Below are 72,089 nucleotides of genomic sequence, written 5' to 3'. Positions count from 1 at the left end.
GTTCTCTTTATTCTGGTGATCCCGTGATCAAGCATCTGGCAAAAAAGAGGGACAAGTTTCTTGGGGATGGGAAACCTATGGCAGAGATCTATGCCACTGGGACCAAAATCTCTGAAGCAACTTCTGCTACTTCTATTACTCTTTCAGAACCAAAGCCTAGAAAGCCATTCCTTGATTGTAAACTGGAACTATCAGTCACTAGGACTATAACCTCTCTCCCCTGCTTGGCCTTTTTCCATTTATGGTGAGGTTGTGGAGCTTACGGAAGGGTCAAAATTATATCAGTTTTTTGCTTTTCCTGTTTCTTTTTAATGAACTTTCTCAAAATGGATTTAAAGCCTTGGACACAGTCCATTTTTGCCTCAGGATTACATCCAAATATGTCTGAGGCTGAGATATTTCCCTTGGGTTTTTGCTTTTGCCAAAGCAAACTGCATAGCCCTGGTATTCAGATGTGAGTTCAAGATACAGCTGTTCCTTCAGTGTCTTGAAAAGATTCCATCCATCTTGCTGTTCTTTTAGCTTAGACTCTCTGCTGCTGGCTGTTTTTTTAATCTCAATTTCAGTGTTTATTTTGATACTTGCCACTATATAAACAATGATTGAGAGTCAGGGCACAAACATTGCATTAAATAAATAAAATTATTGCATTGGGAAAGGGTGAAGGACTTTCTTCTCATTCTTTCTCCATATAGAAATGCTCCTGCTCTGTTTTTATTTTTATTGTTTTGGTTTAAAAAAAAATGGCCACCGGGACTTTAATATGCACACTAGCCTAGAATGTGTGACTTACTCTGAAGTCCCTAATCTAGGAGCCCAGAGAGCCTGGAGAATCACAGGCCACTAGTTCTGCTTCCCCTGGAGCTCCAGAGGAATACAACATCCCATTGCAGGCACCATTTTGTTGACTTGGAAGTGTTGTTTTTTCACTTTTGGCCACATTTAAGCTAATGAGGCCTGGCAAGTACAGAATATAGTGGAACTATTACTTCCCTCAATTTGGAAACTATGGGGCTCTATGTATTCCTGCATGGCAGAAAGGGGTTGGACTGGATGATCCTTGGGGGTATCTTCCAAGTATAGGATTCTATGTATTCCTGCATGACAGAAAGAGGTTGGACTGGATGGCCCTTGGGGTCTCTTCCAACATAAGATGTGACATTATTGCACTCTTTAAATATCTCAGAGAAGAGGGTGTGGGTCTGTTTTCTGTTGTCTTAGAGGGTGGGATCAAATCTAATGATCTGAAAATACAGGAGCAGTTCAGAGTAAAGCAGTTCAGCAATTGAACCAGTTGCCCAGAGAGGTGGTGGGGTCTCCTTCTCTTGACATCTACCTACTGGGGATGTTTTAGCTGGAGGTCCTGCATTGACCAGAGGGTTGATGACAGAGTCAATGGTCCATGAGACTCCTTCCTATGATTCAATGACTCTGCAATTCTATAAAAATAAGGCTGTTCCAAGGATATCTCCCCAAGACAGCTTGAAAGTTCCTCATCTGGCCCAATGATTGGGCGGAGGGGGGCAGGTTGGACAAAATAGTTCTGGGCTGGGCAGTCCCAAAGGACACATGACACCACCAAACCACCCCAGTTACAATGATATATCTATGGCTGAGATCCTGCATCAGAAGATATAGTGTAATATTCCACCCACTACATTATGTGACCCCTCTCCTCTATTGCAGGGCTCCTCTTCCTCCTGAAGAGTCTCCTCTCCATGGCTGGTGGAGAGCAAGGAGTATTAGGGAAGAGTCTAACTATGTTTCTATAGCAAGATCCATCAACCTCCAGAGACCCCCCTCCCCTTTCCAGGTGGTCCCAAAGGATGCCTTTGTTGTTCCGTGCCTGCTTTCTCCAGTGCCCTCCACTATCCACTGAATTGCTCATAGAAGGAAGTTGAGTCTTGAGATGGTGGACACTGAGGGAAGTAGTGTATTGCTGTCTCTTCAGTGACCCTAAAAAGACATACGTTGGACTTATGCCTGCATGTATCGCTAACAATGTTACATTACAATTATAATCAAGTGGTTCAAATTCCATCTTGCTAATTCCAGATGTTTGTTAAAGCAACTATGCCAATTGCTTTTGAGAAATGCAAAAGCAACTATTTTCTTTAAAACCCAACTATAACAGTATCTAAATCTGGGAGGGGGGGTGGAACTATAACTTTCACTAATTATTTTTTAAAATTTCACAAGTTCTGATCCAGAAGCACCCAATGTATGTCTCTTCTGATTTGCAGCCACTTTGCAAATGTGTATAAATGTGGCCTCTTGTGCCCAGATGCCCATTAGACTGATTGCTTAGACTAGAATCAATTAGACTAGAAGGACAGAACAATTGTACTATGCTGGATGGAATCAATTATACATCCATTCTTAGCATCTCTTTGAGACCAACAATAATGCATTCCCTAATCACTTTTGCTCCTACTACATGCTGGCTGTGGGTGTATCAGTTGACTAGTGATTTGAATACAACGGCTCCTTTACAAACTGTACCATGATCATGAAGGTGTTCCAAGTTCTGGAGAACACATCTGAACTGTTGTCTCCTTGGTAATTCTGCTTTAGCTGAGTCAGAAAAAAATCATCTTGGATCTGAAGAAAGAAGAGTGCAAAATTATTTTATCTTGCTACTAAGCACAACATTTCAAATTGTTATGATGCTGATCATGGTAGATTGTACAACCCTCTCCCTCCTGATCTTCCTTGCCTGAGTGAGTGAGTGAGCAAGGGAGCACACATATACACAGCTGGGCGCCACAACTCTTCCAATTACATAGGGCCAACTGCATGTAAAAAACAAGTTTATAAAATACTAAATACACTTCCAATTCAGAGGTCCAGTCAGCCTTTGGCTTCTATGTCTGAACATTTTTTTAAAAAAAATTGTGAGAAATTGTGACACATACACCAAGCTTGCCAGACTATTCCCAGCCTATAGTTAGCCCACCCACCCCAATTCCATCCTGATCCTGATACACACGTAAAAAAAAAAATCCCCCCTAAAATTACAAAGTAAAAAAATGAGTTTTTAAATTTATATTGATGCCTAAAAGAAGCAATTTTACATATGTCACAGAATTGGAAATGATGTGAGTACAATTTTTTTGCTCATATAGACAACTCCATAGACTCACTGGTTCCTTTCCTGCAACAACAGGAAATTGTCCAGTTTCATTTCTAGAGCAACCAGCAAGCCAAGCATTGGCTACTCTAAGGAAATAGGTGCAAGCCACTGTGAGCAAGGTAGCCACAGGTGGTCCCCACAGGCACCTCAGCCACAACATTAAACTTTTATAAATGGATGGAAAGATGGATAAGACCCGGAATCGTCTGATGACTGGAGGTACCTCTGTATTCTATCCACCTGAGAAAAAAGTGAGTTATGAAGGTGGAATTACTTTTAAAGTATGTGTAAATATGGTGGCATAGTAATGCTGTTATTGGAACTGCTATTTCTGTTAGCACTATCTGAATGCCACAGATCAACCATGTTTGCCCCAAACCCCTTATTCTTGTTAAATAAAAACAGCACTTTTTTTGTTTTGCTTAACCTGAAGAGCTAAATTCTTGCACATAGAAGACAAGACAGGCCTTGTAGCTGTAGAAAGACTCTTCTGGTGACATATGAGCAGCAAAGCAGTTACTTCTTGTACCCCCATCTTGCATACCCAGTCCAAGCCTAGTTGTTACCTTTTGTCCATGGACATAAATGAGTGTAGCGGCTACAATCTCCACAATGAACACAAGTAGCACCAGCAGAAAGAACTGTGGAGTGATAAGAACAAGCAAGACAAGAATCAGATTTCTTCCTCTCTGCTGTGCTAGAAATGAATGTAGACTTGCCTACAAATGCTGATCCCAGGAACAACTCTAAGGTTACCAATAGCCTTTAATCGTGACATGGATTGGCCCAAAGATTTTGGGACCTTTCACACAGTGCACAATTAATGCAGTTTAATATCACTTGGTTGGATGGGATTCTGGGGTTCATAGCTTGGCGAGGCACTAAATCTTTCTGTCAGAGAATTCTAAATACTTCACAAAATGACAAAGCCCAGGATTCTATACAATGCAACCCTGGCAATTAAAGTGATATCAAAATGCTGTATTTGTGTAGTGTGAAAGAGACCTGAGTATGGCAAACAGGACATTGGTGTTGCACAATCCACAGCTGTCCAGCCTAGCAGACTGTCCAGTGTGCCACACCATGTAGTAACATTACTGGTCTTGCCCTGAGTAATCCCTTCCCAGCCCATATTTTACTCAGCATTCACCCATAATTCCTAACAAACGACAGTTCACTTACAATCAACAGCATTTCTCTGTTTCGAGTGATGGCTCCATAGCAGCCCAAGAAACCCAGGAATGAGAGTGTCACGCCCACAAAGATGACAAGATAAGCCCCTGCATTGAGGTAAGGGCTAGAGATGATATTCTGAACTCCTTCAGGATCAGTGACCACCCAAATGCCCACACAGAGGAGACAGATGCCTCCAATCTGAAAAAGACACATAAATGAAGTTAACTGTCTGGTTAATATCTTAACTTGGAGTAGCCAAATTGTGGCTAACACATGTGGTTGGGCTTTGACTCCCATTAACCCTAGCCAGTATAACAAGTAGTGAGGAATGTTGGAAGCTATGACATCTGGAGGGCCACATTTTGCTTACCTTATCCTGCAATTGTTTTAATTGTTCAGGCACCCACCATCTCATGTCTAAAAAGGTATCTTAGCTACAGTCCTGTCCTCCGAGAAGATGAATGTATTTTCAAGCAGGACAAGATGGCTCTTCATCCTTACCCTCATCCTAAACATCAAAACAATGTTCTAAAAAGCACTGAAGTTGCTTCTCCCCTTCTGCTCCTGGCCACCCACCTCTAAAGAGAGACATTCCTCAAACATCTTCATAGTGATTAAAATCTTCCTTGACAGGACCTTAACCCAAAGGCAGCCTAGCACCTTAGCCATCTTCTTTTAAACTTTTCCTAATAAAGTCCTCTCTTGTTTTTTAGGCTTAGTGCTGAAGGATTGGATGGGGTGTTAGCAGCCTTGGTCATCTCTTGGCAAAACAGTGACTGGACCATCAGTATACACCTTCATCAGGTTCCATGAAGCTAAACTGCCAGCAAGGGATATAAGGGATTCTTGACTAGTAAAAACAACCAGTAATAGAATTCTGTTGCCTGTTGATTGTGCCCAGAGCTACACTGCTTTTCCAGCATCCCAGAGTGAAAACATCCTCCAAAAATTAAAACAGAAGTGGTCTACTTACTTTCTGTTTTTCTAAAGTAAAGGAGGCTAACTAGTCTTGCCCTTTAGCACTGACTCTTTTTTATGGGTACACAATCCACTAAATAAGGATGATATCATCATCCTCTCTCTTCCTTTTGGGAGACAGATAGTTGACTAAGTAAAGCCCTGGATGGAAATTTCTGGGAATCTAGGGGAAGCTTGGGAATCTGGGAGAAAACTTAGAAGACTATGAAGAATATCGCACAGTATTCTGAGAACGTTCTGGGAACCCGATGGGAATGGAACACATTTCAGTTTACCGCACGTATGTGTTCCCATTGGGTTCCCAGAATGTTCCCAATGTGTTCCACATGCGTTCCAGGGTGGGGACGTATTAGATGTGTTCCCAGCGAGCTGTAACGTTCTCAGAACATTCCATAAGAAGTCTGTGCAGTATTCTTATCCGTTCCCAATTCCGTTCTCTCATTCCTCCGTCTCCTGATTGGCCTTTCTCTATAGTCCTCCAAAGTCCTAGAGCATACTAAATTTTTCATTGCTCTCCCATGTATGACGCGCCTCCCTCTTTGACAAAACTAACATAGATTTTATGCTATTTTCCCCAAACTCTCTCTCTCTCTCTCTATATATATATATATATATATGCGTGCACATTGGCAATATGGTTCTAAATGTTGTGTGTGTATATATGCATGTATTTAAATATATGATTCTGTATGTGTCTGCTTTCTGCACACACAGACACACAAATATATATATATATACACACACACACACACAGAAACTATACATAAAATGGCTAATGTGTGCATATTTATATGTGTGTGTGTGTGCGCGCGCGCGTTTGTGTCTTGGTTTGTTCTGTGCACACACCCAAACACCCAAAAATACAGACATATTTATATAGATAGAATTCATAGCAGTAACTTTCACAGGCTGAATGTTTGCAAACTTAAACAGAGTTGCAAAAGTCGAAGATACTGTGTCGCCAACAGATAGCAATGTGTCTAATAACATTTTTCTGTAGGGGTGTGTTAATGGCCCGCCTCTGTTGGCTGTACACACCATACAGCATGATATCAGAGGGCGAGGGTTTATAGGACATCTAGGGACAGTGGATGCAGTGAGACGGATGACCGGACACTACAACAGGGACAATCGTCCAAGAGGAGAGGAGGACCCTGATGCAGGGTGTTTTTTTTAAAAAAAATCTGTCGGCCTCAAAGGATGTTGTGGCTCGATTCCCTCCGTGCTTTTGACAGATACTTCTGGGGCTGGTGCTGGCTTGGCGTTGGGGGATTCCCTCCCCTTTAGTTGATTAACAGAGAAAAGGGAGGCATGCAGGAAGGAATGTAGACAGGGATTGGTTGGTTTGGGTCAGATGTGGGGAGAGAAGGAGACTATTGGATGGCCAGGTTTTGGGCATTGAAGCCCGCGAGGCCATTAGGGAAGAGGGGTGCTGGCATGCTGGGGAAATTATGCTCCTCTTCTTTCTCTACCATTCACACAAGATCAAAAAATGCTTTCTCCGACGCCACCTTTACACCCCACAAGGAGGTCACCAGACGTCTTCTGGGTCAAAACAACCACAGAGTGGAGACGTCATCAGTACACAGCCCTCAAAACGAAATACGCATGCGCTACAGCAAAACGTTCTGGGAATGTTCTCAAGAAAAAGGGATGCGCTGTGCTGTAAAATGCGTTCCTGTAACATTTCCATCACATTCCACTTTCTTGAATGTGATAATACCCGTTCCCAGAACGTTCCCAAAACGTTCCATCTCGTAACGTTCTGAGAACGATATGCGATAATCTTCTATCTCTTCATCCTGGAGGATGGAAACTTCATCAGCTAGTTGACCTCCTTCAGTAATTAACTGATGAACAAAGGATTTCCATTTCCCAGGGATAATGTGCATCTGGTTTATAGCACTTAAGTATCAAAATTAGATACTTTGATAGTTTAAAGCATTTGACTGGAAAATTAGCAGAGCTGCTTCCCCTGACTGCTTTTCAAAGTTTTTCAAAACAACTTCAAAGTAGATCAAGTTGCCTGACTTTTTGTTGTAAAGAAAACCAAACAACTTTATGAAAGAAACAGGGCTTGGTCTCTCCTGTCCCTACATGATTCCATAACTCTGTGCCTGCCTAAGGTATTTCAGTAGGATGCTAATCTACCTTGTGCCAGGATGCTGTAGCAGGACTTGGTGATTCTCATGCTGGGCATGACATGTCAGGGACCTAAGGCTGACATATGTCTGGCATTCACTCTCAGTGCAGCATCATCCTGCTACTGTAACCACCTCTGCCTACATGGATCTTCTTCAGTGCAGTATCTTAGTTTTGAATTTGGATCACATGTTGTGCACCAGCATGGTAACTTCTGACAGATCCAGGGACTATGCCTGATGAAGATGTGTCCCTTGAGCCTGCCTCTACCATTCTGTTGTTGAATGTGAGAATGCACAATTGGCATGTCTCTGATCAGGCATCCATGCCCACGCCTAATGCTGCATGCATTGTTCTTTTCTGCAAATCCTGGGTCAGTGCTTATAAATGACATTCCTCATGCTTACATCAATTTCTGTCCAATTTACCCCATTTTGTGGCTTTATTACAAACTGAGCAGGAAAGAAAACAACACCGTAGAACCCTCATGTTTGTTGTTTAAACAATCATAACTCTCTGATCCCTACACCCTATCCTGCCAAAAATGCACAGGGATATCACCTAGCAGCATGTATGTCATGCTCAAGCAAATTTCCTACAAAATGACACAGAAAGACATAAATGTTCCTTTTTAAAATTCAAATTTGAAATGTGCCTACCATGCACACACACTCATGCCTCTGCAAGAATTTATCTGAAACTGGTGGACATCATTCACCCAGAAAGGCTAATATGGCTGTGAATCTCATGTGCTATTTTAAAAAAGTGTAGAGGTTTGTTGATTTCTCTATCATATACAATGAAGAAGGTTGTAGAAACTGGAACAACAGATAAAGCAATCTATGGCTGGATCTGAGGCAAGCCAGGATATTAGCCAAAGACTCAAAATTGAAGTAGCCTTTATCCATGCCAATTGGTCAGGTTCCAAGGGGGATAAATATTTTGTGCACAGCCCTACCAAATACTCACAAACACTAGCCCATTGAACACAAACATCATATACTTCATAAGGGATATCACCGCCATCTTGATGCCAACTTGGTCCAGTAGGTATCTAGAAACAACCAACAGTCCCTGAAGAGAAAGAAAAGGAATTATCAACGTAACATATTTTCTTCAAATCCTTTTTTGGACTACAACATTCATAATCTAGAGATAAATGGAGCATGAAAGTTTGAGTGAGGTAGGGTAAAGAAAAGAAAGCTTTTTAAAATTACTTGTTGCGCTAGAACTTCCTGAATCAGTCAGGCAGCCACATTGGCTGGGGGTTCTGGGAGATGTAATCCAAAAGGTTACTATTTTAAGTTCTGGTTTTCTTTGCTGTACCTCTCCCAAACATCCATGGTCTCTTCTTCCCTGCACCTGCTGGTAAAAAGTTTTGTTGCTGGGAAGAATGACTCAGAATTGGCCACTCCTCACAGTTCAGTAAACCAGTGTTCTGAAATCTAATAGCAAACCTTTATTTCAACAACTGGAGAAGTTAACAGTAAGACATCTGCAATCAGAACTACCATCATCCGCAAACTCAAGCATAGAATAAGCAATGTCTTGCCCTATCCTTTATTTGTTTACAAATTAAAACATTTCTATCTCTAGCCTTAATGGTTCCCCTCCCTTCACACACTTTTGCATTTCGTCTCTACTTTCTTTTCCCAGGAGTCTGCCCTGGAAAATCGTCCTCCACATATCTACACATTCTTCAGCCAAACAGTTATCTTCTCTTTGGACTAACAGTAGAACACTATACAGTCAGCCCTATATCCACGGATTCCTTATTCAGGGTGGGTGTCTGTCTGTCTGTCTGTCTGTCTGTCTATATAAAACCATTTCTATTCCATTGTATTTAATGGGACTTGAGCATCCATGGATTTTGGTATCCACAGGGTGTCCTGGAACCAAATCCCAGCAGATGCCAAGGGCCAACTGTAACTCCTGTCACACCAAATTAGACAAATATCAGACAAATTGTTGTCTAGATTAAGGCAGAAACATAACAGATTCTTTTCATTCTAATGGATGGAGCCCGAAGAAGACTGAAGTCTTTTTGATTAAAGAAGACATTTTGTAAAGGGTTGATTATGCAATATAATGATGGAGCCCAGTTCCTCCTTAAAAGGCTAGACAAGAAATAAACTAAAGATGTGCAAAACAACATGGTAAGGCTAGAAGCCTCCCATTTAATATAACATTTAAAACACATGAACCTTTATGCACTACATTAACCAATTAATACTGTACAACAACAAAGCACATAGCAAATTCTGCCAGTTTCTGATACAAGCAAGTATTAGCAACATCCTGTAGTTTAAGATCCCTCCCTGGCCTTCCTTTCTGCCTACCTTTCTATATAGCACTCAAATAAAAATCTAAATTTCATATTTACATTTATGATGGAGCTCTGTTATGATGTTATGCTGGCACTGATGCTGATCCACAAGTGAATGGACTTTTTTGGAGCGTGCACAAGGCAGGATATCACCTCTGTTATCGCCTCTGCACCCCATTGTCCTCTAGCTCTCCAGCATAATGGGACTTGCTTCCGAATAAACATGGTTAAAATGGAGTTGAGAAAAATAAAACATTGCCTCTGGGAACATGTCCTTAAAGTGGCTATCAGCATAAGAAGCCACATATCCATAAAACATTACAAATACAATGAACAAAAGTAGACAACAATACACTTTTAGGTCTGGATTGTCAGAAATACCAACACAGAACAATGTTTTAGCTTGCCTCAATTATCATTGTCTTCTTCTCTTCATTGACTTTTGGCAAATATTTACCATATTCTTTCTCTCATGGAGTTAATGACACAGACAAAATCCATACCTAATTCTCTTTAGTTGATTTCTTGGTCTAGCTTTTTAGCTTCCAAAGGCCTTGTGACAAGCCATAATGCTTTAAAATGTCCACTAAACAGTAATAAGTATTTCACTGGGTATAGGATTGCCTCCTAAAACAAGGTATATATAAAATGAAATGAAATAAATCTAACATATAAGGCGATCCCACATAATCTCTTCCTAGCCAACTCTTATTTTTACTTACCAAAATAATCAAAAAAGGTTTTGGGTTGGCATCCTAGGTTGTCATGTTCTTTTCAGCTTTCGGTGCTGTACAACAGGGCCAAAGAGAGCCCCTGCGATGCATTGCAACATCAGATCCTCCTATAGAAGTAGAGACTAATAGCTCATAAGGAACACAAACCACCTTTGTCGAAGGAAAAGTATGTAGGGCAGCTGAAGAAGGAACCAGGATCACACCACTAGCAGCACTGGGAAGGGTAATTAAATACTTCTCCACTTATGCAGCTACCCAGGGAAATGATCTGGACATAACTGGACAGAAGGTGAACTTGGGAATGAATTATTTCTGAGAAGCTTCTTTAGCTTTCCAAAGTGCACAGCCTAAATAGCAGCTGTAATGTGATTGCAATCTGATATGCATATCAGTGCTCCCAAGGGAAACCCTTATTAACATGCAGAAGTCTGAACTAACACAATGATTTGCCTGAAGAAAAGGCACCCGATCTTATTTGACTGAACCATGATTAGGTAACAGGACCTTACTTCCTTTTGCTTCCCCCCCCCCCCACCCCACCTCTTAGTAGCTAAGAGTAGCTTAGACCATCTTGTGTTAGTTTTCAGAGCATACACATTAGTCTCTTGCAGCATAAAAAGAAGGAAGAGAGTGGAGGAAAGAATGTAGCAGTACCTTTAAGACTAACTGGATTTCATTTTTGCATGAGCTTTCATAGATATAAATCCACTTTGTCAGATGCAATACAGAGTGATAATAAATGCTCAGGTGTAAAATACATTTATACAGTTGTGAGAATGGGATGGAATGTAACAGGATCCAGAAGGATGCAAATCATGATGCTTGTCCTAAATTTTCAAAGAGCTGCATAAGGTGATACATGTCTTTCAGATCTTTACAATGATCAGTTAGTGACATCAACATGACCGATGGTTAATACCTTGGCTGATGGTATTGAAAGCTGCTGAGAAGTCCAGTGGAACAAACAGGAGCACACACACCCTGCCCCTTTCCCTGTGTAGGTCATTCCCCAAGATAACCAAAGCTGTATCTATCCCATAACCAGACCTGAAACCAGATTGAACTGGATCTAGGTAATCTGTTTCATCCAGAAACCTCTGGAACTGGGAGGCCACCACATGCTCCAGAACCTTGCCCAAAAGTGGAATGTTAAAGCCAATACTGATCAATAATGGTGGGATCCAGGGAAAGATTTTTTAAAACAACAGCCTCACTATAGCCTCTTTGAGGCAAGATGGAAACTTCCCTCACTGCAGTGAGGCATTCATCACTTTCCTTACCCACTCAGCCAGTTCCCTTCTGGCTGTTTTGGGGAGCCATGAGGGGGCAAGGATCCATTGGACCTATCTCATCTACAGCATCCAAGTCAGAGTGGATCTGAGCAATTTTGTCGGCAAAGTGCCTTGCTAATTCTTCACAGCAGGCTGTTAAATGTTCTTTGTTTTCTTCTTGTGAGCCAAAGTGTAAAAGGCCCCAGATAACTCAAGACAGCTCCACTGGATGACACTGTGCAGACACACTGGTGACTGGGAAATATATTGTCTTTGCTGCCACTATTGCCACAGTGAAATAATGGTGACAGACATCAGGAATCCATCCATAACCCTTCTAATGAGTTCTAGCCTATGTTTGGTCAGACTCACTCTGAACTTCTACCCTTGTTGCTTTAGTCTCTGACTCATCTATTTCATTACTGCCAGCTCCCACATGAACCAGGGGGCAATCATGTCCACCTCCCTCACCAATTCCCTATTTCAGAAATCAGACAGGGCTTTGACAGGCAACTGGGAACTCCCTGAGCCATCAGAGATCCATCTGGATCCATAAATCTCCTGGAGTGGGCCACCCTGGCAGAGGCTCTGAGACCCAGTGAATCTCATCCTAATCATGCAACAATATCTGCATTGAGATTCTTCCAAACCAAGCAAACTACAGCAGAGACATCTATAGAAAGGGTAGGCCTATGACTCCATCATCAGCAATCTTTCTTCCTCCTGTATGATTTTTTGAACATCTTTTGCCCGATGGAAAAGCCAATGGAGCATTGAAAGCTTGCATTATGTGTTTTGTGCATTTTGGCTAGCTAGCCAACAAGGGCATCCACTCCTGTGGATTTTTTTTATTTTGCTGTATGGCCAGCACAACTATCTCTGAATATGTTTCCAGGTAGTGATCAGTTCATAACAACAAAACTAAAAAGTTTTTCCACACCCAGATCATCATCCTGATCAACAGAGAAAACCAGGCCTAGTGTGTCCTGCAGCATGAATGGTACCAGATATTACTTGGGGCAGACTCATGGTTGTCATGGCAGATGTAAAGCCTTGAGCTGTTCCTGACAGATAAATCTCCACTTAGATGTTTAAGTCCCCCAGTACAACAAGCCAAGGAGATTCCAACACCACTGCTGAGACTAACTAGCCAGCTCAGGAAGGGAGACTGTTGAGCACCCAGGATGGGTGGTACACCAACAGAATTTGCCACCTACTTTCAAAAACATACACTTGGATGCAGTAAACTGTGGGACAGGGCACTTGGTGAGGGAGATGAAATCCCAACAGACTACTGCAACTCCACCTCCTCATCCCCTAGGCTTCCTTTGTTGCTGAACGAAGAACTCAGGTGGACAAATTTCCATTCACCAACCTGGCATTAATTCACCTTGGTCTATTGGCAAGGCTATCACAAGTGTGTGATAGCTTGGGGGACAACCAACACACTGTGGCTCTCTCTCCTACCATGATAATAGGACTGTCTCCCCATGCAATATTTCCCTCTGCCCATTATTGTCGTGATGGCTGCTTCCTCTCTCTTGCTCTCTGTGTAACACATTTCTCTTTTGCTGGAAGATGGGTTGTTCTTTGTTTTTAGAAGGCCACAGCTATAGATTTAAAAAGCTTTAAAAGCCTATGTACTCCCACCCCAAACAATGAGGAATTGCTCTCACTCCATCCCTGAAACAGCTCTTCCAAAGGAACAACCCAACTTTGTTAGAAACCTAGTGGCAGTAGGCCTACAGGTATTATCCCCTTGCTAAGGTGGTCCTCTGGGTTAGCAAGTAGCTGGCTGAATACCTAGAATCTGGTTCGGCAGGCAGTTTAGGTGTCTGGAGCAAGCAGCAGTCTATCAGGAGAGAAAACTGTATGTATCTTTTTTACTTGGATGGATGCATTGCATTTTAATCTGCCATGTCCCCCCTCTGCCCCATTCATTATGCATCCCAGTGCTGCAGGTATGGCACTTGAGAATATTTATACTATAATCTTCTCAAATGTGTCATGTTTTCCTAGGCTACACTTTGGCACATTGAAATGTCCAGATTTTGTAAAACAGCCAGGTTGCATTGCTTTCCAAACACTTTTTAGTAGATGGGGGTCAAGGAAGAACTGTCAGAAATAACGAGCACTGCATTATAGGGAAGAGGGAGAAAGATGGGAGTCCAGCTATATAGTTGTTTGCATGGTTCTCAGAATTATGGTTTGTGTCAAGATGTCTAAGACTGGATGTGTTCCTTTCACTTGTGTATTTTGGTAGGTCAACAACTTTATCCCTTGACTTGTCTTTCAGGGCCTTATCACACGTGGGGGGGCTTGCAGCTCAGATCCGCAGTCACTCCTGTTCTAGCAATGCAAAACGTGATGTTTTTTCACACCAGATCTTGAGTCACTCCTGTCTAGCAGTGTGAATTCACATTAAAACGTAATGTTTTACCACACCTGGCTGCCTTTCCGTTGCCCTTCCGAATCGAGGGGGAAGCAGTCAGTTCGATTCCAGACAAGTCACATGATGCGTATTCAAGTAAAGCATGGTAAGTGCACATTGTATTACCACACCGGAGGGTTCAACTATTTGAATCAGCACCCTTGCGCATGCTCAATTGGGCTCTGGATGCTGTCCTCCTTCCCTGCCCCCTCCTTAGCTGTCATCCTTCACTGGGATGAAGGAGCAGTCAGGGGATGATGGGACAGATCACAGGGGGTCACTGGGGCCAGGATCAGGATGAAGGAGCAGTCAGGGGATGATGAGATAGGTCGCAGGGGGTCACTGGGGCTAGGATCGGGATGCAGGAGCAGGCAGGGGATGATGGGATGGGTGGCAGGGGGTCACTGGGGCCAGGATCAGGATGCAGGAGCAGGCAGGGGATGATGGGATGGGTGGCAGGGGGTCACTGGGGCCAGGATCAGGATGCAGGAGCAGGCAGGGGATGATGGGATAGGTGTCAGGTTGGCAGAGAGGACGAGATGGGGTGGAGGAGGAGGAGGGGGATGAAGGAGCAGGATGCAGGGGGCCAAGGGGGATGACATTGGAGTGATCTTCCACACCAGATCAATTCGAAGTGAAATCAAAGTGAGCTTAGAAGCAGATTTTGGTGAATTCACTTGTTTCCGAATTCACCAAAATGAGGAGTCAGTGCAGATTGAATGCGGAAGTACCTCGTAAGAACCCCCCATAGAAAGCAATCACGTGAGATAACACATCACATTTTAGCGCGAATTCACATCGTTATACCTGCAGTCACTTTGGAACTGAGCTGCAAAAAGCTCCCAAAATCTCAGTGTGATAAACACCTCAGTCTGTTTGAGAAGCCTTTCACAGGCTGACACTTTTCAAAAGGAATTTTAAGAAAACATGGTATTTTAGCCTTTTCAGCTCTTTCATGAGATTAACATGTTTAAGTTTGCTGGCATTCTCAGTTTTGGATCTCTTTCCCCAGTTTGCTGTATAACTAAATGTAGAGTGTTCTGTTGAGTTGAACACATTTTTACAGACCTGGAGTCTGAAGTAGCCTAAAGCAGCTAAATTTTAAAATAGCAGCTGCAGAAACTCTATTGGCAGAGGATTATTTTTTTCTGAGAGTTGACTTATTGCTGCTGAACTGCGTAGGAAATACTGGTTTCCAAAACATTTATGAGAAACCCTCTGAAGTTCTTTCTTGGGATGGGGGTGGGGAAGGGAGGGAGGAATATTCTGAAGCATTTGTGGATTTAATTGTAAAATATTGTTTGGATTGTCAAAGTTGGTTTGACAAAACATATTTTGTTTAAGATTGTGCAATAAACATAAGGAAGACTACTGTATAGTTTTGGCAAAGAATGCTTTGCTTAAGGGTTGAGTAATTTTACTGAAGTAAATTTGTACAAGCCTACTCCCTTTGGGTAAATCTAGTGCTTATCTGTTTAAAATTTGTATTTAGCTTTTGTTTGGAATTGGAAAAAAGGAAATAAATTAGTTGAACAATGAGATTATCTGTTGTGGAGTTAATCTCCTATTACTGCCATTTAGGAATCAAGACTTTTACATTCCCATTTCCTTTATGGATCATTAACATATGCACAATCTGGTTGTAGGACAGGTTGCTTCCTCTCCAAAATTATTAGGAAATCAGTCCTCCTACAATCATTTTCAGAACCAGCAAATCATGTATAAAGCACAGTGCTCAATGGCTGGTTAAGGGGTTTGACTCATTTGGTAGGCATACTGTAGATAATTGCCAGGGAAGATACCAGGTTTGCCTATTGTATACATATTTTCACTTACCATAGTAATTAAAACTGGCTTGTGCATATGCATTCTTCTCTTGTGCTGATTCTCAGTGCTGATTATTTTAGAGATCTAGACACCAAATTTTAACATACTTTTTCATTCCCTAGATTAGATTTTTTTTGGTCTGGATTGAGAGAGAGAAGATTGTTTTGATCATTAAGGTATGTCTAGTCAAAGTGTTTTGAACCAAGATTATATCAAATAATAATAGGGTTAAAATGCCATGGAGAGATTCGGGAACAGAAAACCAATCCAGTATTGCATCACCACAGAGATCCAGATCTCCTGGGAACAAAAAAGTGTGAATGCCCCATTAATAGTAGGAGAAACTACTATGAATGCCCCATTAATAGTAGGAGAAACCTACTAGCATCACCAAATCTAAAATTAGCATATATTTGAGCTGCTTAACAAATAGCCCATCCATAAAATGTAGTAAGCAAGGGAAAAAAAGCCACTTTGGCAACAACAGGGGGGAAATCCAAGTCTGCAATTGAATTTTATGGTACAAAACAATGCAGGCGGGAAACTGAACTTGATAGTCATTTGGAGTAAATATAAACACTTGATGATGCAAAATTCATTACCTTTAATGAAGCAGTGCAGTAGGGTTTTAGATTACTATTAGATGTAAACATTAGTGGAACTAAATATGAGAGTATTAATGTGATATTGGTAGAAAACTAATGAATATTAAACAAATCTGATAGATGGAACAAAACAATTTGCAACAGATACTGCAGAGTACATATAGTTGGATTAATGTGATAGATCCATTACTTTACTATTTTAAGTAAAAGCAGGTGATTGATCAATATTTGATTCTTTTTGAAATTAGATTCATTAATAACAATGAATTTCTATTCAGTTTTTTAATTAGCAAAGATTACGATATGCAGAAAGCATATGTAAAAAGAAACAGTTGAAAAATAGATCTATAAAGACTTTAAAGATTTTCCCTAGCAGTATAACATGATATCATTTTTAAATACAACATAATTATAACTGCCTTTTAATCAAAATAATCCAATCTCCCACTCCAGCTGCTTTTAGAAAATACTTTAGAACACATTTGTCTTTTTAAAAATATCTTATTGTGCCTTTATTGTTGTTTAATCATGTTAACCTTTTAATGACCTGGGGTGGTTTTAATGTTTGAACAAAGTATCTTTGTAACATAACAGTCTATTAAATACTAACACATAAAATTCAAAATTACAAGTACCACATTACAATGCCCTACACCAGGAAAGTGCACAGACCACACATAGCCCACCAAACCAATTTTGTGGCCGGGGGGACCACTAAAAAATTGAAAAGGTTTTTGCTCCCAAATGCCGTCTGGGGAAATGTTTGCCATAACCTTTTGGTCCCAAAGGCAACTTTAGGCCCAGGAAAGTTTTTTGTTTGTTTGTTTTGAAAGAGGATGTGAAAAGTGACTTCCAGGACACCTGCTCTTTTCAAAAAGGCCTCTCCTAGGCCTAAAATGGCCCAGAGAAATCCCAAAGTATGGTGAAAATGCCCCTACGCTCCCCCTCAAGGGCATCTGGGGCAAATATGTTGTGTGCATTCAAGTCGTTTCCAACTTATGGCAACCCTCAGGCAAACCTATCACTGGAGTTTCTTGGCAATTTTTTTCAGAGGGGGTGTGCCATTGCCCTTCCCTGAGGCTGAGAGTGTAACATGCCCAAAGTCACCAAGTGGGTTTACATGGTCAAGCCAGGATTCAACCCCTGGCCTCCAGAGTCATAATCCAATGCTCAAACTACTACTCCACACTTGTTCTCGGGGGCATGCACACACACACACACACCATCAATATCAGTGTGTCTTGTCCTTCAAAGTCTCTTGGGGGCTAATTAAGCCCCCTGCTTCCTACGGTTGCCCACCTCACCCTATACCAGTGGTTCCCTAGCTGGAGCGTGGCAATGAGTAGCTTGTGTCCTTGAGTGACAAAGTCATGAGTCATTGGTCAATTCTTTTCAGAAAAAAAATAGAATCTAATTGCTCAATTTAGATTTGCATTTTATGCACCAAGTTAAAAACTTAACTTTTTAAAGTTAAATTTGTTCACTTGCAGGATTGTATGCGGTTCGAAAATTAGAAATTAGACTTCTTCATTTTCAAACATGGTATTACTTTTGTAGGGGTGCAAACATTAATCAAACATTTCTTAGGTGTGTGGGACATATAAATAGTTGGGAACCAGTGCCCTATACCATACCCTTTTTTCACAATCCTATTATTGGGGGGAAGGCACATACCATCACACTTCTACAAAGACACTCTCTCAAAAATAACCCCATGCTTATTAATCTTCTCTTACCATGCATTCTAATTTAAACAGTTGTGGCAAAATTTGATTACTAATTTTTAGTGATGGAAGATGCATTTTCATAGCAAAGAATGCCATAAATAGGGCTGTGTACTTATAAGAGCAAGCTACGTAGTACAAACAGCTTATCCTAAAAGAGATCTCTTCCAGGTAACTGAATCCCACTGTGTTGGGAGCATATAAATATTCCATGCAAAACTAAAGCTGAGCTCTTACTTAGGTAATAAACTATCTGGGCTGTACTACTTCAGAGTACAGGAACCTCAATCCATTAACCTCCATCCATTCCTGTCATACAGAAAACCAATGTCAATGTTCCAAAGTAGAGAAATACACAGTTCTACCACTTCCCACCTGCAGTTTGAAGTGGTTCAAACCAGATACAGATTCACCACTTCGGAACTAGGCAGGCAGCCAACAAAGTTGTTTCAGTCCTCTCTCTTGCTCTCTATGTGTGTAACTTTAAATAACCTCCCTGAAAATCACTATCTAAAAAATAAAATGACAGGCAGATGTCACTGGACGACTCTAGTTTAATTTTAGCTTCACAAATAGAATATGTACATTTTGTTTTGTTGAATGGGCTTGTGTAAATATGATGTCCACTTTTTTTAGGTTCACATACCTAATAAATTGCCAAAACCTATACAGCCACTCAGCTTGTAAATAAATTTCTCTCTTCATTCACATAGGTTATAAACGAACGGTACATATATGCTTTGTCCAAATGGAAAATGATAGTCAAGAATTTAAACACACTATAACCAAGTGCCTGGACTAGCATGTGTATTCAAGCTAGCACTATTATACAGGTAACTATCTATAAAGTTAGATTCTTCATTCGCATCAGAGGTGGGCAAAGTGCCACCTACCCAAGGATGTATTTGCAGCTGTCAACTGCTTCAGATTCCCTTTTCCTGGGCAAAAAAATATGACCCCTCTCTCTTGAGAACAGCAACTTGACTTTTAAATAAAAAGTGCAAGGCCTCCTGAAATTTTGTATTAACAATTTTGGAAGTGCCCTTCTGGTTTTGAAATATATATATATATATATATATATATATATATATATATTGTTAAGCTTTCCCTTTCCCCTGTCATTTCAGGTAGTGTATGTTGACCCCAGGGGCAAAAAAATAAAACAAAATAAAGCCCACACCACCCTGGATCCACTACTATTTGAAAAAGTATAAATACATTGCTAATTCATATTCAGGAAAGTTCACTTCAAACACCTGAAAATTAAAGAAACACAGCCCTGAAAGCCTAGCATAACATTGCCATGAAGGTTAATATGTTTGTTTGCAGATGTGTCAGATTTATAACCAGTAGATTTTACAGGTGTGAATTACACTATATCGCTGTCCACAATTCCCTTTACATTACTATGTAATTCATATACAAGACCTAATTGTAAGGACTCAAAATGGTCAGACATTAAATTGGGCAGCATTCTACCAAAGCACAATTTGGAAGAAAGCCTAAGCAAATCTTTAAATAAACAGATGAAAGACTCCCTTCATAATTTGTTGGGACTTCTACAGTAGTTTATGCCAACAGAAGAATCCATCAAGTGACAACATTAGAGCACTGTTATGATTTTCCTTAATATCCAGCCTCATATCTCATCAATGGTATCCCCTATACGCATCCGATATAAAACAAAACACAGTCCACTTCAACTACACATTGTCCTCTGATATATAGGATAGGCAACTCTGGCAATGCATGGTTGTTCTGTTCCTTAAAATTTATGGCAGCAGTGTGGTCAGCACTATACTGTAAAGGCCACAGTTTCAGGTCTTTCTGTAACAGTACATTGCTTTTTCCTCTTAAGAAAAATAAGGAGTTTTTCAGGCATCTCATATCCACTTTACAATTATTGAGTTCTATGATTCATAATTTAAACACTGAAAAATACAGAGGTGTATAGATCCAATGAAAAGTCTTCAAGTGATATTGTGTCTTGCTTGTCCATGAAAGGATGAAAAATTGCTTGTACAATATGGAGCAGAAAAAAATACTAACAATCATTGATACTGCCTATAGTCTCCAAATGGAGAGGGTTGTAACTGGGAGGGGTCTTCTGAAAACTGAGGTCCTGTAATTAAAAACAACAGCATGTTAAACATTCTGATCTCTTCAGCATATCACAACAGATATATTTTAAAATTAAACATTTTAGTTATTTATAGGTGGGTTACAGACCACCCATTTGGGGCGGGCTGTACCCGCCCCTTTCCCCAGTGTATCGGAGCCTCAGCTGCCAGAATGGCAGCCGCTGAGGCCCCGATGCACCGCTTTTCAGGCTGCGGGGAAGCGGCAAAACGTTGCTTCCCCGCAGCCTGAAAAGGGGTGCCCTTGGGGCTTCAAGCCCCAAGGACACCCCACGGCGGCAGGGAGGAGGAGAAAGGGGCCGCTTGGCCCCTTTCTCCCTTGCTCCGCTGGGCGCAGCCGTCTGAAGGCTGTGCCCAGCGACGCAAAGCGGCGCCGCAAACCAGAAAGGAGCTCCGAAATGGAGCTCTTTCCTGGTCCGCGCTAAGGGCGCACTAGGCACCCTGGCGCGGAGCGAGGACGTCACGTCCGCGCTGGCCCATATAGAGGCGGCGCGGAAGTGATGTCCTCATGGCGGTGGCCGTCTGGAACGGCCACCGTCATTTTTTACGCGCAAAGCACCGCACCTCCCTAACCCTAGTACACGCTCCGTGCGTACTTTAATGGCGGTGTGTAACCCGCCTCAGTTTATTCTATGTACGTGTTTTGAGAACTCATTAGCAGACTAGCCACAAATTACAAGCACAGATTGAGGAATATGTTAGTAATACTTCCAGCAGTACGCAGATGTTGGAGGAGATTTTTTAAAAGACTAAACTCCTTGGTACTATAAAATTGTACTGGAGGCTGAGAGGAAAGAGACAGAAGCAGAGCAGCAAATCAGGACAAGATCCAGCAGAGAACCTCTTCTTTGCTTCACAGATTTGGTCCCAGGGGCCTTTAACTTTTTCTCACAGCTCACTAGTATTTTTCTTATAGTACACTAGTCTTCTGACATGTTTAGAATGATCTTCACTTATATGAAAACAAGTTAAACAGTTGACTAGTGACTCAGAGTAATACCTCATGAAACCATTATTAAATTTTGCATTGTGCCCTGAACTATGATAAGTAATCTTACCATTTGGAAACTGTGCAGATGCAAATCTTGTTAATAGGATACCTGCTCCTTCAATTAAAGCCAAAAGAATTCCTCCCATAGCTGCTGACCCAACCATGGCAACTGGTCCATCTGAAAGAGGTAAAACAGAAAAAAAGCTGGTTTTTAAAAACTGCTTATAAGAGTGTTTCAAATTACATACCATTTCATTAAATAAAAATATCAAATGGATTACCAACTTTACACATCCTTGGTTGACAACTGTATGAGTAAAATATACTGCAAAGAAAAAGGTTTAGATGATTTACACCAAGGATGTGCAACTGTCAGGGGCTGGGGATCTGCACTGCCTCCCCCCACAAACGTTGGAGTGCCACAACCTCCTGAAACCCAAAATGATTTTTCATCAGTTTTTTGCAATGTCTTTCAAACTGATTGTCTTTCATCCCCTTAGGGCTCATGAGAAATTGCACAGCAGGTAAAAGTATTATTTAAAAACCAATCAAAATAATACTTTAAAAACAAGTTGTAAACATGTACAATTAAAACCAAAGGGCATACAAAACAGTAATACCTTGGCTGCCAGGGCAGTGTAAAACACTACTTCTAGCCCACAAATGTTTTTCCAACACCCCCCCAAAACATAACAAACAAACAAACAAACAAACAAACAAACACCAGTATTTTGGAGTGTGCTGGAAGCTCCCAGAGACATAAATACAGCTTTGGAGCCAAATGAGACCTATACAGTGCATTTCCCCCCACCACTGATTTACAGGAAAAACTGGAATTCTATGCATCTGTTCCTGAGTGAATTTACAAAATGGTATAGCTTGTAAGGGCCAATTTAGAGTAGTCGTTTGAGTGTTCACCCATAACTCTGGGATACCAGGATTTGAATCCCTGGCTGGCCATGGAAACCCACTGGGTGACCATGAGCAATGCAGACTCTCTCAGCCTCAGACGAAGGCAAATGCAAGACCTCTCTGAAGAAATCTTGCCAAGAAAATCCCATGATAGGGTCACTTTGGAGTTGTTATAAGTTGAAAACAACCTGAAGTCACACAACAACAACATCAACAGGTTATAAATATCCTCTTGACTGTAATGTAATATTGTTAGATTTCCATACAATTTGTTTTGTCTCTGTCTAAGATGTAATCCTGTTGCATTCATTATGTGCTACAGATTTTATTATACCTTAAATACCACATATACTTGACTATAAGTCAATCTATACAGTGCATTAAGTCGAGGGCAGGTTTAGGGGCCAAAATTATAGATTTTGCCATGACCCATCGATAAGTTGAGGGTAAAACTTGGAGGTTTCAAGTAAACTTCAGTGTGTGTATGTGTGCACACAGGAAGAGGGACTCTTAATTGAGTCTTTTTGTTTTAGCATTTCAGCCTTGGCTTCAGCCTTCACTCCCCAGACAGCAGTGGTGCAGGTGAGAGATGGACTATGTTTGTTTAACAGCAATCAATTATCCAGGACTCTTTCAAGAGAGAAAGAGCTATCACATTACCATACTGACCCATAAATAAGTCGACATGGGATTTGGGGGTCAACTTTTGGGCATACATTTTTCAATTTAATAGATGAGTATATACTTCACTATAAAAGAATAGTCAGAGATTTAAGACAGGGAATTCCCCTTATTTCATAATTTGACATACGTTAAAAGAGTATTCAATTTTAATGAAGTTCTTTTAAAAGTTCTTTTTCAACTCAAATCCTTACTTCTTGCAGCTAATATGGCACCAGTTAGAGCTCCACTGGTGATGGAATTCCAAGGATCTTCTTTTCCTCTTGCTTTCACCATACTACAGTCAATCATGGAGAAGAGACCACCCCAGATAGCAAAGCTACCTGTTTGAAGGAGAAAGCTGTTTAGAATTAAGGACTGCTGACTGAAATATAAACAGAAGTTTTCTAGTTTGAAACTACTGGGTATTAGCGTCACATTCCTAATACAAGTAGAAGTTACTGCATTTCAAACTCACTGAAAAAAGAAAGACAGTAATTGCAGAGAAACCAAGAAATTAAAAATGAAACGGATGTGTTTGCAAACAACCATTCTTATCATATTAATAAGTACAGACCCTGGGATAACATTTAACTCTCTCACCATATTCTTTTGCAAACAGAATCTCCAAACACACCTAATTTCCTCATAGAATTGCTGTCACTCCCCAGGAACCCCTTGTTTATATTCCATTGTATTTGGGCACCACTATAACCATTATTTTAGTTAACTGCTTGTATGCTGCTTAAGTCCTCCACCACCTCCACAGTACTAATAAAATCCAATTTACTAATTCATAATGTTGTACACATAAAAAAGGGGAGTAGGCCACATTTTTTCTTGTAGGCCACATTCTCCTAAATTGAATTTGTCAGAAGCTACATACAGTGGTACCCCGGGATACGAATGCGCCAGGATACGAAATTTCCGGGTTACGAAATAAATTTATTTTAAAAAACTGTTCCGCGTTACGAAAGTTTTTTCGGGTTACGAAAAAACTTTTGGTGCTTTTCGGCGCTATTTCGCACCAAATCGCGGCTTTTCCCCATTAGCGCCTATGGCAATTCGGCTTGCGAAAGCCTTCCGGGTTACGAAAGCGGCAGCGGAACGAATTAATTTCGTAACCCGGGGGACCACTGTAGTGGCAATGCTTGGGGCCAGATCCAGTCCATGCATTCCCCCTCCCTTTATTTTGGAAACCAAAATGATGAGGAGCTGGAATAGTTCCCCTATTTTGACAGGTTACAATCATAGAATCATAGAGTTGGAAGAGACCACAAGGGCCATCTAATCCAACCCCTGCCATGCAGGAACTCACAATCAAAGCATCCCCAACAGATGGCTATCCAGCCTCTGTTTAAAAACTTCCAAAAAAGGAGACTCCACCACTCTCCAAGGGAGTGCGAACCATAGTCAAACAGCTCTTACTGTCAGGAAGTTCCTCCTAATGTTTAGGTGGAATCTCTTTTCCTGCAGCTTGCATCCACTGTAGCAGAATACAAGCTTGCTCTATCCTCAATATGACATCTCTTCAAATAGTTAAAGAAATATTTAAATATGCAGGTCAGCATCCACTGCAGGAGAAGACTGGTCAACATCCAGATGACACCTGGAGTTAGCAGCAGTCATTGTTGAAACAAAGCTTAGTGAATTGGCAAGCCCTGAGTACTGAAGGCCTTGAAACTGAAATGCCGGGTATTCAGCTTGGTAAAAATGACATGATAGAGGTGTATATTATGAATGATCTGGAGAAAGTGGATAAAGCCCCTCTTATAACCTACTGAAACTGAACATGGGAGCTTTAGGATAGATAAAAGGAAGTACATCTTCACACCGCACACTGTTACACTACTAGAATTTGTTATCTTACTGTGTATGATGGCTGACAACTTAAGATAGCTTTACATGGACAAGTTCATGGAGAACAGGGCTATCAGCAGCTTCTGGCCATGGTGACTATCACTTCTAGTTTCAAAGTCAGTATCCCCGTGTATATTCCTTTGCTGGACAGCATGACTAGGACTGCACTGGTGTCCTGGCTTGTAGACATTCCACAGCAAACTGGCTGACCACTGTGTAACTAGATCAGTCCTTTGTCTGATCCAGCAAGATCCTTCTTAACTTCTCTCTTAGCATCACTACCATCCCACACTTCTCATACTTTTTCTCATATAAGAATTTACCTCATACACACACTCCTATCTGCCCCCACTGCTAGCACATATACACAAGGGGAATGTCTTCTGAAAGAACAGAGTAGATCCCTGCTTTCAAAGTACTCTTCTCTCCCTGCTCAAAGTAGAGAAAATAGAGTGTGAAAAGATAATATAGAAATAACATAATTACCTCCCAACTGTGGTGCTCTGGTTTTAATAGCTGTCAAACTACCCCGCAACCGGTAATTGACACCCTGCAAAAGATAACAGTACACAGTCAAAGCAATGTCAATGATTAATCTAGTTACACATCCTACTTACAATGCATTCAGCTTAATCTGCAATCTGTCTGAGCTAATGTGTTTCAGACATTAGCTCTCCCAACTTTGACAGTCTCATGGGTAAAAGAGCCTGAAAGATCTCCCATGGCAACTACGTATATGAGGCACTGTATTTACAATTTCTGATGAGACTCCTGTTCCAAATAATGCAGAAAACATGAAAAGTTGCCAAGGCTAGCGAAAGTGAATGAAAAGGATTGGGACACTAAGAGGATACCCACCAAGCAATCGTCTCACAGGTAATAAACAACAGATCACATTCATACACTAAGGGCATAGTGATATATAACTAGCCACTACTAAAAACAGAACTTTACTGTAGGGATAGACATGACACCCAACAATCAGGAATTAGAAATGAATATAGTCTGTTCACAATGCTTGGTAAAGTGGATAAAACTTGGTAAAGAGAAAGGCAGCAGGAAATGAGGAAGATTCACTAAAGGAAGTCACCATCCAGAAGTTGCAAGACCTGAGCTGGGCAGCTGATGATCAGGGATACTGGAGATCTCTCATTCATACAGGTATCATAAATCAAAGCCAACTTGATGGCCAATAAGAACATTCTGCTTGAGATGTTCCACATCCTTGCATGTGTGAAATCTGATCATCCCTCACTTCCATGGGGACACTGCACTGTGTCTAGACACAAACTGTTGCAATAATATTTTAATCTCATTCTTATAGTTATCCTGCTCTCTTCTCTCCCCACCCAGAAGTCTTAGGAGATTATCAGATGGGCAGAAGTGATGGGAGAGAAGCGGGATGATCTCCCGTTAATAAAGTGACAGGACATTCCACTTCACTGACAGGAGAAGCACGGGATGAACGTGACATCGCATAACGTCGTTTGATATTCTTCGTGGCAATAGTGACGGGAGCATCCCGCTTCTCTCCCATCATTTTTGCCCATCCGATAATCTCCTTAGAATCCCAATTTCTTTGGCCCTAACCCTTGTAGCTCCTCAGGAAAAAAAGACAAAACAGTCCCATGTCCCCACATCACCTTCACACAGCCATCACCAGCTAAGCTACCCTTAGTTTAAACATTGAGTGCACTGACAGCAACAGGAAGGCTACAAAATCTGGCAGCTATTAACATGTTCCACTCTTCATTTGATTGACAGAAATTTCCATTTAGTTGCTTCAGCCCATTCCTGTTTAAAGTGTGTAGGATTGTGTGTGTGCCTTCACATTGCCTGTCGACTTATGGTGACCCCATGTATTTTATTGGGTCTTCTTAGACAAGGAATGTTTAAATTACTTCATAGCAAACTAGGATTAAAAAAATGACCGTAGCCCATAAAATCGTACACTTATATATATATATATATATATATATATACACAATGTTCTCATATTTGAGCAAAAACGAACATCCTATATTTTCTCTCTAAGAATGCTCTCATCCTGTAGTGCCCCAATGTGTAGCATCAGGCCTTTAACAGGTCAGTAAAAGAAACTGTATTATGTTTTTCTCCATCTCGCTGTCTTGAACCACAGAAAACAAAATAGACATATATCCATTTTTGCCAGGGATCCATTCCAACCCCCCAACCCCCGGAAAAATGGAAATTTGCAGACATTTAAGCCCCACTGGCTTGAATGGTCACGGGCACATGCACCATTTTAACCCTCCCATCTTGTCAGTCTGTGAAGGACTGAAACCACGGACTCAAAGTCCACAAAAATGGAGAGACGACTGTATAATCTTATTAACAAGTAATTTTTTAACTCACCACTGGGGCATTTCTGAATCCTTTCACTGCTTGAAAGATGCCACCACCAATAGCTCCCATTGTGAAGGCACCGCCGCAGTCGTCCACTATTCTCCATGGGCTGAAAGAATGAAGACACACTTTAATGTATCCAGTCTTGCAAGCATAATATCAGAGTAAACCAATTCTTAACTTTTCATTTCTTAACATGACTCTTTTCTTTCCTATGACTGAATGCAAATAATTTCATTTTAAGTATGTCCAGGAATCTGTTTTGCAATTATTTGAAGTTTTATCTTCACATCCAGTCTGCTTGCCCCACTTGATTGACAGCACAAATGTATGTCTACCTCGAATTCCCACTGAGTTCAATTGGATTTACTCATAGGTAACTGGGTTCAGAATGGTAACCTAACTTCCAGCAATGATCTGATTAATCCTGCATTAAATCTATCCCTGTATCTCTCTTTTCTAAAGGTAACACTATTTATAATGTCTATGTAAACATGAATCTGTCATAGAAGCAATGTGCCGAACAAGCTAAAAAGTTTACTCAGTCCAGTACATACCTGGTAGATTCACAACAACTTGGTTGCTTTAAAAAGTTCTATAAATCTCTGGGGATATGAAATATTTTGGAAGACCTGATTCATAAAACAAGCTCTAGAGAGCAACAGGAGATAGAACGCAGCGACATATTATATGGGCCAGGTAAGTCAGGGAATTGTCTTCCCTCACTCTGCTAAAATTACACTCTACATTCATTTGGAAACAGTATGCGACATTTTCCTCCATAAAACCTTGCGAAGAACCACAGAGTGCTTTATAAGTATAGGCTAACGTTAAAATCTTCAGTATTGCCCTCTTTATATTCTTGAATCAACATAGCATAATGCTATGGAATTCTGGGAACGGAAGTTTGCTCTGTTCTGGTGCCACAACAAACTACCATTCCCAGAATTCCATAGCATGGAGCCATGGCAGTTAAAGTGGCGTCAGACTGGATCATTTCTGCAGTGCGGATGAAGCCCAAGAAATATGAATTTATATCCAGATTTATGGGGCTCTTTTAAACATTTTATTAGGCCGTGTCCTTCCATTTTCTGGAAGGTCCTTCATTTTGCAGTGCCTTGTTATGCTTTGCGGGCAGGACATTGTCCTCATGTCCTCCCTTTTTCTTTGCAGTTAGGACATCCTGGTCATGCCTCCAATGGAATGGTGTGTAGAGAGATCTTGTAGCACCTTTGAGACTAAGGGCCCATACAGACAGGCCAAAATAAAGCTGCTTCCGGTCACTTTGGAGGTATGCTGTTTAAATGACACATGCATCTTAAGAGGCCAGGAGCTGCGCCAAAGCAGCACTCCAGTCCTTAGGCCTGGAGTGTGACTCTGGCACGGGTTCTGGTCACTTAGGATGCATGCATCATTTAAACAGCATTTAAACCTCCAAAGTGACCGGAAGCAGCTTTATTTTGGCCTGTCTGTATGGGCCCTAACTGAAAGAAAGAAGCTGGCAGCATGAGTTTTGATAAACTTCAGTCTGCTTCCACAGATGCTGAACTGAAGGCTAAGAAAGCTGATGCTGCCAGCTTCCTTCTTTCAGTTAGTCTCCAAGGTGCTCCAAGAGCTCTCTCCATGCTGATTCTACAGACTAACACAGCTGTATCTTTGAATTCCAATGGAATGGTTAACCGCAAAGGAGGACCAGGCCCTGCAAAATGTAGGCCCTTCAAGAATAAAGGTAGGACATGAGCAAACAAAAGCTCAAAGCACTCATAGCGACAATAAATCCATGCTTCTTAGTCCTGCTCGGAATGGAAGGCATTTTGAAATCGCTCCTGGACAAGAAGGCTGAAATGGAGGACACGTCTGGAAAGAGGAGGACGCCTGGTCACCCTGTTCTTGGTCCTACTCAAAATGGACAGAAGGTGGAAATGGAGGCTACATCCTAGAACAGGAGCACCTCTGGCCAGAATGGAGGGCATTTGGGACTCCCTTTTGGACTGAAGGTTGAAATGAAGGACATGGATGGGGAAAGGGGGGCTCCTGCTCCCGCCCTGGGCCAAGGTCACGGCTGTCCTCTCGGAGGAAGAAGAGGAAGGGGCCCAGCGCTGAGGGCCGTCCAGTGCCCCGCGGAAGGACACGCCTCTCCCCGCCCCTGAGACAGGAGAAAAGAGGCTCACCAAGGCTCGCGCGCGTACTCCTCCATCTTGGCTCCCGGCTTCTCCGTCTTCCTACACGCTTAGTCAGGCCGCTGCCGGCATCAGGGTCACGTGGCCCAGGGGCCCCTCGCCCCGATTGGCCGCCCAGGAGGAAAGGGGCGGAGTCGAAGGGGAAGGAGGCGAAGGGGAAAAAGATCCGGTTGCCTAGCTCGCAAACCGCGGCGGAGTGATACTCCGTACCTGAGAGGAACGTTTGAGAATCTCTGGGGAACTATTTTGCAAATGAAATTAAAGAATCTAGTCCAAAACACACTGCAGAAATAATCCAGTTTGAGACCGCTTTAACTGCCCTGGCTCAGTACTAGGGAATTCTGGGAATTGTAGTTTATTGTGGCACTAGAGGTCTTCGACAAATAAGGCTAATAAATATCTCACAAAACTACAGTTCCCAAAATTCCCTAGCACTTGAGCCAGGGCGGTTCTTAAAGCAGCTTCAAACTGGGTTATTTCTGCAGTGTGTTTGGGACCTCTGTTCCCTGGAGGGAAAAGTCGACGTTCATGTGGAAAACCTGTTTAGATTTAGGCTGCATCCGCACTGGAGAAATACAGTAATCCAGTTTGATGCTGGTATAACTGCCGTGGCTTCTGGGAATTGTAGTTTGTTGGGGGCACCAGCGCAGCCTCTCACAGAGAAGGCTAAATCCCTTCCAAAACTACAGTTCCCAGAGTTCCATAGCATCGAGCCGTGGCAGTTAAGGCTGTGTCAAAGTGGGTTGTTTCTGCAGTCTCAGACTGAAAATATAGGGATCTTAAGGATGCTGGGAAACAAACTGGAGTTGGTTGTAAACTGGGAGATGCCTAAATAATGTAGTTTTACAAGGTCTTTAGCTTTCTCTGGCAAAGAATGCTGGCGCCTCACAAAACTTCAAATCCCAGGATTCTGTAGGATGAAGCCGTGGCAGTTAAAGTGGTGTCAAACTGCATTGTTTCTACAGTGTAGATGCACAAATAAACAAGGGGAGACTGGTACCCTGGACCAAGCTGTTATAGAACAGACTGAAGACAGAAAATGAACCATTAGTGCTCACATACAACTCCCAGTTGAGATCAGGCATATCATCAATGAACTACAGCCTTTTCTACTCAAGGGTCCAAAACACACTGCAGAAATAATCCAGTTTGAGACCACTTTCACTGCCCTGGCTTAATGCTAAGAAATTCTGGGAAGTGTAGTTTTGTGAGACATTTAGCCTTCTCTGTCAGAGAGCTCTGGTGCCACGATAAACTACAATTCCCAGGATTCCCTAGCATTGAGCCAGGGCAGTTAAAGTGGTCTCAGACTGGATTATTTCTGGTGGCAGACCTTACTCACCTACAGCCAGCTTTCGAAGCTCAAACAGTTATTTGCTCACAGGAGGACACAGAACGCAGGTATGGACGCGGGTACAAAGCCTTGCTACAAACCCAGATGCCAACTCTGCCCACACATCTATTCAGGAAATATGAGCGGGCCTTTAATTTACTCATCCTCCTGTGTGATTTATGCCATACTATGGAGTTTATCACACAGGAGGCATCCCATGCAAAAATGGGATTTAAAATCTGTAAAAAACCTAAGAAGATACACAAAAGCGCAATTGATTTTCAGACACATTGGGGTTAGCACAACATTGAACCGGCTAGAAAGTCAACAAAATTTTGGGATTTTCTGGAAGTAAAAAAGAATAATGTTTTGTCTACTTTCTAGCCAGGTTAATGTTGCATTAATGCACCTTAACAGTGACGTTGTCTGAAAATCAATTGTGCTTTTGCGTGTCTTTTCTATTTTCTGTCCAGATAGGAAAGAAATAGCAGAATTGGAATATATCCACAAACTCCAGTCCATTAATAATGGAGACAATAATTTCCTGGCACACTTCACACATTATAACACTAGCTAACCCCCCTCCCAGCCTCATGAACATGCTCTCAGCCAGTTCATCACATCTGCTTTTCGGTTCCCACACTGCATTCCCAAACTCATATGGTTGTCGACTCACCTTCACTTTAGGCAACATCCTTCCTCCTGCCTTGTCCCATTGTAACCATCCAGTTAAAACTGAACTTGCCACCTCATCTCCATACCCACAAGGTTCTGCATTACTATGGACATTGGAGATTTTCACATGGGGACAGGATAGGAAAGGGGTCGCTCCCCTGTCCTTATCCCATCCTTGACCCGTCTGTGACTGCAATGGCGTGAAAGGCTTTCAAATTTTAGTGCCAGTCCTGCCATTAACTTGTCATTAAAGTGGCATTGCATTAATGCAAACTTCTGTTAATGCAAAATGCTGGCCAATGTCGCTTTAATGGCAGGTTAATGGCAGGATAATGAGGGGATCTGCGTGAGTTCATTCGAAAGCCTGTGGCGTGGTTGCCGTCATTCATACTTTCCAGTTGGGATTAGTATGAATCCCATCTGAAAGTCCTTCCCACAATCACATGGGAAGGACGGGAACATGACAGGAATATGATGGGACAGGAATGGAACATCCCCCATCTGATAATTTCCAGTCTCACACACGCCTTGCATATATAGGCCTGTCCCTAGACTTTTTACTCCACCCCATGCATCTGAGGAAGTAGGCTCAAGTCCACAAAAGCTCATGCTACTACCTTCTTTCTTTCAGTTAGTCTCAAAGGTGCTAGAAGATCCCTTTGCATATTATACTATGCAGTAACAGAGGCTACCAGAAGATGGGGCACATAGAGTGTAAAATTTATACACTTAAAAAGAGATTGTGGCACTTCTGGGGCCACAGGTCTATGTGAAGAATAAATAAATGCCCATATTATCAGTGGTGATAGAGAACTCCTAAATGATTAGACAATATTTGGAAAAGTTAGGCTTTGTTTTGTTTTTCGATCACAGCTCCCACAGGGAAGTTGCAGTAAAAAAAGAGGGGGGGGGGGGAAACACTTCTCTTTACTTTCCCAGCTTTTATGTTTAGACAGGTCCAAAATTCACAAGAGTCTACCTATATAAGACTAGTGCCACATACAGTACCTTGCACCTTTATTACAGGCAAGAAAATTACATTTTCTCTGCTGTGCAGTACTAGACAGGCATAAGTTGGAAAGGACTTGAAGGCGCACAACAACAACAGTTTAAAACAGTGCTACTCAAAGTGGTCATCCATGGACTGGTGCCAGTCTGTAAGCTATTGGTTGCTTGTCTGTAGTGAATTTCCAGGAAAGAAGCAGCTGTAGCCAATGTGAATAAATATGATACCAGTCCCTGGCTTATTAGAAAAAAAGAATGCTGGTCCCGCACAACAGATAATCTGATAAGTACTGGTTGAAAGAATGGTAATTATTGAAAATATCACAGTGATGAAGAAAACTGCATTCATTTTCAGCAGACCTATATATTTATTTAAATTATTGTGGAATACAGTAAATTAAAAAGTGGAATCAGTAGCACTGAAAAAAGCTGAATTGCAAATGCTATGTCTATTACTAAATTATCTAAAAATCACACCAAATTCTTATCAGCAAAAAACTAACATATGTAACAACTACATAAATTTGCTATATTATCTGGAAAAGTATATACTGTTCTTGTACTAGCAGGCGGACCAGTTTTAAGTGAAGGAAAGAATGTAAGCAACAGACTAATAGTTTTTTTCACTGGACTTGGAGATTATTCACAAATATTGGAACAGTGGGGCTGTACAGACAGCCCAGTAAGGGGCAGCTCTATGCCACTCTGGAAGCACTGGATTGGGAACACGGTAACCACACGCCATGCTCCCAAGCCCTGCAAACCCCACCAGACCCAGAGAAGTGGCACAGACGCGGAAGCAACTTGGAGGCCAGGTGGAGAGGAGGAGGCCGGGGGCAAGGCCGGGGGGAGGGAGTGCGTAGACTGGGGAAGGGGTCAAGGCAAGGCCGAGAATGGAGCGCAGAGGCTGGGGGAGAGAGCCTGGAGGAGGAGGAGGAGGAGGAGGAGGAGGAGGAGGAGGATGGGGGGCTTTTTAAAAAAAATCCAAATTAATCGCAAAATTGGTAGAATGGCTTAGCAGCTACTTGTCTTGCCAATCTATCAATTTTGCGATTGGTTGTTTTTTTTAAAGCACCCAAAACAGTGGCACTAGGTGTCTGTGTAACATCTCTGGTGATGGATGGCACACACCCCTCTGCCATTTGTCCTTCCCCTTTGTCCCCAGAATCGATTGTGATCTGGCGGGTCCCACTGTTGGGAATTGAGTCAGAATCGATTCTTCCCAAAAGAACCTCTAAAAAGCTGCTATCAAATTAACCCGGGTTTTTGGCGTTTGCTCCAAATTATCCCCACTGGAATCGATCAAATGAGGATCAGAATTGATTTCCAGTGGAAACTAGGGGCATATAGCTCAAATCAGGATTTGGAGCTTTTGGTAGTGGGAATGACCCCCTAGTCTCCCTTCTCTTTCTTGTTCTCAGCATCAGCATTGGGAGGATGGTGAAGGAGGGCTGGAGAAACACAGTCTTTGTGTGTTGCTTTACAGAAGCATGAGCATAGTAAACAATGCAAAAGCTTGAGTGGGGAATGAGGAGGATTCTGCTCTAGCCAATCCAACTGTAGCCACATGTGTCTGCTTACAACAGGTAAGGCAAACAGCATCTACCATTGGAATCCCTTACTGAACATGTGTGAACTGCAAACAAAGAAAAGGGGAAACAGCAGTATTGCAAAGTACTTCAGCTCTTTCCCCACAATAGCAGATAAAAGTTGAAGGTTGGTGAGAGTAAACATGGAAAAATAAGACAAGAATTATAGTTCCTCTACCCTGTTTTGCTTTTAAAGGCATTTTAACAGTCATGGACTCCACCTGAGCCTACAGGACCTGAGCAGAGAAATAGAGGATAGGGGGGCTTGGAGATGCCTCATTCACAAGGTTGCTATCAATTTGAAGGCAGTTAACCACAACAACATTCAAGTCTTTTACTCCAAGTCTCAAGTCAAATCTCAAGTCTCTACCTTCAGGTCTCAAGACCTTGCAAGATACTTTCAGGCCCTATTCCCACTGGTGGTTTTGCACTGGAAGGCACTGGGCAGATTTGGGGGGCCCCCTCCCAAATCTCTCCGTTAGCAAGTGCCCTCTACAAAAAATGGGGCATTTTAACCCGAATGCCTTCTTACAGAAATTGGGTTTAACATGAAGGCGCCTGCTGTCAATCAAGCGATCATCATAGGTGACATTTGCAGCACTCTTTGGGGCATCAGAAGTATGCTTTCCCCCCTCCTTTTTTTTTAAGTGCCAGGCACAAAATTCACCAAAATGCACACATTTTGTCAGATTTAAAAACCTTGTGTGTGTGTGTGTGTGTGTGTGTGTGTTGTGGGCACTTGGGTCAGTGCAGGTTATGATCTGCCCTTGGCCCCATTTTCAACCCCAAAATGCAAGCTAATGCATCCTGCATCCCCAGATCCTTGCCACACCAGAATGCCTCTTACACATGTAATAATAATAATAATAATAATAATAATAATAATAATAATAATAATAATATTCCTCACCTTGGAAATGCCAGAAAAGGATGCGACTGTCATGCATTCTTTTTTGCTCTTAAAAGCAATTCAGGGCTACCCCTGAATACCTTGGAGACAGTAGCAAAAACATGTATCATTTTGCCAATTGGCCAGATTGACAAGAGCAACAAATGTAACATTCTAATTGTAGCATTCCATTCGCAAGTCTTGCCCCTTGTAACATTTCCCCTTTGCTGGGAGCAAGCAAATGAAAGCCACGTTCTATCCATCTATATATCTGCCTCAAGAAAAAAACATGTGCACATTTTGTCAAAAATAATTAAAAAATATATAAAAGGGGGGGGGGGGGAGGTGCCTGATGCGAGCTCCATTCATGCTCTGCCTTTGACCTGAACTGAACTGACCCCTTGCCTCCTGCTTACATTCTCTTCAGAGGAGGTTTGCCATTGCCTTCCACTGAGGCTGAGAGAGAGTGACCTGTCAGTTCCAACTGACCCATGGAGTCAATTGGAAAGAAAAGGGAAATGCAGCGCAGGCATTCTGACTGTAGCATCCGCATATAACACTACTACTACTACTAATAATAATAATAATAATCCAGGAGCAAGAGGAAATGAAAGTAGCACAAGCAAGCACACAGACATGTCACCCAAAAAATCATGTGCATAAAATAAAAGAGGCTCCTTCTACAGACTGAGTTCCCTACATCCCTCCTCTGGCTTGGCCCTGCAGCCCAATTTCCCTTGGCAATCCTCCTCCTCCTCTTTCCTCCCGACCCTCCCCTCTCTCTGAGCTGCCCTGGCTCCTTCATCCTCCTCCTCCTGCTCCGTTATAGAATGCCCTCCATGGCTCCCTTCTTTCTGCGGCTCCTTCATCCTCCTCCTCCTCCTCCTCCATCACTTTCTCCAGTCCCCCCCGCCCTCCCTCTGACAGCCCTTTGTAGCCCCGTCAGTCACCCTGATTTCCCCTTTAGCCTCCTCACACCCAAGCCTCCTGTCAAATTCCCTCTTTTTGCATCCAGGCCCCCCCCTCCTCCTCCTCCACCTCCTCCATCACTTTCTCCACTCTCCCCCCCCCCCCCCGACAGCCCTTTGCAGCCCTGTCAGTCACCCAGATTTCCCCTTTTAGCCTCTTGTCACCCTTTTGCCTCCTGTCAGATTCCCCTTTTTCCTTCGGCTATTTCTTCCTCCTCCTCCTCCTCCCCTCGGATGAGGGGAGGGAATGCTCTGACCTCTGCCCACCCTATGACCTTAATCCCTCCCTGAATTTGTCCCGATCATGATCGGGGGGCAAGTTCATATTTCATGGAACCTGGGTCTTTTCAGAAAAGACGGATTTTAGCCCGAATCTCGATACCCCGCATTAAGGGGCATTTCCTTGTGCAAGTCTCGACATGGATTGTGACAGAATCAGGCCCAATATGAACTTCACATGGAAGAATCGATTTCAAAACTGGGATAAAATGTAGTTTGAATGGGCCCTCAAGTCAAGTCTGGGAACTTTAACAGAAAAAGAGGAGGAGGAGTGGACTTGAGGCAGAAAGATCCTGTTAAAGCCTTTGAAAGCTTTAGAAGGCTCCTCCATTGTGCAGCAGGAAAGGCTGCTGAGTCGACCAGACATTTGCTGTTCCCTTGAAAGAAATGTGCCCTGTGCTCTGGGCTTGAGACAAGGATTTAGGTTTACTCCGCAGCCAGTCCCCACTGCATATCTGAGGATCTTTCTAAAACTTCCTAAAAGCCACAGACAAGACCTATCCCCATAAAGTAGGGCGGGTTTCTCAGAGGTGAACAGCAAACGCATTAGGCAGTGGGCTTGAGGTGGAGTCTACAGTACGGCAGATGTTATAAGTTGCTTGTGTTACATGCGTGGTAGGCAAAAAACAGTGAGATGGAAGCATTGTTCAAAAGGTAAACTGTTTTCCATTCTGTAATGCTTCTGGATGAAGATAGAACAGCAAATCAGTCGCTAAAAATATACAGGTTGTGAGATGAGTTGAGTCAGTGAGGCCCGTTACAGACGGGCTCTTGAGGCACCCCCATCACGTGCTAGGGGTTGGCCAGGGACCTAGCATCCACACCAGCCTCACCCCTAGCACGTGACGGGGGCGTAATAATGGTGGCACCCTATACACACAGACACCGCCATTATTACGTTCCGGATGCATAGCGTCTGCACATCGCACAGCGCTTATGATGTTGCAAGTATGCCATTGGCGCCTCGCGGTGTCATAACTGCGCTGCGGGAAGAAGCACCATTTTGGGGCTTCTTTTTTGCTCCGTGCGGGAGCCGCGTGGTTTGGCTGCTGCAGCTCCCTCGCGGAGCAACCAGCAGCGCCGGCAGACCGCCGCTTTTAGGCAGTCTGTAACGCACCTAAGTCATTTACTGGGGAGTCAAGTCACTGAAGCAACTTGACTTTGACGTGATTCTGAGGCAATTGGCTTGAGTCTAAATCTCTGATTTTAATGTAAAAACTGACAACCCTATTACCAACAGGATAGAAGATGCCATTTTGTTTGCTCTTTGACAGAAATAGTGAGAAGACACTCTTGTAGGCCCAAGAAGCTATTGGGGTGAGGTGTCTTGGCCCCTTAGATGTTGGGGCTACAAGAACTATAACCCCTTATTACTGGTCATGCTTTGTGGAGGTGATTAGAGTTGTAGATCAAAACATCTGGAGGGCACAGGTTTCCCACTTGATGTGAAATAAATTGCAGACAGAAAAAGTAAAAGCTCTACATTGTATGTTCAATGGTCAAACCACTACTCCACACTGGCTCTCTGTTAATCTTTAGCACATACACATATGATAGTGCTAACCTGCATGCTTATAATTTGCATATGTGTGTTTAATTAGTTGCACTTTGTATGTGTACCATAGTTTTTGGAAGCAACATGTATGCTGCTTTAAAAAATAAGCAAGTCAAAACTACAAGCATGTCCCAATCTTCTACGTGTTTATTGTTAAACAAACAATGGAGAGAATGCTGAGCACCAACAACACTCTTTCAATGAGAAGATGAAGCAGGCAATGCATTAGGAACAGTTCAGATGCATTTGTAATTAGAACTACAAGCATTATAGGAACATCCTAGATCTTGGGATCCTCACTCCCAGCCAGCAGATATTTGGGTTTTGTTTTCTTTTGGATTTTCCCCCCTTCATGTTTCTCTCTTCCATTGCCTTTAAAAAGCTAAATGTTCAGGACTAAATTTGGTCATGCAGCACTTCAAGATTCCCTGGAATGTCCTCAAGTTTCAAACTCCTCTGATAGACACCAGCCCCACCTCCTGTCTTGTCTAATTGGCCAATCTGAGCCAGGCAGCACAGCTGTGATCTCTCATTGGCCAGCTGTTTTTCATCTGCCTAACTATTATATTCCATGCTGGAGGGAAGTTAGTTCTATGTAACATTTCAGCACCTCTGAAAAGAACGTGGTTTCCTTAGATTGGTCTTACCGACACCCTGCAATTTGCTCCCTATATTTTTTTTTCATATTTTTTTTAAATATAACATAAGTGCTTGACCTGCAAACTGCAAAGATGTCCAAGGTAGCAAAATACAGAAGGCAAGTCAGTGAGGATCCAGATATTGACAGTTTATTATCCACTTTGTCTGCAGAGGAGATGGAAGAGCTGGAAAAAGAACTGGATGCATCTGATTCAGACGGAAGCATTCCTGTGGGGCTCCGACAAAAAGACCTAACTGAAAAGCATCCAAGTGGCAAGTACAACCGAGAGGCAATGCTGAACTATTGTGAGAAAGAGACCAGGAAACTTATTCAGAGGGAGCAGTCACTGGATGTAAGTTATTATATGTTGGGGGGGGGGGGGGGAGAAAATTGTATTTTTGTGCTACAAAGCAACAACAAGCAGGCCCACCCTGATTTGCAATGAAACCCACTTCATGGACTGAACAAGATAAATCAGTTGAGAGTCAGAAGGTGAGATCTGCCCTTCTAAAATAAAGATGCCAAATGTGATAAGGTTCAAAAGTTTTAAATGTATCCATGTTGAATATTCCAAAGAGGAACATCAAGGGGGTGAACAGGGAATCAGGGAATGTTACTTTGTCAATTTATTGTCCTCCATTGTCATAAATACATTCTGAGAAATCTAAAAAATAAAAATCACCATTACAATGAACAGTGACTTTTGCCACTTTGTCAGATTGGGCATTTGCTGTCCTTTTCCCTAATACCCAACAAGGGACATGTTTCAGCCACCTTCTTACTCCAACTTCCCAAAGGTAGCAATGTTGACTGTGGGAATCCTGCTTCTCATCCTCTGTGCATTGTAGATCTGGCACTGTTGCTCCAAGTGAGGCAGAAAAGAGGCTGAGGGGAGATGATGGTTACAAGGGGTGCTAACATCTAATATGTTGGATAGGGTGGGAGGCTTTGCTTATTTGGCATCAGCTCGGAAATGAGGTTGGTGAAGCTGTTCCAGTGATCTTCATGCTATGTAAATTTTCACGTACTAACTTTCTGTGTTTTGAAAGTCAGGACTGGGATGAGAAAAATATGGTGGCAACCATAGTCTAGTACCACCTGACCAGCAGAGATGTACTATGTAATATTGTATTATTCATCTTCATAGTGGGGAGACTAAGCCAGCAAGTGTCTCTCTTCAGTAACAACATCTGTAGCCTGTCAGTATCTAGCAAGCAACACAGACAGAAATGCCCCAAATCTGTTTGCTACTCAGGACACTCTAGTGAGCTTGCTACTCACAACAAATTCATAGTAGGGCCAAAACCTGTCCCTAACACCAAAAGGCCTAAGCTATGCTAATAGGGCTAGCCATGAGAGAATAAGACTTAATGGCAGGGCAGCCCAAGACATTTTGTTGCCAGAGGTGAAAGATGAGAGCTTGCACATACACACAGATAGGACAAATTGGAGCTTACTTCAGCATTGGTGTTGGAACACAGTTCCCACCATTCTTGAGAATAGCAGGCTAACGTAAGGAGATGCAGCGCAGCCAAATGGCACACAAATGGTTCTCTCCTTCAGCTTCTAAATGTTGCTCCACACACTCCATCATCTGCTGCCTGAGGTAGTCAGTTCACTCTGTCCAATAGTGTGACTGGGGCTGGATTAAGATATTTTGTCTCTGATGGATGGACACAATGATGACCCTCCAGTTTGCCTACAGAAGTTAGTCAGACCAGTGGTTGACCCTTAGTTCAACACTGGGATAGCTTAAAGAGCACAAGGATGCCTTGAACACATAACTCTGTCCTCTGAAAGAAGAGAGCAGCCAGAGTGCTATCACAATTTCCTCTTCCACACAATCTAGTATTTAATGCCCAAGGCAATTCAGCACCTAATGATAGAGTGGGTTGTACTTCATTCCTACCTGAAGTCCTTAGAAGCCTGCTCATAACCTCTGCTTGTCTGCCTGCCTCTATGCCTCTCTTCTGTTTCTCATGTACACAAACACACATGCAATCAGTTTTACTGGATTCTTTCTTTCTGCCTTCCTTTTTCCTTCTTGTGGGATGTCCCCCCCCCCCCCAACTTTTCTCTTCCTCTCCCTTCCTCCCTACCTAAAAAAAAAAAGCCTGGATGTGAAATATTTTCAAGGACTGGCTAAACATCTCTGTCCTGCTTGTCTTGCTAAATGAGACAATGTTGCAGAATAATCTCTGGTTCTGCCACAACTAATACTGGAGGAATAGGAATGGGCTCTTTGTTGACTGTACAAAAGAGAAATTTTCTCATTGATATGATAAAAGGAAAAATTGAAAAGTTGGATTTGATTTCTTCCCCCTCCCCAGGAGTACAGTTAGCTCGCCATATAATGGATTCTTTACCCATGGATTCAACCATCCACAGCTTGAAAATCCCATAAAGATATAAATTCCAAAAGGCAAATCTTGAATTTGCTGTTTTATATAAGGGACATCATTTCACTATGCCAGTGATGGTGAGCCTTTTACAGACTGAGTGCCCAAACTGCAACCCAAAACCCACTTATTTATCACAAAGTGCCATGTTCCTCTGGCTTTCTAGTAACAAACTCTGGTGAACTCTGTGGTGGGATGACAGAGTGTGTGCCCACAGAAAGGGATCTGAGTGCCACCTCTGGCATGCGATTTGAGCTTCCATGGATTTTTGTATCCATGGGAGTCCTAGAACCAAACTCCAGCAGATACCAAGGGCCCGCTGTATATTAGAAACTTCACATTGATCAGAAATATACCAAATCATTCTCCCCTTATGCCTCCACTGTCTGTTATAAGGCTAATGCCCTTTGGAAAAGTTTTATTGTATGAAGTTTTTTTTATCTTAGTGTCATGAACAGACTCCAACACTCGTCCTCTTAGGCCATTAGTGTATAGTCAAGCTAGCAGCTGTTCTCCAACATCTCAGGTGAGCTTCAGAGGCCTTTCCTACCCCTTCTAACTGATGTCCTTTTAACTGGAAGTGCCATGAATCAATCATATCTTGCACTTTCTGTAAGCAAAGTGTATGCACTTCCACTGACTGATGGCCTGTCTGTTTTCTCAGGGCATCATATATACACAACTCCCATCATCAGTAAGATTTTTACTTTTCATTATCTGTGCACTGAGTGTTCAGGGTCCATTCCGCTTAAATGCAGAGTATGCATACACATTTTGTTTTGAACAAATTAGGTCACAACTTTAATTGGTTACAGCTGCACATAGGTTTACAACCACAGCAGCTCAGATCCGGGCACCAATCAGCTTGTGTGCCAATCAATTCACTGCAATTCATTGTAGGGTGACCACCAGGATGAGAGATATGGGATTCCACATGTGTAGATGCCACTGTATCCCCCGTCACCAGGGTGTATGGCAAAGACAGACCCCATCCATCTGGATGTGTCCCTATCTGCCTATATTCCCCCAAGTTTCATAAGGGGACACCCCCTCCTAATTATTGATGAACCCATCAACCCTGAATACCTCCCTCAGGGGTCCAGGTCTCATAACAAACTGCCCCAAGGAGCACACAGTCAGTGCCACACAACTGCATACAAACTGATTCTTGGGAATAAAACAGGCTAGGGGAGGATGGAGAGAATGAAGCTTTGAAACCAACTGAGAGTGGAGTGTTAGGGACCCATTTTATATGGGCCAATACTTGTTTGGAATTAATCCTACGTCTAGGCCATTTTGTTTCTCATCCACTAGCCAAATAATGCAAATTCATTGGCTGGGACTTCCTGCTTTTTTCAAAAACCTGGAAAAATTGTCTAAATCTGGGAAGAAGGTGTATTGTGTGGTGCACACATAGCCATGGACATGTCACCCTGAAGAACAAACCTGCCCTGTAGGAAGTCACGGAGTGCTTTTCCTTGCAGTTCTTCACATCTTGACATTTCAGTAGTGCACTCTAAGCATTGACTGTGTTGGTACTTTGTACACCATCCATCCTTTTCACATCCTCTTGGATGATCTTGAAACACAAATATAGTGGCTAGCATTTCTTAGTTCCTGAAGCCAAAATAATATGTTTCTTTGCATTTCCTGTGCTCTACGTTTTTAAAACATGCACATGCATGTGGAAGTAACAAACATCATATGACTTTTGAATTGCAGGTTCTGGTTTTGCTTTAATTTAGAATTCAATTCTGTCCCAGACGAAAGGCTGAGGGAAAGCAACAGCACTTTTAAAAAATAATTTTAAAAAAATTTCTGTTCTGGGCTGTACTTCAAGAAAGCCAGGACAACAACAAACATTCTGGTATTTTAATGGAATAGCCATTCTTGCCAGTTTATTTTTCTGTCCCATTCTAGGTCAACGGGAAACATTCTAAAGTTCAAAGTTATTGAAAACTTAGGAGATAAACAGGAAATGAGGCAGACTAATACACCAGGCCAGCGCAACTTGCAAACAAACCACCAGGCTGAACGGACTGAGCCTGTTAGCCATTCCTTATGGCCAGCCACGAACTTGATAGTTCCCATGTTTTTGCAAACTATGTAACAGCAATGAAATCTTTGTTGAGCCCCTGGTCTCAATAGCTGTGGAACTGTCTTTGATCTGATTCTTATGTGGGTCAAGCCTTCTAATAGTTCTAGTCCTACAAGCAATTGTGCAGTGATGTTTTTTACCCCTCTGATTTTCTACTGGGCAAAGTGAAGCACATTGGCTGTAAATCTTTGCAAGCATAGAGTCAAAGTGTCTACAACAGCATTGCCCAACCTGCTGCCTTCCAGGAATGTTGGATGACAGCTCATAACATCAGCACAAGCCAGCATTGGCTTTGGTATGGTTTGTTGACTAATCAAAATAGAAAACCATGGAGAGTACCAGGTTATGGAAAGCTGGTCTAAACCATGAGCAGTGGTTTGGTTAAAGATCTGACTGGGGCCTATAAACACACATGGAATGCTGAATACCAACATGATAAACAAACAGACCATCAGAATAGACAAAATGTCAGGATATTTTTGTCATTTCTGGTTAAAGATGACTCGAAAGAAACAGTGAATTTTACAGCTCTCCAAATAGTATGGAGAAGCCCTCTCTTTTTACAGGATGTTCCTTAAATACTGGCAAGGTCAGTCTGCCATAGTGGCACTGAATTTGGCAGTGGAAGAGAGTTTAGTCCCCAGTGGATTTAGGGGTAGGCGCAGTGGCGTCATTAGGGTTGGCATCCCACCCACCCCCCATTGACCTCCTCTTATACCACATTGTATAGAATCCTTAGTAATGTTTTTGTACTGTTAGTTGTAAATTGTAATTCCTGTATATCACCGAATGTAATGACAATAGTTGTGACATAAACAACTAGCAAAATTAAATTTACACCTTTAAATTGCAATATCATGCACACAGCCTAAATGTATTTCCATATACATTGTTTCATGTGGTTAAAATGGAAATTTAATAAGATGTGATGTTTTAAAAGAGAAATTTAAAAGAATTTAAAATTTTTTAAAAAAACTAAAATTTAAAAATTTTAAATACCTGGGTCCTCTCCTTCCTCTTTCCACTGACCCTCACCCCACTCACACCATCTCTTCAGTGTGTTAAAGGGAAGCAGGCAAACATCACTGCCCATTTCTGCCCAAAAGCATGTTTGGGGAATAGAGGTATCACCCGCCCTTAGGGAATCATCTGGTGAGATCCTATCTCCAGCATCCCCCTAATAACACCCTGAGTATGTTCAGTGCACCTCTCCAGTCTTGAAGTTGCCCAGTCTTGTCTAGAACAAGGAAATTGCTCCCGTTTAAAACTAAAGGCCCGCTTTATGCAAAAATGGGGAAACTGCAGCTGTCCAAATATTGTTGGACTCCAGCTGCCATCAGCCACAGACAGATAAGGGCCTTTTTGGTGGCGGTAGTCTAGTTGTAGAATGTTTTTCCCAAAGAGGCACTTTCTCTGGTTTCTACTTTGTGATTTTTTTCCCATTCCAAGTAAAGACCTGTTAATTTCTCCAGACCTTTTAATTGTTAATGTTAAACTTCTAATATTTTTAAACTGTTAGACCTCTGATTCAAATGTGCCAAAATGATTTCCATGCTTTCTGAGAATGTTGATATATTACAGACTGGGCAACTGCTGTAGGGACTAATTTTTATCTTTGCAGCAGGCTGCACTACCAATTTTAAGCTGGAAATCACAATCAGAAGATACTTATTAGGTTTGGTGTTTGGATTGTGGTATTTGGTTGCACGATTGTAAACCACCATTCCAGGGGCTGCACTTTCTTGATCTTGAGTCATTTCTTTAGACGGTCCTGCCTAAAAGAAACACCTGGGGTCTGCATGTGGTCCATAGTCACACTTTTCACACCCAAATATATAGGTTTTATTCTCTACAGCAGAGACTTCATGCTATTTTTCTTTTTATGCTTTATTTTTAACAATTGTGTTTTAATGGTTTTCAGTGTTGTGTTACAAGCCATGCAGAGACTGTTACTGGGTGGGATATACAGCCACCGCTGATAGAGCAATGACATAAATAGGAGCACCAACTATAAAGTCTCTTTGATTGGGTAATTTTTTTAGTTAATTCATTCAGCTGGTCAACCTTCCTACTATTTTTATTGTTCAGGAGGACAAGTTGTTTACCTGTAACTGTGGTTCTTTGAGTGGTCATCTGTGAATACACACAAATGGGTCTTTCTGTGCAGGTGCAGAAGACCCATTCACAGAAAACATTAAGAAGTTAGCTTTCAGTGAGATCATTTTCATCTATGTTGTGAAAGTTTTTAAATGATTCTGTGAACCGCTTTGATCATCTCGGAAGAGCGGTATATAAATAAAGCATGTTGTTATTATTATTACTATTAGTATTATTATTATCTATAGAAGTGCTAATATTTTTTATTTATTTGTTTGCTTTACGGAGATTTTTATTTTTTACAGTACAGTCGGTCCTTGGTATATGCGGGGGATCCGTTCCGGACCCCCCCACATATACCAAAATCCGTGTATGCTCAAGTCCTGTTGTCCCCAGTGCCGCGACGCTGCTGCTGCCACCGCCGCCACCTCAGCCGTAGCAGGGGGATGGCCGGGTGGGGGTTTTGGAGGCAAAGAAGCCTCCAGCTTGCCACCCGGCTCTTCTGCGGCGGTGGCGGTGGCAGCGGAGGACCAGTGCCAGAGGACTCTTCGGCCTCCTCTCCGCCGCCGCCGCCAGCACCTCTGTGCAAGGGCCGGGTGGCGGGCTGGAGGTCTCTTGGCCTCCAGCCCGCCACTCGGCCCCTGCATCGAGGTGCTGGCACTGGCGGTGGAGAGGAGGCCGAAGAGGCCCCAGGCGCTCATCCTCCTCCTCCTCCTCCTCTCCACCGCCATTGCCGGAGGAAAGGCTGGGTGCTGCTCCTGGAGGCCTCCAGGAGCAGCACTCGGCCTTTCCCCTGGCTGTAGCTGCGGACTGGAGGCCTCTGCCGCTGGTCCTCCGCTGCCGCCACCACCGCCACAGAAGAGCTGGGTAGCAAACTGGAGGCTTCTTTGTCTCCAAAACCCCCACCCGGCCTTCCCCCTGCTATGGCTGAGGCGGCGGCGGCGGCAGCAGCAGCGACGCGGCACCGGGGAGAAAAGGTAAGTAAGGAGGGAGGGAGGGAGGGAAGGAAGGAAAGAGTTGGGGGGAGGAGAGGGGAGGGAGGGAAGTTGTCCCCAATGGTGGCGCACGTGCACGCACGCCGCCATTGGGGACAAAATCCCCGGATTTGCCATGCGCGTATGCTCAAATCTGCTCATGGCAAATCCGCGTATAAGGAGGGCCGACTGTAGTATTAATGTTTCATAAGATTAGTGGTGGAAGAAATGTGTCATAATATCAGACTGGAGATTTTTGCAAAACATCCATTGCTGTACAACATCTTTAAAGTATGACATTCGTTTTCAGCGCGCCCAACTATCTTAGAGTATTGACCATGGTGACAGTTCAGCATGGGTTAATGAAAGAAAGGAGGCATTTTGAAAAGTCTGAACTTTGAAAAATTTGACTCCTTTTGAAAGGTATACACTTGCAAAGGCCATCTGTACTTTATTAAGAGGAGTACAATGTGTTAACTTTTGTTAACCTTAAAATATGGCAACTTGAATTGTCTCCGTGTTTTGCTTTTACATCCATTTAATAGGGATCTTAAATTATTTCAAGATACCATACAGCTTCACTAATCTGGCTTTCATAATGCTGTAAAGCAAGTAAATACTTGATCAAAGGACTATTTCATATTGGCCTGTTGTCCTGCCACAATCACGCTAATTTAAGAATGGATGCATACTGTTTGGCATAATTTGTTATCACAGTTTTCTGTATTATAGCATTTTTGGCGATCCATGGTAATGTAATCTGTTTTTGCACTGCCAAACACCATCACCTGGGAGGAAGGGGGGGAGGAATCGATTGTGGCTACCAACCACCTCCCTAAGTTGGCTGCTGTGTGAATGTGCACAGAGCAGCCAGCTTTGGAAAGCTGTTGGCAGCCATGATCAGTGTGAGAATGGGAGATGGGGAAATGAGCAGAAGTACACCCACTCACACCACATAACTGCCTGAAAAGTAGAACTGCAATAGAAGGGATCTATCCCACAAAGGTGGTAATGAAATAGTAGCAAGATTGAGAGCCTATTGATGAGTTTTGCCTGCCAATGAAAAGGTGCACTATAGTAATGAATGGAATTCAGTGCAACAGCAGGATGGACATGCTGTTGTGTGATAAGTACCAGCCAAGGAGGCTTTCATCCTGTTAAGATTCCACTTTTATAGCCTCATGTGATAAAGTCCAGAGTGTTATCATTGTGATGAAAAGTAGAATTTTTTCAAGTTAAAGGTCTTAAATTTTAAAACACATTTTTTTCATGTTGATAGACATTTTCAGATAAGGGGTATTTTCACAATTTAATTTTTCTGCAGTGTTGAATTGTAGAAAACAAATAATTTTGGTTGGTGGTGAAATTGTCTCATAAACTTGGCCCTTTAGATGGCATTGCAGTAATAAGATGCTGAGCTGACTCTTCTTTTTCCATCCCTGGAGAGAAAGTGAAAAAATATCCTGTCCGTTCCCTTTCACCTTCTCCCTCAGCTTGTTAGTAACAAGTGAGATTAACACTTCTGAAGTCTAGAGTCCAGCAACAGCACAGGCTGCACTGGGGTCAAATATATTATGACATGGAGCTCTGTTGCACACTGGGGGGAGATAATCACCTGATCACAGCTTTCCTCATGTCCCCGTCCTCCTTCCATAAGTAGTCTGAGGACTTACCATTCTCACTTATCATTATATAGTATTAGAACATGGGATATGACTGAAAACTTGTGGGGATTAGGAGTTCTGTGTTAGTTGTGTATAACGTTCTTAGTACAAAATTAGTTCTGAGTTGCATGGAGCTGTCCACTGCTCAGATTAGGGCTCCTAAACCTCAGGACCTGTCCTAGACTCTCTTTTCAGGAAAAGAGAGAGGAATTTCCAAGAACTTTTTGAAAATACTTAGGCGGGTTACAGACCGCCATTTAGTACGTAATGAATAGGTACTAGGGTTAGGAAGGGGCGGTGCTTCCACACACCCCTAACCCTAGTATGTATTCCATATGTACAACATGGCGGCGCCCCTTCCACATGGGGGCCGCCATGTTTACGTATTGGACGCTGTGCATCTGCACGTGTCGCGGTGTCTATGATGTCGCGAGTCCGCCCCTGGCGCCTCGCGACGTCATAGAGGTGCCGCTTAAAGAAGCTCCATTTTGGAGCTTCTTTTTTGCTCCACAAGGGAACCGCGCGGTGTGGCTGCGGCGGCTCCCTTATGGAACAAACGGCGGCGGCAGCAGACCGCCTCAAAGCAGCGGTCTATAACCCGCCTTAGTGTGTATATTCTGAATTACTTAAACGTTGTGTTCTAGTTTTAATGGAATATTCATTGTAATTGTGATTGATTATTAATTGATCATGTTTAATGGCATCACCAGGGGCTGTCCCTTGTAATATTGCCAAGGCCCCATCTCCTAAGACATCAGAAGCGGGTCAGCCCTAGATCTTAGCTTTTGGCCCCACTATCTCAATACCTGGGATAGTCCTAATCTGGCAGGGCTAACTGGCACTGTTTGTTTGTTTGTTTGTTTTTTCTTTTCATTTCCTTCCAAGTATCTGGTACTCTCCCTTCCCATCTTGGGTCATACAGAGTTATGAGAAATAAATGAACCAGTTCTTATCAATATCCTAATAATTGCAGGATTGTGTCATGGTCATCTGACACACAGGACTGTATTTAGAGCTTATTGTGCCTCAAAGGAATGCAACTCACAGGCTGCTGCTCACCATAACTGAATAATTTAATGAAAATAATACTATAACAGATGTTGTAGTTCAAAACTAATGGATGGTGTGAAGATGTTAGTAATGGACAGTAAAGGGAGCAGCAGTTGAGTTTGAGATTGCTGGCAATGTGGAACCAAGCTAGACACACCAGAAGTAATCCTCCAGCAAGAAGGTGCTGTGCTATGTGATGTTCTGTATATTTTTCCTCATTGTGAATTGCACAATCTGTGCAAAACGTAAAAGCCAGATAAGCCTAATGGGAAAAGCAAGACTCTGTCTCTACTTTCCTTTCCTTTGTGTTGCACTTTTGCACTTTCAACTCTGTTGACAGCAACTGAAGCAATTTGAGGACAAAGAAGAGCACAAGGAGAATGAAACTGGGACATTTTAAAAGCAGCTGAGAAGGTGGGACATCAGAGGGATAACTCCAAGTGCCTGCTTCCAACCTCTGGAACTCCTTTCTGCATGAGGCTAGGCTGGCCTACTCCTTGGTTTCCTTTCTCCGGCAAGCAAAGATGTTTCTGTTTAAGTAAGCTTTTAATATATAAGTAGTGAGACTTTTGACTGGGGATATTTTATTTCTCTTTTAAACTTTTGGTTGTTTTTAAAAATGATATTCATATTTTACGAGATGATTTTAATTTTATTGTAGAAGTTTTAAAGTTACAATTTTTGGAACATGCCGTGGGTCCCACTCTGGAGGAAAGGTGGCAAATAAATGAAATAAATAAATAATAAACAAACAAACAAACAAACCTGACTGTCCCTACCAAATAGGGACATTTGGCTTTAATATTTCTCTTCCTTTCCTCCCCAATACTCATCCGTGCTTTGCAACTACTTCATCTTTCCTGATACCTTTTAGCAAATTAAAAATAGCCTGGCAGCCCCATTTCTATGAAGTTTTGCATTTTAAACTCATAGCTTCATTGCAGGAATAAAATTGAGTTTGTTTCAGCAGCCCTGATAAACTGACTTGAGAATAAGCACAATTTTTGAAATTTAAAAATATATTATTTAAAAAAGTAAAGATAATACAATGAAGGTTCATAGACATGTACAGCCCTAGCTGCCCCAACCCTCTGTTTGTAACATATTTTTGGGGGGGAAAGGCCAGCTAGCTGTGAATGGCAGATCTCTTTCCTGCTGTTCTTTGACTAGTCCTGTGCAGAAGAGGAGGGAAGGCCATTTGGCCCAATGGCCAGTCCTAACTGTCCCTCTAAATATGATAGAAAAGGAGTAGGTCTGTATAATCTTGGCTCTCTATTAAGTCTCAGAAGAGCAAGTTATATTTGGAAGAATTTTAACTACATAACAACACGTATTCTTTTTCTGTGCTGGTTAGGACAGCCATAGGTAACCAGGAAGCTGTTTATAAACAACCTAAAATAGAAATGAGTGTCCCTATGATTTCTTCATACTCAAGGAACCAAAAACTCAGATCAGATGACATTAATTAATCTTTATTTCCTGTTTCTAGTGGGCTCCCCATTTGCTCCCCAACAGTAAGAATCCATCTCTGTAAAGGAGGGGTGTGAAACTGCACAGAGCCAGAGGCCAGTTTTTAATCCTGCCACAGAACACAGTTCCACCAGAAATCCATTGAAAATGCATCTGGAAGGGTTTTCTAGCCTTTAGGACAGATTTTTCAGTCTTTATACAAGTTTCAAGATCTTGGAAGATGGGGGTTGATTAGATGTTTGATGCTTCTCAATATGGCATTTGGGGGCATTTATTGGGTAATTTTTTTCAGATGGATTTTGTTTTAATTTATGAGGACCTGAAGGGTTCTAGAGATAGCATACAGGCAGCCTTTTCCCATTCCTGCTATAAAGGGATGATGACAGATCTCAGACCTGCAATGAAAGTCATGGCCCTTGGGAAACCTGAGGATTAAACTACAGATTGCACTTCTTGGGCTTGGCAAGATTTATTCAGAGGAGATTTCCCATTCCCTTTGTCTAAGGCTGAGAGTGTAACTTGCCTAAGGTCATCTAATAGGTTTCCATGGCTGAACAGGGCTTCAAACCCTGTTCTTTCAGAGTCCTAGCCCAACATGCAAACTGCTATAATGAACAGGCTCTCTACTTCTTTACCAAAAGCACAAGTTAACTGATCATGTTGTGCAACAGCAATAGCAGCAGTTCTAAGTCTTTTCTGTTTCACCTGCCTTACAGAAGCTCCATCTCTTGCTGTTGTGCACCTTCAAGTCATTTTTTACTTATGGTGACCATGGGGCTATAACTATATTTGCCTATCATAACTTGTCTATCATGGGGCTTTTTTGGCAAGATTTGTCTGGGGGGGGGGGTTGCCATTGCTTGCCCAAGGTCACTCAGTGAGTTTCCTTGGCTGAGCAAAGATTTGAACTCTGATCTCTAGGGTTCCAGTCCAACACCAAAACCACTACACCATGCTCTCTCTCTCTCTCTCTCTCGTGCTGTAACTCAAGGGAAGCAATGGGCTGTGCTACCTTCTTATTCTATTGCTTTCCATCTCCCTTCCTCATATGTTCTGCCCTTGATTTGAGATGCAAATAGACAGGCCACATACACTGGTTCATTTATGAAGAAACTGATAAGCAGCGCTGTGAGTTGTCCATAAGGAGGCAAATCTTCTCCTCCCTCCACTCCAAACTGACTTTCTCAAATACTGCCAGGCATGTTCCGTACAGTGTCTGTGGCTTGGTCTATCTTTGGGGTGTCCAGTGGTTTTATGAGATTTCTAGCATTTCACAGTTAACTATGAGTCTCCCATCACTTCCCAACCCTGCAGTCTCCCAGATGGACTTCCAGTGGATTAGAGTTAAGGGAGAGTTTAATTCCTGCCATATTAGGAATTGTGCTCTAAATTCCCTTGTGGTTGTCTCTTATCTTAAGGGCTTTTTTCATTCTGAGTGTGCCTTTGACAAAAGAAAACATTGCTTTCCTCATTTTGCTTCTATGCTGAATGCATGCAACTCAGTAAATAGCAACCAGGGATCCCTTAAGAAGGGCATATTTTGCAGTCATAGACAGAGATATTTTATTTTATATTATTGCAAAGGTCATGTGAGGTGATGTCATCTTCTAGTATGGCATTCCCACCTATGAGGAAGATTTATCTCTTATGAGGTGGAACTCACCAGAAATTAGATATGCTATTCACAGTCTAGTGTTGCCAGCATAAAAACTGGAGACAGATCCTGTACTGTTAATGGCTATGTAAGGGAAATTTCAACAGGTGTTACTTGGTAACATCACAAGCAACACCTGCTGAAATTTCGTCATCTATACAATCATTAAAGAGACAAGAGCCATCTTCAGTTTTCTACCTAGCAAGCTTAATCCACACTATAAATTACAGCACTTTGATTCCATTTTAAATGCCATTGCTCTATCCTGTGGAATCGTGGGATCTGCAGTATGAGGAGGATTTAACATTCTCAGCCAGAGAACTCTAATGCCTCACCAAACCACAAATCCCAGAGTCCTGTAGAATGGGACAATGGTGGCTAAACTGATATTAATCTATTATAATTGTGCAGAATGAAAACACTCTTTCATTCATCTATTGATATAAATCTACTATAGGAGGAGACAGTCCAAGCAAGCAATTGAGTTTTGTATGGTTTCAGCTACTATTCTTTACCATTACATGATACTGAATAAAAAGATGTGTACATTCCCCACCACCACTCCCTTCTCCTTTAGTGTCGTGTCTTCTTAGATTGTAAGCCTGAGGGCAGGGAACCGTCTAACTAAAAGATTATATGTACAGCGCTGTGTAAATTTACAGCGCTATATAAATAAAGGTTAATAATAATAATAATAATAATAATAATAATAATACATGATTTACTTCCACCCACCCACCCCCATCATAGCCTCACTGACAGAGAAATCAATTCACAAGAAATATTTTTCTATAGTCTCATCTGATATGTGGACCATTTCACCATGTTATATCTCCTTACTAGCATTCCATCAATATTTGCAATTTATTTTTTTCCAGAAGGCCTTTTGACATCTCAGGTTTCCTGGTTTAGTGTTCAGAGCTTTATCACTCTGGTCACTTTTTGCTGGATGAGAAACAGCAACACAGATGTATCTATTTAATTTGCAGCCTTGTAAAGTGGGAAGAACACAAGCTTACAGAAAAAACATTTTATTACAGACACTGAAACTTCCCTTGCAAAACATCTAGAGAGCTAGTAGATTACAGTGCTTGTTACTGTGCATGAGAAAGGGATCTAGGAGTCTTAGTGGACCACAAGCTGAACATGAATCAGGAATGCGAGGCAGCAGCTAGGAAAGCCAGTATGATCCTAGGCTGCATCAGTAGGAGTATAGTCTCTAGAGCAAGGAAAGTAAGAGTTCCACTCTATTTAACTTTGGTCAGACCTCGCCTGAAATACTGTGTCCAGTTCTGTGCATCACAATTTAAAAAGGATGTGGACAAGCTGGAACGTGTCCAGAGGAGGGTGACCAAAATGATGAAAGGTCTGGAAACCATGCCCTATGAGTAGCTTAGGCAACTGGGTATATATAGCCTGGAAAAAAGGTTAAGAGGTGATATCATCGCCCTCTTTAAATATTGAAAAAGGATGTTATACTGAAAAGGGAGCAAGCTTGTTTTCTGCAACTCCAGAGAACAGGACACAGAGCAATGGGTTCAAACTACAAGAGATTCCACCAAAACATTAGGAAGAACTTCTGATGGTGAGAGCTATTTGACAGTGGAATATGCTGCCTGAGAGTGTGGTGGAGTCTCCTTCTTTGGAAGTTTTTAAACAGAGTCTGGATGGCCATCTGTCAGGGGTGCTTTGATTGTGTGTTCCTGCATGGCAGAGAGTTGGACTGAATGGCCCTTGTGGTCTCTTCTAACTCTATGATTCTATGATATAAATTAGTATTAGTAAATGTACGTTAGTAAAGTGTGCAACACTTTCAACCTACACTGGAAAATTTATTCAAATTGTACCTTCTAATGCAGGGGTAGGCAACCTGCGGCCCGCGGGCCGGAAGCGGCTTGGCAAGGCCTTGGGACCGGCCCCAGCCCGGTCCTGCCGCCGATTGCCGCCAGGGCCTTGGGGGGGGCAATTGTCTATAGAAGCCTCAGAAACATGCATTTATATTAACATTTTTTAAAAAATCAGCAAATTTTTTCACGTGTCCTCCATTTTTTTAAAAAAAGTGTCTTCCATTTGAAAATTTTGTCCTACATTTGTCCTGGTTTATTTATATATTTAAATTTTTTTTAAAAAATTAATTATTTATTTATTGGCTTCAGCCCCCCCAGTTGTCTGAGGGACAGCAACCTGGCCCCCGGCTCAAAAAGGTTGCCTACCCCTGTTCTAATGTGTTAGTATAGCTACTAACACATACTAGCCAAAACAGAACCCACATAGTAGCCAAAAGAAAACTGCACTATGTCTGAGAACTAAAAAAAATGTATGTATCATGTTTAGGGAAACGTCAGGATTTGCAGAAATACCTTTTTTAAATAAATGGAGGAGGTTGATTTCCAATCTCCCATAGCTCAATTATTCTGAGTATCATTTAGGAAAGAATAATGGAATGAGAAGGTATGACTCACTAGAAAAGACAATAATGCTGGGAAAGGTGAAGGGCAATAGAAAGAGAGGAAGACTGCATACCAAATGGTTACACACAATCAAGGAGGCCACGGATCTGAGCCTGTAAGACGTGGGCAGAGTGAGGACAGGGGGCTTGGTGGTTTCTCCTTTATGGGGTCACCATGAGCTGAAGTCAATTCATAGCCAGTTAACAACAATGGAAAATCAGGGAGAGGAGATGGAATGGAGTATCTGAGGTAGAGCATAACTATTAGGTTACAACTCAAGGCAGAAACAGTCCTTAATAGAAAGTAAGGACGTGCTGCAACATTTCATTGGAGATCTGCTTTTCTATCTTCCTTTTTGCAAACAATGTTTGATTAGGAGTAGGGACAGAATTGCCCTTTACTTTGGGAAATAGCAACATTTACATTCTCTCTTCCTTGATGAAATTCAGACAAATATCCAAGGAGTACCAGAAGACTGATGTTCTGATGTTCATGTCTTCTTACTTTGTGATTCAGGGTCAGAAAGAGGAATAGAATCTAACAGCTTCAGTGGCATCTCTGGCAGATGTTGAAGTGACAATCAACATAGATTTGGCATTGCCAGAGTCACACTATGTCTCGCCAGAAATTTCAAAGTAATGAGTCAGATGCAGCCTGGGAATCGCCTTCTGGGGGAAAAGAGTCCATAAAAGGAAACTTCTCTAAGAAACAGTAGAGTTAGGACTAATACTTTCAGAGTGATAGCAACAGCATATAGATCTTGGAGGACAGGGTCTATGTAGGGTCTATCAAGCTTGGATTAACTACTTTACCAACAGGTCAAGGGTGTGAACCTTTAGCCCTGGAGCTGAATCTAGCCTTCCTGAGGCCCCAGTCAGCCCTCTGGGTTCTCAAAATAGTCTCTGTAATATCATCATTTAGTGGTTTCTCAGATTCTGCATGGCTTTTGTTTCTATCCTAGAAGACCAACGTGCCTCATCTCTTAGTTATTGGCACAATTGGCTTTACAGACTGCCCTTCACATTTGTGGCTTTGACTTTTACGGATTTGATTCTTTGCAGATTTGACTAATACATCATTTCTAGGAATCTCTAGCTCAAGCCTGTTGGATGCTGACCACAGAATCAAGCTGATTCCAAGAGAAAACACTTCTCTGGGCATTTGTAGGTCCTCCAGCATGATTCCATGGTTAACCTCTGCTGGATGTCGACCATAGAGTTGTGCTGGAGGACCTAGAGATTCTGAGAGAAGTGTTCTCTCAGATCTAAAAAACAGCAGTTTTTTATTTTCTGTTTTTCAACTTTCACTGGGGTCTTGCACCCCTAATCCCAGCGAATGTGGAGGGCCCACTGTATACTAAAATGTGCTGGCATTTTTGGTCCCACTTTTTTTGCTTTTGATCCCACCCATGACTAAAATATGGCCTCCCCAAGAATCCCTCTGAAATTGAATTCAGCCCTTGGGCGGGACAGGGAAGAATGTAATAGGTAGGTTCATATGGGGAGATCCAGGCATCTGATAAGGTGGACTAGAGTTCACAAAAGCTTATGCTAGAATGTCAGTCTCAAAGGTGCCGCAGGATCCCTTTATATTCCTTGGAAAGGAGTTCATGACAGTTGGCATTGCCATCAAGAATGAACTCAACAGACTCACCTGTTGAGCTTCAGATACCCCAAATTCCCAAAGAGAAGCTTCTTCAGATTTTCATAAGGCACATGCGACAAGTGTGAAATGGTACCCCAGACATCCAAGGCCCAAATAATGTTTTAAGCCTTCACTGCAAAAGTTTAGAGATCAAAAGAAGCACATCTTTGATTAGAGCCCCAAATCTAACTGGTAACCAATGCAGGTTTCTGAGGACAGGTATGACATTATCCCTAAAATCACCCTGATGATCAAATGTTTTCCAAAAGCAGTTCTACCTACATATTATTTACCTGTTACATAATTTCAAAATATATTCCTTATTTTTCATTTCAAAATGTTTGGGGCAGCTTAAATAAAAGCTAAAAACAAACTTAAAATCCATATCACATGCACTTTTAGTTGCTTTTCAAATGTACTTCCATGTTCTCTTCTCCAAGAACTGTCAGTCATTCATTCACAGAAGATTCAGTGTCACTCTTGATGTTTGGCTAAAGTGTACAGCTCAATGGGCAAAAGATGCCTGGCAGCTAGGATCCTGATGTCCTGCATAATTTGTGGTTCACTGGCCTGTATAACTGCTGAGGGCTAGATAGCCCTCTCATCTACTGTAGGAATACTTTCACCTCAGACAGTAAAGTTCCAGCAGCAGCAAAAATTGCCAATTTACTCGTCCCACCGCATTATACTTTGCCCAGACACACTTGCTTTGTGCAGTTCTCCAAAGCACACTGTTTCCTAAATGCCTGGCTCTGGGGGATCCTCAAAGAAAGACAGTTGGGAAACAACTGGTTCTATGCACAGAGCCATATAAAGGCTGACAGTGTACCAGAAAGCAGCAAGTGGTGCAAAGGGGAAAGCAGCAGCACTTTCTTCTTGTTGTAGGCACAAGAAAGCTTGGGACATCCACCCCCCCACCCCCCAAATACTGCTACAGAATGCAAAGTTTAGGACCCAGACAACCCACAAGGGTAGCTTTAAATTGGTTGATGTAGAGATTTGGAAAGAAACCCAATCTAATCCTGATACATCCTTAATACAGGATATATCAGCACTTAAGGTATTACCTTGATCCAGTATTAAAAAAGCCATGGCATTAGATACTGGAGTGAACTGATACAAATGGTCATTTTTATTGTTTAACAAACTGCAGTTTTCCAAATTTAATTTACAAAACCTATGAAATAAGTGCAAAAAAGGATCTATTAATAATTGTAAAAACAAAGTATCATAAGAGATTGTCACCCAACTCCCATTTTATCTGCTGGTCCAACTCAGAGGGTTCCTAGTTCAGGACTATCCCAGGCCCTGATGCCATAGGCTCTGATGATGTCACTGAGCACAATACACTAAGCATTCATTACAGTTGCAAAGAGTATGCCATTCTGTAAAAAAGCAACAACACCAAGGGTAGGTTCCTGTTGGCTAGTCCCAACTAGAGAAGAACTATTTAATCAGTTGTTGAATAGTGAGTCATTACATAGGTGCATCCAATTGATCCAATGGCTCTGCTATAGTTGGGACTAATAGTTGGGACTAATAATATAGGCACGCTTTTCAAGACAGAACTCTTGACCTCAGATTATGAGAACCGATGAGACTGGCCAGGCCCTGAGACCTGAAAACCCTAATCAGTTCCCAAGAACTTTAAAGCTGCCGTTTTTATGTGGCCGCCATCAAGCACAGTTGCAAACTGGATTTCACCACGTGTAGCTGGCATGGTCCACTGAATTGATTTATAGTGGCAAAGAAAGACTGGCCCAGTGTAATAGCTGGTATCTGTCTCAGGTTCAGGTACTCTGTTACTATTTTTACTATATTCATTGCATGCAAAATTGTGATCATGGAATGAACAAGCTCTATCAACAGTGGTAAAGGCAGATTCAGAGAGTAGACAAAGAACAAGCCAGTTCTGCATAGTGTGAAATGACAAATGCATTTGATCATTTCCTCATTTTTTTTCTTGGCCAACAGTGTCTCTCCATTATTTAGCCATATTTCTTTTTCACACTGTCTGAATGTTTTGCAGGATATATGTAACAATATCAGTTGACACTTCAGGAACTGTTGGCACCTTTGAATTAAGAGATGCAGCTGGCAATATATAGTAAGATGTTGCTAATTGCATAATCGTTCTGCAGTTTGACATCAACTGCCCTACAGTCTGAAAGGGAAAGAAGCACAATTTATTTATGCATTGATCTGGTATGATTTGTGTGCCATCTTTTTCCCAGAACTGGAATCCAAAATTTGGAATTGCTTGTCTAGTGGAATAGATTTTTTTTACTTGTGCAAAGCTACTACTATGGTCAGTATTATGTATAGTCACATTAATCAACACAGCTTTTTCCAAAAATACTGCAGAATACTTTAAAGTCTCAAGTTGAGTCTCAAGTCTGGGAGGCACCATTAACGGGGGGGGGGGGGGGGAGGAGAGAATGGGATGGAGTTTCAATAACTAGAAAATCAAAAAGATGTGCACAAATTTAGGTAAAAATAATTAAATTATCATAGGCAAATTATCAAGCTGGCATTTTAGAAAATGAAGTCTACTAAGCAGCCTGCCTCCACTATTCATAAGAAGAACCTTCTAAAGCTTATTATTTATTTATGTACTTACCTACTTTATTTATATGTTGTCTTTCTCCCAGGATAGAACCCAAGGTAGCTTCCAGAACAAATTAAAGATCTTTGCAGGAAACAGTTTTTTCTTTATAAAAGATATTATTTCTGTGCAAAAATATGATTTTCTCCTGAGAAAATGCTGTTTCCTCAGCAGAAAATACTGTTTTCTTTGCAAAAAAAAAAAATATCCAAATTTTGCACAGAGTGAGTCCTGAAATTTAAAGATTATTGTCAGTCTAGGGAGATTATCAGATGGGGGGGGGGGTAAACTGGGAGTAAAAGGCATGCTCCCGGCCTAATCATGTGATTACGCTGAAGATTTTCAGATACATTGTGCTTATCCAGGATTTATCTCCAGATCCAGGAATGCTCCTGAAACTAAACCATTCCTAGGACTTCCCCATGAATGGTTTGTTGCTAGAACATTCCTGGATCTTCACAGGATAGGTCTTGGATGAGTGCGACATTGTTTGAAAACCTTCAGCGTGATGCACGATTCTGTTGGGAGTATGCCTTATACTTCCAGCTTTCCCCCCTATCTGATAACCTAGGATTCTTTTCATCAGGGTTTCTTGATACTCAAAAATTTTGCTACTTGACCATTACCCCTAGTGATGCAAATACTCAACTATGTATTTATGCTTACTTAAGCTAAGCATAATGAAGGGAGGGGCTGATGGGGAAAAATACAGAAATTAGTAAAGCACAAAGCAGTTACAGTGATGAAAGACACTGAAGAGTGTTTCCAAATGGTGAACTCCTCTTGCTAGCATTCAGTACGTATTATAGAACTATTCCATAATTTTCCCTTTAATGGCTTATCCTTGGTGAGGGAAAGTATTGAAGAAATGTGGGGGGGAAACAGGAAAGGATTATGCACCTGGTAGATAGTAACATCTGAAATGCCTACAAAATTCAGTGAATCAGGCAAGTTGTTTATGTAATTAAAAAAAACTTTAATTTACTCTGGAATAGCTCAGTACCAACTCCTTGTATCTGTGTCTGTACCAGTTTACATAAAAAAAACCTGCCAATGTTGCTTTGCTCTTAGGAATCATGTTCACACATGTAATTTTTGTTACTGATTATTTGCAAAGCCTCTTAGAGAGCAGAGGTTCTGTTTATTATGTTTTGGCTGTTAACAGTGCCTGAATCAAAGTTTACACATTATTTGTTGAACACCTCCTAGGTTTTGCAGTTGAGTTATGGTAATTAAATCTGTTGATACCTGTTGAATTGCACTTGTGCGCAATGACCCCAGGCAGAAATTCTGGCAGCCAGGTACACTAGAGAAAGGACCAAAAAGAGATCATTAGTATCTCAATGCCCAAATTCCAAAGCAGAAAGTTCCCAAGTCTCCTTTTCCTTTTAAGGAAACATCTGAGTGGGGCTGAGGACAGCAATTGCCAGTGAGCACCAGCAATACTCATTTTAGTATGTTTAGACAAACTAGCGGCGTTTTAGTTTGTCAAAACAATTGTGATTAATTGGCACAAGCAACCAGGCTGTTTCTTTTTAAAGAAAGGTCAGGGGCAGAGCATCAAAAACCTGTGCCAATGCTGCAAGGCATGGGGACTTGGGGGACATTTTGTGTACTAGTGGAATGGTAACAGAAGGGTATTAGTGGCACAGCAAGTCCAGACCTAGAGGGGCTTCCCGAATCTTGAAGACAGGGGTGCAGCTCTGCAGATATTAAAAACTATTGTTCCCATCCAGACACTGATGAAGTTACTTCTTTGTTTACCTACTCCAAGAAGTTGCCATCCAAATAATTACTTCTTCAAACTCTGTCATCCCTCCCATTGGCCAGGTTGGCTGTGGTTGATATAAATTTAAGTTCATTAGCATCTGGAAGGCCACAGGGGTTTGGATCTCTGCTTTAGGAGTTGCCAGATGCAAAGCGAAATGACTGTTTCTCCTGAATCTTTAATATCTGTATAAAAGAAGCTGAAGAAGAGCAACACAGCAAAGCTGTGTAGAAGAGGGATGATCAGCATCAGTTGTTCACAGGGATCATTCAGAGTTTTCGGCAATTCAACTTTCTCTTGCTCCAGTAAGGTACCTGTAGCAAAGCTGGCATAATTGCATCCCAGCAATAGGATGTTGAATGTTATGGAGTGCAAGTTTATTTTATCATACTGGTAAGTGGAAGTGCAAGTGTGTTTCCTTAATGGAGTGTTCACTTTTGAGCCACCCCTAAACAGAATTTGTGTCTTTCACAGAAGGATGCTGGATAGGAATTAGCAGATGACAAGTGTTATAATAGCTCCAAGACCTTTCTCTTCCAGTAGCATTTGGATTGATCTCTCTCTTCTGCGGTTGTTTTACTCTGTAGTTTGGGTGTTATCATTATTTCCACCATAAATTTTATTGTTCGGTTATTTTAATGTTGTGAACTGCTTTGAATTATTTGAAAAAAGTGCGATAAAAATTGATTTCACCTTGCGAAATCAAGGCAGATTACAAAGCAAAGGGAGCAAAATACAAAGTACACCCCCATACCAATTACATCACAGCAAATATAATACAATAAATGAATGATACAAGAAGTCAAAAATACATAGAAAAGTACAAAGCAGAAAAAATCCAAAATACATGACATAGCGTAATAATTGAGCATAATAATCTAAATGACAATCCCCAACTCTCTCCTAGCAGCAAAACAACAATCTATTAACAATTACATGTCTAAAACAGTTATCCTCTAGGCTGGTGCAGCCAGGTGTTCCAGGGGCATTGGAGCCGGCATAAAATACTCTGCTGCTCTTGTCCGCATCCTTCTCTGGGCCAATATAGCCAGGTGGTCCGGAGAGGGGGGCCAGGAACCAGCATTTTAAAGGTGCTGCTCTCCGAGGGCGTCTCCCAATTAGATGCCTCAGGTCCACTGGGCTTCAGGTGGTCTTTTTTTAAAAAAAAGATTGTAAACATTTTTGTTTTGGAAGTCACATTGGATCCTGCCCTTCGCTCTTCTCTTCCTCTCACAGCTGGAGCCAGAAGGTCTTTCTCCACTGGGGCTGCCTTGGCATTGTTTTGGGAAGGAAGGACAGACTTTATACCTTCACCACTCTCTCTCACACACAGCTGGAGCCAGAAGGTCTTTCTCCACTGGCTCCGCCTTCTGATCAAGTTACTAAAATTGTTAAAGATACAGCTCAGTTGAGATCAATTTTCCCTCAAGGCAACCCTTTCTGAAAGATTGCCTCCAGAATCTTTTGAAGAGAACAAAACTCTGAACTGTATATTCAGACTGTATATTTATTAAATATTGGTTTTGGCCAATAGACCACCATTTGGTTACCTGTGTGCATAAGAAGACACTTATTTCAGCAGATATAGCTCTTCATTCTGAGGAGCAAGCTGTGCCTATCAAACCAACTGCACATTTCTACATATAGAAATATAACAGGACTGCTTTCCATCTGAACTTGCCATTTCTACAAAATTATTTATCTGTTTGGTCAAGCATAGCTTTTCCCCACCACTGTCCTTGAGTAGCAAAGCAAACTGGGAGGGAAGTAATTACTTCTGTAAAGCATTTCAGCTGAATAGCTTTATATGTTAAATGTGTAATTGGCAGTCACATGCACGTATGATTGCAAGTTAAAGTGTCTAAGTGTTTTCCATAGTTTTGGCTAAATAGCATAAACAAGTAGGCTTCCCAGGTCCTAGGGCCTCCCTCCTCTCAATTCTCCAGTCTTCAGGGTAAGGAGGAAAAAGCTCCTGTAGACTCTTTTCTGTTCCAAGTATAGTCTGGAAAACATAACCCCCTTATGCCCTTAAAACGGTGCTTGTAAAGATGTTAAAATATTTCTGGGGGAACTATGTTTTTCTGTTCAGTGTAGACCTTGGAAATATTTTCTGATTTGTTAGATGTGAAACAGGAAAATTCCTTCTTCTATTCAACCATTAAAAGGACAGGAGCCCTGTCCCTTATTTTACCTGGCAACCCTACACATTCCAGAGTACATGTTCATACAGTTTCTCGCATACTAGTGTTCTACACACTTGATGACAGTCAGGAAATAATTAGGAACTTTTTTCACTGTGCAGTTCCTTTCCTTTCTCTCTATCTGCTTCTATTTCCAGACACACCACACTCTGTGGAATAGGTGGTCATGAAATATTTGGAATTATGCCTCTTGTTTTAATTTAAAAGCTGTTTTCCAGAAAAGCCTGAATCCAGAATTTGCAATCTAAATTGCACATTAAAAATTATTTTATCAAAGAGAGTGAGAAAGTGATGTTTCTCCCTCCCCCCCCCCCCTTGCCCCCAATTGACTTAGTGCACTGCCTTTATAATCAAGCATGAAATAATGCCCTGCCTGGCACAGTTGAATGTGGTTTTCCCTCATCATTTTGTTTGCATTCCTGACTAGGAAGAACAGCATTAGACAGTTAGGACTCAATTGATCCCAGTAATCTCTTAACTAAATACAGAGATATTTGCTTTCCTCAAATGGAGCCTCTTTATTTCCATGCGTAAACAAATATTTAAGGCAAAGACATTTCATCTCATGCTAGATCCCCACCCAACACACACATTATCTTAGAGCAAAGCCCTGTAAGAAGTTGCTTTATGTGGGGGAAAGCTGGGGCATAACATGAATGAATAAATAAGAAATAACATTTAATTTTAAAACAAATTATGGTTATTTTTGAGAGGCATTCGTTTTCCACACTTTAGGTCTTGATGTTATCAAGCAGGCATTGTGTAACAAGTTGAATAAGTTGGATACTGTCTTTCTGTTCCATCTAATCTCCATGAACCAGGGTTGTGGGCAGCCTTGTGCAGCCCCTATACAACTAGGGAAATGAACTGGGTGATGTTTTGTATAAATCTACATTAATTAAAATTAATTTCTTGAATTATCCCAGTATCGTGTACCTGATAAGCATATTTCTTCTGCTTTCTTGAATTTTTTATTTCATTCTAAAATTTAAGTGCTCACCATCCAGAACCAGATGAAAAAAATTGGATCTGGAATTTAAAAAACAACTGAGACCATTAGTTTGTGTTGAGTTCCAGAATTAAATGGGTCTCATAATCATTCCCCACAAAAATCCATTTGTCAGCATCTTTCTTCATTTCAGCAGTACAACTAGAACAGAGATGATTACACTAATGCCCTCATACACCTTCTAAGCCTTGGAAGTTGCTTTCAAAACAAAGACTGAACTTAATTTAAACAAAAATGAATTTCTGCTTATCCCACGCTATCTTCATTTCATTAGGTTAGTTTATATGGAAAAAATCATTTTGTTCTTGCTGCCATTAAACAACTGTAAGCCTGAAAGACTTGCCCATCTATTGCCAATAAACCTAGAAACCTAGTAGTAGATCCAAAGCTACCTTCAGCTCATCCTTTTGCTGGAGACATAGGACCTTATCACACTAACAGAATCTCACTAAGAAATGGGATTTAAAGTAGATTTAAAGTAGATAAAACCCACGAATAAGGGAAGTTCCAAAAGTAAAAAGGTGTCATTTTTGTCCCCTTTACATTAATACTAATGTATTATTATTAATGCATTTTATCATTATTGTTTTAATGTTGTTGTTGTTTTGTTTCTTTTATGCTGGTCTTTGACCATAATAAAGTATATTCTAGTCTAATTCTTTACATTCGCTTTATTTTCACGTTATTTCAGGTTTGCAGAAACGTTGTGTGATAAACCTCCCACATTTGCAGTTTTTTTCTACTTTAAATCTACTTTAAATCCCATTTCTGAGTTAGTGTGATAAGGTTCACAGACATATGGAGTGCTTAGAAGTGTCCAGAAACCCAGGCCCCTCCCTACCTTTTGCAGAAAACATAGGAATTTTCAGATTAAAGTTGAAATATGTAATGTTAATACCCTTTATAGCATGAAAGTCACTTTATTACTGTAAGATCATAAAATGCATTGTATTTAACTTGTCGTGTCACAAAATTATCAAGTTTGATATGTTAAAATTTAAAGTTTATTCAGAATATAATTACAAATGGAACTTACTCTTTAAAACTGTTATTTTTTTTTCTTACAAATAGAGCTAAAGGGTCCTGAACTGTAAGGAACACTTGAATTGCTTTTGAGAGTTTGAGGGGCAGGCAAAACACAAGCAAACAGATGTTAAAAACAGAACAAACTGTCAACACAAGTAAAACAGAGGAAATGATTTTGTATCCACTAGTGCTCCCTAATGTCAAGCAGACATATAATTTCCATTAAAAGGACTGAGAAAGGAAAGCAAGACTAGGAATTGTAATTATCTGCAAAGCCTTTACATCAAACTCTTCCTCTTACTTGGTTTTTAGAAATGATTTGGGGGCAGTGTATTTGTGAACACTTTGTCTTAAACATTTTATTTGTCATTCTAAGAGAAAATATTTCATAAACCAATTTTTCCATTTTCCAGAAGGAGGAGAAGGCATCAGGGAAGGGGCAGAACAGGAAAAACTTTATTCCAAAATTTCCTCCCCGATTTTCTCCCCCAGACCTTTATATCTCTAGAAGCACCATCTTTATTTTCAGTTATTGTCTCTGGGCCTGCATGGGATTCAGAAAACTTTTGGGGAAAACTGTGATGAATGTCACTCTATCTTTGTGGTACAGCTTAGCCAATTTTGCCTGTGTAAAAAAATTTTTGTTTAATAAGGGAAATATTTTTAAGTGATGATTTTTAACCTTTTCCCTTCTGTAGGTTGCAGGGTCCCAGATTTCTGTCCTGACTTACAATGCCACTTGCATTTTCATTTTGTATTTGTTTTGGATATGATTATAATCAGATGAAAACTGTAACCACCTTTTCATTAATTATTGTCATTCTGCTTTGGTGAATATGAGGAATCTAAAATTATTCAAGAATAAACTGAGTTTGTTTCATTTTCACTGAGCTCTGATTCTAACAATCTTTTTTTCTCCTTCATATGTTTCCTCCCAGGAAGAGAAGGCAATAGAGAAGAAAAAAGAGAAAAAGTTTCTTGAAGAAAAACAGAAGGAAACTCATAGTAGAGATCTGAAAAAACCCAGAGCTTCTGATTTAGGAAAGGAAGATAAAAAGGAAGAAAGTGGCGGGAAAGCAAATCAGAAAGGGAAAGATGAGCCAGATAGCATTAAGAAAACTGGGCAAATCAAAGAGGACAAGACTTCCAAGAATGAAAGGATGGTCTCAAGGGAGAAAGACAAAGCTTCAACAGTCGATAAAAAAACAACAGCTAAAGTGAGAGAGGAAGAAAAGAATAAACCAAAGGACAAAGGAAAAGAAGAGAAGGAAGCTGAATTGAAAGGCAGGTTTGAGAAGGATAGAAAGAGTGGAGACAAAAAAGACTCTGAAAAAACAGATGAGAAAAGTCTTGCATTAAAGCAAGGTTTGGACAGAAAGAGAGAAGATAAAAAAGAACTAGGAAAAAAAGAAGAAAAAGGTTCAGCTTTAAAGCAAGGTTCTAAAGATGGCAGTGGGGAGAAATCATCAAGAGACAGCAGGGAGGCTTCAGAGGGGAAAGCCTCAGTGTCAGAGGAAGAGAAGACAATAAAGGAGACTGCAGACAGCAGCCCTTCAAAAGCTGTAAACAATTCTTCCAACCAGAACAAGGAAGATGAGGCCACCAGCATCTTTGATGAACCATTAGAAAAAGTGAAGAACAATGACCCAGAGATGGTAGAAGTTAATGTCAATAACTCTGACTGCATCACCAATGAGATCCTGGTGCGCTTTGCTGAAGCCTTGGAGTTCAATACTGTGGTCAAGGTCTTTGCGCTGGCCAATACACGTGCTGATGATCATGTTGCTTTTGCCATTGCCATCATGCTGAAGGCAAACAAGACACTGACCAGCATAAATCTAGATTCTAATCACATCACAGGCAAAGGAATCCTGGCCATCTTCCGTGCACTCTTGCAGAACAACACCTTGACAGAGCTGCGCTTTCACAACCAGAGACATATCTGTGGAGGGAAGACTGAGATGGAGATAGCCAAGTTGCTGAAGGAGAACACCACCCTGCTGAAACTGGGTTACCACTTTGAGTTAGCTGGGCCCCGCATGACTGTCACCAACCTGCTGAGCAGGAACATGGACAAACAGAGACAGAAACGCCTGCAGGAGCAGAAACAGGCTCAAGGAAAGGGGGAGAAGAAAGACTTGCTTGAGGTGCCCAAGCCAGGAGGCCTACCAGCTGGCTCACCTAAGGTTTCTCCAAAACCTTCCCCAAAAACCTCCCCTTGGTCTTCCCCTAAAGCTTCCCCTAAAGCTCCTCCTAAGAAAGATGGCACCTCAAATGTGCCTCCTCCACCCCCGCCTCCTTTGGCCCCTCCTCTGATCAATGAAAACCTACGGTTGTCCCTCTCCCCAGCCACTCAGAGGAAGATGGTGGAGAAGGCTCTTCCTCCCCAAGAAAAGAACTCCAGAGATCAGCTTCTGGCTGCTATTCGCTCCAGTAACCTCAAACAGCTGAAGAAGGCAAGTAAAGGGCAAGTTTGAACGCAGCACAGGGGTGAATCTCTTGGAGCATGTTGCTAGTTTCTTAAAATTAGTTCTTCCTTTGATAGTGCCAGGCTAGCATTAATGCCAATGCATATGCTGAAAGGAATATTTTCCCATCACTTATGTGGCAAAGTGATATGACTTTGGGGTGTTGCAAAGGTCTACCTGCTAGTAGTGTTCCAGGACCAAAATGGCTATCTTTCACACCTAAATATTATTAATGATCTATTAACAATGTTTAAAACAGAGTTCCCGGGGGTTCTCATAAGAAGAAATAAAACAACCTTAAATCCAATAATATTAAAACAAATAACAATGAAAGTATACAACAACATATAAAGACAGTGCACAGACTTTAAAAAATTTCAAAGCTAGGTCAGAATAAAGACCTGAGAAAATTAAGGTCTTTGGTGCTATAATGACAACAAAACAAAAGTCGAGCAAATATCTCTGGAAGTCAGTTCAGATAACTGGATTACCAGTTTCACAGTGGGAGCTGATTTTATGAGAATTTAAAAGATAAGGGAGGGAAAGAAGTAAGAACCAGAATTAGGCAAGAAATACATCCCAGAATTGGTAACTAATCCTTTCCTCCATTACATGCACAGACATCCGAATGCTATTTGGTGCACAACACATCTCTCTTGTAGTGAGAGAATCTATATAAAATATGTACACAGTCATCATATGTGAGAGACACATATGTCTGTTTTTTGACAGGTAATATAAATTGGAAAGCCTGATCAGCTGTCCAATATGTGAACTCACAGCAAAGCAGATTATTTATTTTACTTACTTCATTTCTGTGCTGCCTTTCTCCCAACAAGGGACCCAAGACAGCTCACAAGAGAACATTATTAAAACATGACAACAAAAATTGAATTGCCCATCTTTTCAGTACAGTACACAGCATGCTTTATACCCATTGTCTCCTGTGTAGAGAATTTTAAAGGGACCATTGGCTTAATTCACATATCACACCAAACCAAAGGAAGCTTGACTTTGGTTTGACTGGTGTCTGAATTAACATGTGTCCAGGGAAGCCAGTATTGGCAACCACAGTACATTTTAATAATAATAATAATAATAATAATAATAATAATAATATGTTTTATTTTTATACCGCTTTTCCGAGGTGATCAAAGCGGTTCACAGAATCAATAAAAATTAACACATTATAAAAACAACATTTTTAAACTATGATTTGTGAAAACTGTTATTCTGAGTGATATCTGGATTGATAAATGATAGTTACAGCCATAGATCTGCTTCCAGAGACTTCAGTGTCATGGAAATGAGTGCAGTTTTAGACATGTACACTGACAATACAGGAGACAAAATAGGCTTTGTAGCTGAAACCATGGTTTGGGTCTAAACTACAGCTAGTTGAAATCATTATTTGGTGTGACATCTCAGTTAAAGCAGTGTCGAAAATATATATTTCAAAATTATTTGACATTATTTTATCTATTTGCCCACTCCTATGTATGTGGAAAATGCATAGGAAAATACATTTTATCTGTTTTGTCCATGATATGCAATATATCATTTTGTTTCTGAAAACATTTCTCAGCCTAGTCTAGGTCCTGTTCCCAACTTCTAAAGCCCTAAATGGCTTGGAATGAGATATTATACATACAAAAAATCATACAAAAAAGATTACCTATGTCTATATAAACTTACCTAGTAGTTAAGATCATACTTGAAGGCTCTTCTTCAAGCGATTCCAACTTTGGAGAGAAGTGTCAATTCAAGACAGGGCCTTTTACATTGTTGTACTTTGTCTCTGAAATGCACCGTCATATATACTAGAGAGAAAGATTTTAATGTCCAAGACAAATCCTTTTCAAAACAAAGTTTCAAAACAGTAAATACATTCTTTGGTAATGAAACAGCAGCTGTGATGAAAGGAAGGAAGCAGCATCAGAGTTCTGGAGGTGCAGAGGAGCAATTTTACCTGTTCTCCTATCATCCATGGCCCTGATGAAAGCTGCCTTCCTGGGACTTATCTTTGGATCACTAGGAGTTTTCATTTAGTTTTAGATCTTGTACTAACAACCACACTTTTTTTTTTTGGCAGGTGGAAGTTCCCAAGTTACTGCAATAGGAAAAGGAATTTAGATTCTTGGAAGGATGAAACTACCAAAGCTGAATCACTGTGTTTGTCTCTCGGGTGACTGTTTACATGAGAAGGACTTGGTGGAAGCAGCAGCCTACCCTGCACTAGTCCCAGATGAGCTATTGGGACTGAAATGGATGGATGGATTTGATGAGCTGTCGAGGAGGTGGTGGGTCAGGAAGAAGTAATATTTATTTTAAATGAAACTTTTGGTTCATGGAGAGAGCACCTGCAAAAGCTCTAAATGTTGTGTACCTGGACTCTTTGTCCTATTTTCCTTGCAGGAGTTTAGAAAGCAAAATGACAGATAATGATTTAGTCTTGAAGAAGTCTGTATTAGGGGCATCCCTGCTTATCTTACCAGGCACCAGGTAGCACCATAGCAGTTACTTGTCGCTAGAAATATTCGCAACAACAAATGCTCACCAGAACAGCAGCACCACTGAAAACTGATGAAGCCCTTCTTCAGCACAAGATGACCTCAACAGAAGCACCACTTCATTCTTGCCATTTGCTACTAGATCTGACTGACAGCACCACCATCATTCACTGTGCCTGGGATAGAATAAATTTGGAGGATGGGGGAGGAGTCACTGGGCCAATGCCAATTTTCCAATGTGTCTGTGATCTCAAGGATCCCATTCCTCTGATAGTGCAAACAGACATACCCCATACAGGCTTGAGTTTCTCAGAAGAAATGCAGACAGCATTGTGTGTATCTGTCGTGGGTGGGTGGAGGGCTCCTTGTGGTCCCATGAACCTGTTAGTAAGTCTGTGGGTGGGTAATGGAACTGAATGGAACACAGATTGTATTGTTGATGGTAGGAGCTCCATAGAGCTTGTGCCTCTGATCAAATGAGCAGCACCTTTAAGACTAGTTTTGGAGCCCCTAATGTCAGAAGCCTGATGAGAGGGAAGTGAGTGAGACGTGGATAGGGAAAGGAAAATGGCAAGCAGCAACAATTCAGGTTCAATTCTTCCTCATGCCTCAGATTGCTACTTTCCAAGCAACAGAAGAATGGAACCCATTGATCACAGTGGCTGCTGCCTGGTAAGTTGAGACTGGGGGACTTTTCACAGTCCCTATATAGCTGCCTGTTACATGAATATGTAACAGTCACAAGTGCATAACTCCAAGTTACGCATTCCTAATCATGATACAGGATTCTGGCCTCAGTTCTGACATTTGGGCTACTATAGCTAAGGCAACAATATCCTAATAGTCTAGATAAAATTGACAAGGCAGTCATTTGCTTATAGACACAACATAAGGCTTGTTTTGGGACCAGAAAGTTTCTGTTTCAGTCTCAAAAAAGTAAGTTGATTTAAAGGCCCAAGACATTTGAGACCAATAGGTGAATGTCTTCTAAACCATGGTTGAATTTTTGAATACTTACCTTTTAGGACTGGAACTTCCAGAATTGAATTCTGATAGCAGTAGTCCAAAATAATAATTTGTACAAGCTCGGCTGGTTACAGCCCATGGCATGTGGGCAATGAACATGATATATCTGTCTACCAACCTGTGTGCCAGCTTCACCTCTTTATCATTCCTCTTTCCAAATAAGTGAAGAGCAATTCATACATTACCTTTGTAGCATTGTGGCTCCTCTCTGTCCGGCTCCCATGCTGTATTTGGTAATGCATGAATACGCTGTATCACATGGATAAGCTGGATCACAAGAGTATTTCTTACACTAGAAAATCTGGTGATGGAACACTACTATTGGAAGTGCCCACATAATTCAAAGTGTCCATGTGTTGCAGGAGAATATCAGCATCTTGTTGACTGAGCTTTTTGAGTCAACTATAGAGGAGCAGTTTTGAAATCACAAATAGGCCTCAAGGGGAATGCATGAAGTTGGGCTGAAAGTAGAAGAGTGACTATTTTCAGTCTCAATGCAAGGGAAAAGAGGCTGTTTTCTTTCAAGTTCAGTTCCATCTGCAAATCAGTGCATCTACCCAGGTATGGCCTCTTCATGTAGTGCCCTGCATGAAAATCAAAATGTCGTGCTTAAGTTGGTGACTTGGGCTGTAAAAAGTATATATACATATCTACGTATTCCTGTGCCTATAAGAGTTTAATATATAGATGGATAGAAATATCTAATATAACTCTCAGTGGAGGAAGGTTTATTTTTTTATGAAAGCTGCCCAAGCATGCCTGCACTGAAATAATGCCAAGTGGTGCAGCTGCAAGAGGCTGAAAAGATTCACTTTCTAGTCCGTTTATCTCAGCTATCAAACCAGGAGATGGACTCCAGAGATCCTCTGCAACATGATAGAAAATAGCAAGAATCCATGCCTTAGGAACTGGTAGGTACCATCTTCTCCCAGGTCACCCACATCAATGTCCATCCTTCCATAAAAAACAAACAGGACAGCAGAGCATTGTGGAGATCCTTGTCACGCTCAATCCTTCGTATTTTCTCCACCCATCAAGTAGGCAAACTGCAGGTGAATGGGTTGTCATCAGTGTCCATAAAATGCTAAAAGGAGATGGGGTTTAATCTCTTACCTGAGAATTCATTTAAGAAAATAGCAGGTGTAGGCTGGGGAAGAACCATGCAGGAGACAGATCACTTGAGCAAGAGACTTCAGATGCAAAAGCTGCTGCAGTTTTCTGCTCTGTAACTCATGAATGTAAACCCTCTTTGCATAATGTACAAAATCACCCACACTTTTATTAATAAAGCTCACAAAAGACTGTTGATTGTGAGTAATGGAACATGTTGGGGATGGGGACAGTGAGAGGGAATGAATACTTTTACATCTGCTGTAGCAAATCTAGGCAGAAAGGGGTGGCTTTGTAAGCGTGTCAGCCAAAGGACATTCTATGCACCTGGTATCCCCCATCAGAATCATGTTTCAAATACCCCACAAACTAATTCATAACTCTGGCTCCTTTGCAGGTGGGCAAGTGAGACCAAACAAGGAACCACTGTGCTTAGAGTTGCCCCAGCCACAGAAACCAAGTTTCTTAGCTTCAGGTA

The 72,089-nt window shown here is 41.6% G+C and overlaps 3 protein-coding genes across 4 annotated transcripts in view; 1 reads left to right on the top strand and 2 right to left on the bottom strand.

Moving 5' to 3' along the window:
- LOC149315839 (tetraspanin-18-like) overlaps positions 1-8,455 on the bottom strand; it is a 10,976-nt gene extending 2,521 nt beyond the window's left edge. Inside the window, exons 1-4 of the mRNA XM_089518552.1 lie at positions 8,399-8,455; positions 4,316-4,507; positions 3,700-3,774; positions 2,503-2,601 (exon numbers count right to left, since the gene is read on the bottom strand). Of these exons, the coding sequence (XP_089374678.1) occupies positions 2,503-2,601; positions 3,700-3,774; positions 4,316-4,507; positions 8,399-8,455 (423 nt within the window). The remainder of the gene's footprint in view (positions 1-2,502; positions 2,602-3,699; positions 3,775-4,315; positions 4,508-8,398) is intronic.
- Positions 8,456-18,883: 10,428 nt separating this feature from the next.
- TIMM17A (translocase of inner mitochondrial membrane 17A) lies at positions 18,884-29,547 on the bottom strand. 2 transcript variants are annotated; one of them, XM_089514233.1, is made up of 6 exons: positions 29,447-29,547; positions 27,285-27,384; positions 25,395-25,458; positions 23,264-23,392; positions 21,544-21,654; positions 18,884-20,469 (listed from the first exon to the last, which is right to left on the bottom strand). In XM_089514233.1, exons 1-6 carry the CDS (start codon positions 29,470-29,472, stop codon positions 20,399-20,401), a joined length of 501 nt encoding a protein of 166 aa, XP_089370359.1. In that variant the 5' UTR covers positions 29,473-29,547; the 3' UTR covers positions 18,884-20,398. The 2 variants fall into 2 exon arrangements, with proteins under 2 accessions (XP_089370359.1, XP_089370360.1); XM_089514234.1 differs by lacking the exon at positions 29,447-29,547 and adding an exon at positions 27,833-28,440.
- An 8,790-nt stretch (positions 29,548-38,337) lies between these two features.
- Positions 38,338-71,803, top strand: LMOD1 (leiomodin 1). The gene is made up of 3 exons (XM_089514232.1): positions 38,338-38,740; positions 65,436-66,953; positions 69,058-71,803. The coding sequence occupies exons 1-3, from the start codon at positions 38,480-38,482 to the stop codon at positions 69,082-69,084; spliced, it is 1,806 nt and encodes a 601-aa protein (XP_089370358.1). The 5' UTR covers positions 38,338-38,479; the 3' UTR covers positions 69,085-71,803.
- The last annotated feature ends 286 nt before the right edge of the window (positions 71,804-72,089 follow it).

Source organism: Sceloporus occidentalis, unplaced genomic scaffold (genome assembly GCF_023333645.1).
Source record: "Sceloporus occidentalis isolate IW3139 unplaced genomic scaffold, rSceOcc1.0.p SCAF_3, whole genome shotgun sequence".
Lineage (NCBI taxonomy): Eukaryota > Metazoa > Chordata > Lepidosauria > Squamata > Phrynosomatidae > Sceloporus > Sceloporus occidentalis.
The sequence above is the reverse complement of the archived record's forward strand: the minus strand, read 5'-3'. Positions and strand labels throughout refer to the sequence as shown.

Bases quoted from the DNA above. Each gene is read 5' to 3' on its own strand.
- TIMM17A (XM_089514233.1), bottom strand. From the start codon at position 29,472: ATGGAGGAGTACGCGCGCGAGCCTTG. The intron at 27,385-29,446 runs GTGAGCCTCTTT...TCATTCTTTCAG, and splicing joins GAGTACGCGCGCGAGCCTTG to CCCATGGAGAATAGTGGACG. The intron at 25,459-27,284 runs GTGAGTTAAAAA...TATCTTTTGCAG, and splicing joins GATTCAGAAATGCCCCAGTG to GGTGTCAATTACCGGTTGCG.
- LMOD1 (XM_089514232.1), top strand. From the start codon at position 38,480: ATGTCCAAGGTAGCAAAATACAGAAGGCAAGTCAGTGAGGATCCAGAT. The intron at 38,741-65,435 runs GTAAGTTATTAT...GTTTCCTCCCAG, and splicing joins AGAGGGAGCAGTCACTGGAT to GAAGAGAAGGCAATAGAGAA. The intron at 66,954-69,057 runs GCAAGTAAAGGG...TTTTTTTGGCAG, and splicing joins ACCTCAAACAGCTGAAGAAG to GTGGAAGTTCCCAAGTTACT.